General features: G+C 50.3%; 2 protein-coding genes across 2 annotated transcripts; both read left to right on the top strand.

Annotated features, from left to right (window-relative positions):
- The first annotated feature begins 1280 nt into the window (after window positions 1-1280).
- On the top strand, window positions 1281-4942 carry LOC144727768 (proteasome subunit beta type-5-like). Its single transcript, XM_078606842.1, has 6 exons — window positions 1281-1490; window positions 2198-2342; window positions 3016-3127; window positions 3551-3680; window positions 3941-4145; window positions 4514-4942. Exons 1-6 carry the CDS (start codon window positions 1341-1343, stop codon window positions 4597-4599), a joined length of 828 nt encoding a protein of 275 aa, XP_078462968.1. The 5' UTR covers window positions 1281-1340; the 3' UTR covers window positions 4600-4942.
- Window positions 4943-5827: 885 nt separating this feature from the next.
- On the top strand, window positions 5828-10431 carry PSMD7 (proteasome 26S subunit, non-ATPase 7). The gene is made up of 7 exons (XM_078606841.1): window positions 5828-6025; window positions 6378-6469; window positions 7576-7668; window positions 7953-8050; window positions 8178-8258; window positions 8438-8529; window positions 9237-10431. The coding sequence occupies exons 1-7, from the start codon at window positions 5952-5954 to the stop codon at window positions 9703-9705; spliced, it is 999 nt and encodes a 332-aa protein (XP_078462967.1). The 5' UTR covers window positions 5828-5951; the 3' UTR covers window positions 9706-10431.
- The last annotated feature ends 61166 nt before the right edge of the window (window positions 10432-71597 follow it).

A 71597-nucleotide genomic window follows, 5' to 3' on the forward strand; every position in this document is an offset into this window, starting at 1 on the left:
CCAGTCACCCACTCACACCCTCACTATATCCACTCTGTCACCCACTTACCCACTCACTAAAACTCACCCACAATCACCACACTGCTCTTATGATAACCATGCTCTCATTTTCTCTGGGTTCTCCGGGTTTTTCTTCCACATTTAGATACATGCATTGAGATTATTTCGATTTGTTTTGCAGTTATACATTTCCACATGATAAGCCATTTTGTTGAGCTATCATTTGTGACCAGGTCGCTTCTGAAAAAGAAGTTTATACCTCAGTGGACTTTGCCTGTTAGGATGGAGAAAGTTTAGTTTTATTCATATTAATTTGGGTGATTCGTTTACCTTTCTTGTACTTTTCACTTTAATCGTATTTTTGTTTGTTTGTTTGTTTCTGTAACGTTCTGTCCCGCTCCTACTGGACGTCTGTGCAAAAGAGCTTTATAGCTCATCGGATTCCTCCAGTATAAATATTCTGATTCAATTCAAATATTGTAATCGCGTTCAGTCACACATACATATCACAGTGTTAACAGTGCGGTGTTGACAGTGTTGGGTGTTTCTGTCCGCTTAACATTTCGGGCCTTTGGACACCTTACCTTGTAAAATAAATTAAAAGTTTAGATTAGTTAAGTGCTCTTCATTCCAAGGCTCGCGGGACCACTGGCGGCCCCGAGTGGCCTTCAGTGCGGCCCCTGGTGGCCTTCAATGCGGTCCCTGGTGGCCTTCATTGTAGCCCCTGGTGGCCTTCAGTGTGGTCCCTGGTGGCCTTTAGTGCGGCCCCTGGTAACATTCAGTGTAGCCCCTGGTGGCCTTCAGTACGGCCCCTGGTGGCCTTCAGTGTAGCCCCTGGTGGCCTTCAGTGTAGCCCCTGGTGGCCTTTAGTGCGGCCCTGGTGGCCTTCAGTGTGGCCCCTGGTGGCCTTTAGTGCGGCCCTGGTGGCCTTTAGTGTAGCCCCTGGTGGCCTTTAGTGCGGCCCTGGTGGCCTTCAGTGTGGCCCCTGGTAACCTTCAGTGCGGCCCCTGGTGGCCTTCGGAGTGGTCCCTGGTGGCCTTCAGTGTGGCCCCTGGTGGCCTTCAGTGTGGCCCCTGGTGGCCTTCAGTGTAGCCCCTGGTGGCCTTCGGACTGGTCCCTGGTGGCCTTCAGTGCGGCCCCTGGTGGCCTTCGGAGTGGTCCCTGGTAGCCTTCAGTGCGGCCCCTGGTGGCCTTCGGAGTGGTCCCTGGTGGCCGCTGTCCCTGCACCCCGCCCCCCCCCGTGGCCACGTCGGGCCCAGGCACGCGCCCCCTCGCGGTCACGCCGGGCAGTCGGCCTCGTCAGCCCCCCGCCCCCACCACCACCACTCACTGCTGTAGTCATGGCGCTGGCAGACGTGTGCGGCTACCGTGAGTGTGCAGAAAGCCTGCCGGGCCTCGGGGCCCGCGGCGGAGATCGTGGCACGCAGCTCCACGAGCTCGACATGGGCTGCTTCTCGGAGCCGCGCTTCGCCATGCCGCCCGGGGAGGACGTGAGTCCCCGCGACGCGACGCGGGCGGGCGAGGGGAACCTGGGGCCTGGCCGATGAGGCCCGGCCGGCGTGGCGTGACGAGCGGTGGGAATCTCTTGCCGCCCAGTGTCTTAGCTGCAGCAGCTCGAGTGTGGATATTTGTGCGGGGCGGGGGGGGGAGTAACATGTGGCAAATGTGTATTTGTTACGAGTTAACGACTTGTAGTTAACGTGCGGGAGATCGGTGGGGCCTCTGTTGGGATAGTCCTGCTCTGAGCAGGCCGCTGTGTCTGCTGCTGGGGCCCGTGCGGCTCGGCCGTGCTGCTGCTGCTGCCGGCTTCTCCACAACGTGGCCTCCTCCTCATGGCGTGTGGCTTGAACCCTCAGTGGCTGTCTCCGAGCTGTGGAGACTGTGTCCGGACTCGGTATCTTTGGGCCGCGCGTCTCTCTCTGGACTCTTTGTGTGCTGTGTGTCTGTCTCTGGGTTTTGAATTTTCTGTGGACCGTGTAAGTTGCCCGTGGACAATGGTTCTATCTGTTAATTATATTATGTCTTTCTGGGCTGCCTATTTCTCTGGACAGGGTGTTTGTTGGTTTGCATTTGTCCGTGGACTCTGCATGAGTCTTGACTGTCAATGATCTGAAAGTTTCTGTACTTTGTGGACAGTATGTATGTTTTTCCTCTGGACTGCGCATACATCGTTTTGACCCTGTCCCCGTGTTTACAGCCGGTGGAATTCTTGCGGCCCTTCGCGTCGTGCGAGAGCGACGTGAAGATTCAGTTCCAGCACGGCACCACCACCCTGGCCTTCAAGTTCCAGCACGGGGTCATCGTGGCCGTCGACTCGCGAGCCACCGCGGGCTCCTACATCGGTGAGGGCTCATTCACCGGGGCGCTCTGGGTTATATTTCTGACATGGTATAACCCCTATAAAGACGTGATCGTGTACTCGGGTTCCCTTTTTGGATATTCCGAAAAAAATGGAGTGTTAGTTAGCTTTCTTCACATTGCCACTGCTTTTGTATTGGTATAAAAATAAATACCAGCAACTTTCATATCTGAGAACTGTTGATGTATTTTGAACTTCTTTCACACCGTACGTAGCCGACCATGCTGATCAGAGGTGCGGGGGAAGGACAACAAACTTAACAACAAGCAGTTCAAAGAAATGAGTTTGTCAATCTAGATGATGATTTAAAAGTGCATAGCTCCGGTGGCTTCCTTATATCAGAAGGAAGACCTTTCCAGACTCCTGCAGAAGCGCATCTGAAAGCGCCCAATGCACACAAAACAGCAGATATATGGGAAGATATTACACGTATTTAATAAGCATACTACATTTTCAATTCACGGATGCTTGAATTGTTTGAAAATAAATAATAGATGTGTATCTTGGATGTGAGCAGAATATATTTTTTGGAGGCTGTATAATTTCTTATCCATATTGATTATCCAACTAATAACTAGCATATAATTTAAAATGAAAGTGAAATGCATTATATGTATGTATCTTTGTAAAACACTGACCGTGCCTCCTCGTCCCAGCTTCACAGACTGTGAAGAAGGTGATTGAGATTAATCCATACCTCTTGGGCACCATGGCTGGAGGAGCAGCTGACTGCATGTACTGGGAGCGAGTCCTTGCCAAGCAGTGCAGGTGGGTTTGTGTTCATCATAATTGACAGTCAAACTACCTTCATCGTTTCAAGTAGTAATTAGGTTTAATTGTGTGGAATATAATGATTATATCCTTTTGTCAATCGACTGCTGGATGAAGGCCTTCCCAAGCGATGTTGGTCGAACGGGTTGTTTGATCATACTTTAACACACTGGTCATTGCAGGTTGGTGAAAAATGGGATCCATAACCAATTCAGATATGTTAGCTGTGGTGATGACTCAAACCCAGGTGGCTTGATTTAAAGCAAAGTGTGCTTACTACAATCCTATTACTCCATCTGATGTGGGAGATGTATATAAAACATTTTCTTCATATATATAAACAGGTAAGAGGCCGCTGAGACCAGCTGTCTCTTTTTAAAGGGATAAAGTGTTTAATATGCTTTATTCGTCCCCTTTTAGGATCTACGAGTTAAGGAACAAGGAGCGCATCTCTGTGGCAGCTGCTTCCAAGCTGCTGGCAAACATGGTTTACCAGTACAAAGGCATGGGCCTCTCCATGGGCACCATGATCTGTGGCTGGGACAAGAAGGTGAGACACACATTGTGATTCCAGTGTTTTCAGCGGGCATAGATGCGATCACTTGAAAGCCAGCAATGAAGCTGGAATTTCTTGTTGATTTTTTTGCAGTCTGATTAAAAAAGGTGTCTCAAGAAATGAAAACAGTTAATAAGAACTGCTTTTTCTGTTTAGTTTGTTGTCCTTTCCCCGCACCTCCGATGAGCATGGTTGGCTACGTACAGAGCGAAAGAAGTTCAACATAAATTAATGTTGAATGTGTGTCAATGCAGGGTCCGGGTCTGTACTACGTGGACGATGAGGGTATGCGCCTGCCAGGCTCGATGTTTGCGGTGGGCTCTGGCTCGCCATACGCCTTTGGTGTTCTGGACAGCGGTTACCGCGAGGACCTGTCCAAGGAAGAGGCCTACGACCTGGGTCGGCGTGCCATCGCTAGCGCCACTCACCGTGATGCCTATTCTGGTGGCGTCGTAAACCGTAAGGGCCCCACTTTATTGCTTACACATAATCAAGAATTGTATTAAGCACAGTGCAAAGTAATGTAGATGAATAATGTAATAGAGATGTGTTCTTAATCACATATGGTGTTAAGGACTGCATTTGAAGCGATGCATGAACATAAATCAAGAAAACCCACCACTATTAATGATTGAACAGAAATATATATGTATATGACATATATGTAAATATATATAGTTTCAGACATGAATATCCGTTTTCTCATTTGGACTGTTAATGCGGGTTGGTGAGTTGTAGCTTCTATAGGTTTTGCATACGAGAGGACTGTGTTTACAATTGCACTGCTAATACATGCTGGTTGTGTGTGGTTGCTCTTTTCCTGGCAGTGTACCACATGTGTCAGACCGGCTGGATTAAGGTTTCTCAAGACGACGTCAGTGAACTGCAGTACAAGTTCCGTGAACAGAAGTGATGGAGACCAGCGCTTTGGGACCCCCGTTCCGAGCCCACCCTTGTGCATAACAACGCGCAGATTCACGGCTGGGATGTCCGTGTGTAAAGATTGGTTAACGCTCCGCGATTTGTGAGTTCTTGTAGCTGTTGGTTGCTCGTGTTGTATCGATGGAATGTCATTTTTTTAAGTTTAATCCTTACCATTTTTTGGAATAGCAACAATTCTGTCACGAGTTTGAGCAGCAATGGAATAGCTAAGCGTTGTCAAATAACATTGAATATTTAAGAATGGCATTTGATCACTTGTTTAGTTACCAGTTTTGTTGACAAGAAACTACTTCTAAATAAACAATTCAACACTTGTCATTCAGTATCGTTTCACTCAACCACCATTGCCGACTCATCATATTCTTTATTCATCGTCAGCCATGGTCGAGCCACTGCTGTAGGAATACCTCTGCCATCATGATCAATCTTTTATTAAAATCGCTTGAGGTATAACACGTTTACAAAAGTGTCCACTGTCTGAATTTACACAGTAATCACGTAATGACACATATAAACATGTAATCTATAACTGCGTACAAGGAACATCGCACTTTGCTGAACACGTGATGCACACTGCTGGGTCGTACAGTTTACCCCGCACCCCTACTATAACAGATGCAGATGTCTCGCAGTCTACACCCTTGCACTTATCTCTTTATATCCCAATACCTGTCAACCCATACGGTTTATCCGTAGTCTTGTACAGGAAAATTGAGTGTTCAGGTCCATTCGGTGTAGTTTCAATACGACAACAACAAAACATCTGTTGTGTCTGTTGCCCCCTTGTGATGGGACTTTGTAGGGTGACGTTGAGATCTATAAGGGCACGGGGTGACCAATGAAGTCTGAATTGGTCTGTAACAAGGTAGGGCACTGGTAAGCGGTTGACGGGTATGTATCCGGCCAAAATGTTGCTTTTGTTTTGAAGTTGAATGCAGTTGTCAAAACAATGCACCAGCCGACGAGTCATTGTCACCGGGCCCACGTGCTCACGCCCCCAGATTAAACAATCGACATTGGTCGCTGCGCGGCACCCGTAGGCGTGCGCCCGGCTCTTACATTCGCTACACGGCACAAGCACCGGGGCCGACTCTCGTCCGTGGGGGATGGCTAAAGGCTCCCACGTGGTGTCGCGGAGCTCGCGTCTGATTGGCTAGCGGATCCGGCCCGCGCTTATCCGCTCTAGGAAGTGTGATGCATTTTTCAGTCGCGCATGCGCAGTCACTGTGGGCAGACCCGTCTCCGTGGTGTCCTCACCCGTCATCCCCTCGCCGCCGTCTCCGCGCCGCCGCCGACTCCTCACCGCCTCGCCACCGCCTCGCCATGCCCGAACAGACGGTGGACAAGGTGGTGGTGCACCCGTTGGTGCTGCTGAGCGTGGTGGACCACTTCAACAGGTACCGCTGGCGCGTCGTCGCGATCTTCGCGCGTTGTGCGAGGAGGCCCTCGACGCAACCTGCGTCTTGCCTGGCCCTCGGTGCCCGGGGAGTAAGCTCGGGAGACGGGCGAAGCCCGGACCGCGCGGGTCACCGGATCCCGAGACCCCCCTCTCCCCCCCCCGAGTCCACAAGGATCCCTGAGATCCCGGGGCTTGCCTCTCGGTTGCTCACACGGGGTCGGCGGGTACCCGCCACGCGTGCGGGCGCAGTGAGGCACGATGTGTTGGGCGTGGGGGAAACCGATACCGTGAATGCCGAGTCATCGTGGGCCTCCTCATCTCCCGGGCCGCGTTTGTCTCCTGCCCCGCAGGATCGGGAAGGTGGGAAACCAGAAGCGAGTGGTGGGCGTCCTGCTCGGCTCCTGGTACAAGGGAGTGCTCGACGTATCCAACAGTTTTGCCGGTGAGTGCCTTTTCATTCAAAGCGGGCGCCACTTTGTCAGTGAATGGGATATTGCTTACGTCAGCACCATCCGAGGTAGCAAAACGTTGTTTTTGACCTGTACGGTCAAATGTCGTGAGTTGATGACTGCACAAAAACCCACAGTTAAATTATAGGGGTTTTTTTCACCAAGTTCTGATAAGCATACCTCCTTTAGATTGTAACTGTGGGTTTAAATTAGATGCCACTTAAAATAACGCGACAAAGTATGCCAGTAATTTAAATATAGGCCTCTTGAAGTAATTTAATAATTCCGTGGATAAATTTTATACGTAATATTTTCAATGGACGTTCTCAGACAGATAGTGTCACGTTGTCTCGTCACGTGAGGGAAAAGCATAACGTAAATTAAGTCGCACTTGAAGCTTAAATTTAATGGCGGGTCAGTTTTAGGGCACTTCTACAAACTCAACAACCTGAGTTTGATTCCCAGCCTTATGGCGGGACCCCGGGGTCCTATAAGCCCCCGGCTCTCGCATAAACTGCGTTGCGACGTCATTTGATGTCTGTTGAAAACGAACGATACGGCAATCTATTCCTCTCGACGAGCTCTACACGATGCGCTAATAAGTTTCAAAGTTGTGTTTCTTCTGCGCATTCGTCCTCGCTGCGCTTGGACGACATGATAACAGAATGATCCGCGCCAGGTGGGTCGCGGCGTCTATGTGCGCGGTGAGACGGAGTCGCCAAAAGTAAATTCATTACGATTTTTATTTCTGTTTATTCGGGACCCCGGGGTCCCGCCATAAGCTTCATATACCAAACGGTATCTTAACTTGTATTGTTTCCCATTGGTCGACTAGCTTTAAACTAGTACCTGGCCCGGTGTGCATTACAGTGGCGGCCTTGATAAGTGCTTGCTAAAAGCACTTTGCCCGAATAATTTGTCAGCTATGATCTTTGCATGGGTACAATGTTTGTATTCAACTACATGTAAAGGACTTCAAATTCCCCTTGCTGTTACGAGCTGGAGACAAATACCTAAACAATGTAAGCTGCAGCCCATGGACCAACTCGGCCCCTGGAGTCAAACCCGTATCTTACCCTGAGCCTATGTGCACCTGCAGTTCCATTCGACGAGGACGACAAAGATGACTCGGTTTGGTTCCTTGACCACGACTACCTGGAGAACATGTCCGGGATGTTCAAGAAAGTGAATGGTGAGGACAGTGCTGTGAACTCGCGTGTAAAATGCATTCACGAGTAACACCGCTGATCACCGTGAGTGAGATTTTTTTTTCATTATGGTTGTAAAATATTCCTCACTTGTATTATTTAATTGAAGACCATGTCGTATATAGTCAGCTACACGGCTGCTTGGCTGTGAAATCTATTGAGAAGTTAACGTTTATTTGTATAGGTCAAGCAATTTATCTTCTAATTGGAAACTCAGTTATACTTGTAAATCTTTATTCTAAGCCTTGATGCATTTGTATTTTTACAGCCAGGGAAAGAATTGTGGGGTGGTACCACACGGGACCAAAACTTCACAAGAATGACATCGCCATCAATGAGCTCATGAAACGATATTGCAGCAACTCGGTAATTAAATAATGCACAAAGTATCGTTTTTGTGTGTCGATTGTGTATATGCTAGACCTGTTCGTTATTACCGTATTTAGTGCTCTGTTGGTACACCGTAATTGTTGTCTGCCTCAAACAAACTCAGGTGCTGGTAATAATTGACGCGAAACCCAAGGACCTTGGTCTTCCAACGGAAGCGTACATTGCAGTTGAAGAAGTGCATGATGTAAGTCATTCTGTCTTAAATCCCAATGGCTTTTAACTATAAAGTCAGTTTTTTGTTGTACACGCACTGATTCTTTTTCGTGCATCTGCTGCATTTTTAAAGTTCATACATGAGTCAATGCACATTTTCCCCAATATTTTAGCTATAGAAGTTATATAAATGAGTGTTTTTTTGTTCAGGATGGAACTCCAACTTCCAAAACATTTGAACACGTGCCCAGTGAGATTGGTGCAGAAGAGGCAGAGGAGGTGGGCGTAGAACATCTGCTCAGGTAATTACCAAGGTTTTGTTTAAATATATTGTATGGATGGTGTGGGGGTGCTGCAGTGGCAGTGATCAGCACACTGCACTATGAACCCAGCATACCTAAGTCTGATTTCCATCCATGGCTAACATCAGTGGAGAGATGTTAACTCCCTCACCTGTATGCAGGAGGTCGTAGATTCAATCCCGACCCTAACGTCTGTATATTTGGAGTTTGCATGTTCTCCCCGTGGTCGCGTACATTTTTCTCTGGGTCCTCTGGTTTTTCAATCCAGATTTAGAAACGTGCTTTTAAGAGTATTTGGCTGCTATAAATGTCCACGTGATATGCCACTTTGCTGACAGATCATTTGTGGTCTGGTCGCTTTATAAAAAGAGCCATGGAACTCAGTGGGCCTTACCGGGTCAAAAAAAATAGTTTAGTTTTAGTCTGTAGAGATTGATTCCTAAACCGTTCCTGAGCCACCCAGCCTTTACTAACGTTCACGAACCAGTGTGGTGACATGTTCAAACAATCCCTGTGAACGACACGGTGTGGGGAAGCCTTCACTCAGCATTAGCTCGACCAAGGGCTTTACGTTATGATTTGTGTTCGTATATATTTTTATTACCATGTTTTAGCAGTGTTCATTAACATTTTTGTTTTCCAACTATGTGTCTACACATTGCCGAGGAACGTTTCTTGAGAAGGTTTTAATTGTGTTGTGTCTGCAGGGACATCAAGGACACAACGGTGGGCAGCCTGTCGCAGCGTATCACCAACCAGGTGCATGGCCTGCGGGGGCTGCAGTCACGCTTGGGTGACATCCGCACCTACCTGGACCGTGTGGCAGCCGGCTCCATGCCCATCAACCACCAGATTGTCTACCAGCTGCAGGACGTGTTCAACCTACTGCCTGACGTGGACCTGCGCGAGTTCATCAAGTCCTTCTACCTGAAGACCAACGACCAGATGCTGGTGGTGTACCTGGCGGCGCTCATCCGCTCCGTGGTGGCGCTGCACAACCTCATCAACAACAAGCTGGCGAACCGGGAGGCGGAGCGCAAGGAGGGCCAGGAGAAGGAGGACGCGCGCAAGGATAAGAAGGAGGAGGCGGAGAAGAAGGAAAAGGAGAAGAAAGAGGAGAAAGAGGAAAAGGAGAAGGCCGATGCCAAGAAGAGTGAGGCGAAGGAGAAGAAGTGAGATCTGAGCCCAGTGGGCTCCCGTTGGACTCCGCCATTCGACACTGTCTGACGCCTGTGCTGTCCATGGATGTGTTTTGTCTCGAGTGTTGCATTCGTTGTATAAAACGGTCGTATGCCTCCAGTGTGTGTGTGTGTAATGATTTTAGTTACATAACATCTAACCAGGCCCTAATCTCATCAGCTGGGTCTGTCCGGGTCTGTGACCCAGAAAATATTTCAACACACCCGGTGCACCACATCCAGTATACCTCTCATGGCTGTGCCTACTCGTCACGTATCACCTTTAGTCTACCAGCGACTAGGAATATATTCGGTGAGAAATTAAGCCCTGCATATAACATCTGGGACTAATTGAATGCAGTACAGTTGATGGCTATAATAATGTTTGCTGTATATTCACATGCTCAAGTATTCTTAACTGATGTGCATTTGATAATTTTTCATTGACTTGAGTTTCACAAATGAGTTTGATTAGCTAGTACATTGGGAATTCTTTTTATGCGTAAAAGAATAAGCTTAACTTATAAAAAGGCTCTTGGATTATTCCACTTGAACGTAATTTAGGCCATGCATTCATGTATAGATCCACACGCTTTGCACCTAAAGAACACGCATTTGGTGTGGTGGGTAGAAAGACTGTCGGGTTTTTCAAAATAAAACGTGTTTTAGATCATTGGCACTGTACGTGTGATTGTGGGATGTTTTATAAAGAGTACACAACTAATGGTTGTATGACTCGTGTCCGTTCTGCATAAACCACCACAGTCCTTGCCAAATACTTGTCAGATCAACATGGGGATAAGGTTTGATAACCATGCTGCTTTCCAGCAAAGGACACGCGACCTGATAACAGGAATCCATAATTCGCACTGCATCCAGTTCGATCGACCCTGTAATTAGCACGTGACCTGGTAATTAGCTAGAGGCGGTAATCAGCACGTGACCTGGTAATGAGTGCGTGAGCCGGATGGGAAGCAACGTGGTTGGTCCGTGGGGCCCCGCGCAGTCGCACCGCCTGCGCACTCGACAGCTGTTGCGACTGGATGGAACCGGCTCCCGGTCGCCCAGGGGCGTGGGCGCGCCGCGATGATTGGTTGCGGAGTCGGGGGAACTCGCACAACCATGGAACTTTTTCAGCTTTGCAACCCAGCCATATTCCAAGGTTAGGTCAAATATTTGGTGACGCCGCCGCCGCTGCTACTGCTGCGTGTGGCTGTGACTCACAAGCACGCAAACAAATAGCTGTGGTCTGAAAATGTAACAAGTGACGTTTCCGGGAAATGGCCCTTAATAGCATTTCGTCACGGACGTGCTCTAGAGAAGGCCCATTGCTCGAAACGTCAATACGTCAATGTTCTCATCCACTACCATTTCTCACCACTCGCCCGTCACATCAAACAGTTCCACACTGCCCACCAGGGATTATTTGTCTGTCTGTCGAGCATAGCCACGCCCTCGATTTGTATTTCGTAGAGCGCTTCGGGCAGGCTCAGCACCACGTGACGCGCCGCCCCACGCAGCTTGCGCCGCGTGACACGGATCGCACGAATACGCCGTCCAACCAAGTTGCTACCTGCCCACTCCGAAGGAACGTGTGAACAACAATGTCGACTTGTAACGCGCCGTGTTGGATTCGCTCACTCGCCAAGAGCGAGCGAAGACGACACCGGAGTAGCGAGGAGGAACCCACAGGCGAGCGGGGTGGTCAGCAACTTGAGTCGCTAAATTCTCACCACTGGGCGGAGCGGAAACTCGTGCAGAAGATTCGGCCAGACATGGGGGCAGGACGAGGGGGGAAGGGAAGGGATTGCCGGGACGGAAGACTCCCAAGGCGGACGAAGCCTCTTAGAGGGCCCGGTTCAAGGTGAACAGCGGGAAGAAAGGAGCGGCCGGGGAGGAAGGAGGAGAAGGGATATAACCTGGCCGAGATGTCGGTGGTGAGAGGTTGGTGGTGGTGGTGAGAGGGTGGTGGTGGTTGTGAGAGAGGGGGGAGCGGGAGAAAAATAGGTAAAAGAGAGTTCACTATAACTTCGATGTTTCATGTAAAGCGCTTTTGAGGCCTTGTAGGAATTGCGCTACTATATATAAAACAGTTTATTATTATAGAAACGAGCTGCACGAAAGCGCACGCAGCAGCGTCTGTTTTCACAGGGGGCGTGGCCACACACGAGTCACGTGGTTCACGGGAGGCTTTGAGCGAGTTGAGAACGCGCGGAAGCCCCCTCGCCCAACCACCACCACGGCGGATTCGAGGTTTCGAGAATCCACGCACCGTGATCTGCCACACACGCACCCTGTTGCCAACCACGGTTTCGTACAGTTTCGCGTGACCACGGTTTGGGGTTTTATGCCACCCGCGATTTCAAATCTCCGCCCCGCGTCCTTGAGTGATGTGCAGGCAGTCGTGAGTAGGAAAGCGCCGTGGCCGCCGATGGCTCCTCTCAAGGGCGACGTTACAGCACGCGGCCCACCATGGCGAGTCGCGCAGAGAGCGACTCAACGGCGCCGCAAGGGCGGCAGAGTTCTCGGTTCTTAGATGTCAGAGCCGCGTCGCGGACGTGAAGGAGTCCGCCGATGAGGTGAAGCGGTCAACAAAATCTCGGGTGCCTGCCGAGGGAAGATTTCGCAGGAGGTCGTCGTCTAAAAGGATCCCCCCCCCCACACCACAAGTCGCCCTCGGCGTCTCGCCGTGCCCGCGGCGAGACGTCTCCGCATCCTCCGACTTTTCGCCCCCCCCCCCCCCCACGTTAATAATCGAAACGCGTCGAAGAGTATTTGGCCGCGATGCGTTTCCACGTGATGATAAGCCGCCACTTGGTTGAGCTTATCACTTAAAGCGAGCTGTATAGCTCAGTGGGGCCTTGCCTGGTTAAACAAGAATGAGTTTTAGTTTAGCCAGTTATGAGGACAGCCTGCCCCCTAACATCGTCACTGTCATCTGGGACTTCACTATCAACATTAAAGGTAATTAAAAGTATTGTTGCTACGTTACTGTACATATTTCCTCATGTTTACAGAATGAATAGGATTGCGTAGTGAGGCTTCGATGAGAGCGTTAACCGCGGCCGTGGAACCTAACCCCCGATTTCCCAATCAATGGGGAGTTTCAGGAACCTCACCCCGCGATGTCGAGGAATTGCTGTGGAGATAAAAATGCCCTTTTATTATCCAGGAAAGTATTAGCAAGGCTTGGGACTTCGGGATGTTTGGCCATGAATGTGCGTAGGAGGAGAATTAAATGCCAGGAGTTAACGCACCGTATATACGAGGGGATAACACTCAAAGCTCCACACAGATGGATTCAATAATCCAGTGCTGTACTGTCATCTCCTTGCAGCCCAAGTCTGCAACGCCTGGATTTCTTAGGCAGTTTCCCATCCAAGCATTAACCAGGCCTAACCTCGCTTGGCTTTCGATATTCGACTGGATCGGGCATGTTTATTAGAATTTCGTCTTCACATTCATGGTCTAGGCTACACTGGGACCTTCCAATCGTGAGAACAGTTCCAAATTACCAGGCCTAAAAAAAAAAACAAATCTGACACTGACAATCCATCAGTGTGCCCTGCTGGTCACGTTATTGCATCTACTAATCACCGCGGACCTGCCCCGACCCCTAGCCCCATCACCGCACTTGACGCGCACAACTGAAGTGCCGTTGAGTCTTTGCGACGATGTTGGTGGTGCACGGAACGTGCAGAGCGGCGGTGTGGGGCCCGTGGCACGTCCTGGTAGGGCGCTGCTGCTGCTGTGGCAGTCATCATTAATGCATGGAGCAGATGGATTTATGGAACGCACACCAAAGCGTGCTGCGTGCAAGTGGGGACTCTGCGCTTGTAGCTCCTTAATGTTTCATGTAACTCGAGATTGCCGCTGGATCATTCTAAAGTGCCGTGTATTATTGCGCCATGTATCATGCAGTTAATTTTTCTTTTACATATAAATATACGGTTACACGGTCGAGATCCTGCATTCCTGCCCTGCGTAATGTCTGATTGGATGGTGCCACTAAAGCGCCCCCTTTGCCTCGGAGCCGTGACGTCTCCCGTGACCCTCGGTGAATTTTATCTCTAATCGTTCGCATCGCTTCCCAGGGGTTGCGACCCCATGAAGGTTCGGGGACGAGATTTGTTCCCACGGTGATGTAACTATACCCCCCCTCCCGCCCCAACGTCCCCCGCCCCCCTCGTATATCCGAGAAGTCAGGCCGCACAAGAAGGTGCCGCTCTCTGGCTGTCGTGGGAACGACAGCACCACAAGGTGGGGCGTTTGGTGATCCCAGTCTCTGCGGGTCCACGTGTTCCCATTTTCCCGCGCGGGGCACCCAGAGGGCATCATCAGCCAAGTCAGACATGCCCAGGCGCGTATCGTCCGGTCTCGCACTGCCTCTGCCCATGTGCGCTGCCAGGCAGCGTGTGCTCCGTGTGGGTTGGTGACAGCAGCAAGGGCGATGCTGCCATGAGAATTGTTGCTGCTGAGTCAACGGAAAACCCAAGTTGCTGCTTGAGGAATCTGTGCAGGGCTTCGTGGGGAGTGACATCTGGCCCGACAAAATTTTAGTCCACTGTAGATGAGATTTTTTGTCCAATAGGAGACCTTCCTTGGGTTGCTTTTACTCGTGAGGGTCCTTTCCAATTTCCCCCTTGTTGAGCTTTTGGTTGAGGAAATATGAAGGGACGCCACCACTTTAATTTCTATTGTCTCAGTTTAGGGGTTGCGGACAGAGGTTAGCTGTAAGGGTCGGCTTCAGAGTTGGGGGTTAGGACTTGATGTTTGGATCTCGTGTTAGGGGGATCCACATCGGGACAGGAGTGCTGGAGACCACTTTTCTTGCTCTGCATCACTGCAGGGAAGGTCATCTCGGTCTCTTTCAAATGCTGCCAAATGCTACTCTCCATATTATTTTTTGGGAGTTTGTGCCAATACATCACCAACAATGGGGGACAATAACCACGATGGGGGGGGGGTGTTTTACCATGATATTTAATGTTATTGGAAACGTAGTGACAAAGCAAACTGCTTCAGATATGTTTTGTAAAAGCTATTGCTTTATTTAATCTCCAAATATACAAACTGCTGATGGAATAATAATTTGGAAAAAAATGAGCACTGCTTGAAATCCATTTCATGGCGAGGCGGCTGAGTAGCTCAGGACAGACACCGAGCTGACAAGCCCTGAGATCCTGGGTTTGAAATCTGACTTTTAGCCACCAGTGATTTAAACGGGTTCTCAAGTTGAGCGAGTTCATGGCCTGAGCCCAGTTACTGATGAGTAAAATATGACATTGAATTTAGATATTCACCTCATTTGCCATCTTCCAGCTCCGATAATGAAACTTCGGAGCTGTTGACATGTGACAAAACAATTTTCAGGGGCATATAAAAGGTGTGCTCCTCGTGTGGGTTAAAGAGGGCTATCGAAGTGACGTTGTACGTCGTCCTGTCACCTCGTTTTGCAGGGCATTCTCTTACGCAAGGGGACATACTGCTCACTGTGAAAGTGACATGGGATGTTAGTTGGGGGAGGGGGGAAAAAACAAAGCAAAAAATCTATCCCAAGCACTTAAAGAGTGGCGGCAGAATCTTTTCAACGGAGCCGAGCGACTCAATGGCTCGCAACAAAATCGCCCAACGCTGTGTCGCCGTGGCTCGGGAATTGGGGCAACCTCTTTCACGTCGATGCTCAAAGAGCACGCGGTGCCCTCCCAGTGACCCGGGACCAGGGCCAGTCCCTCTTGCCACACGGGGGTTCTCGCGCTGCGCGGAGCCGTGAACTGGACTCTCACCCTGTGGTTGTGCCGGCGAGGGGTGGCAATCGTGCGCTTGCTATGAGGCGGCACGTGCTACGAATCTCGCTTCATTGCAACGAGAAATATTGCAAAAAACAGACTTCATGCAGCGCTAACTTTTTACACTATATTAATTTCTGTAATTTGTTGACCGATTCGGCGTAAAAAACTAAACAGTTAAAAAAAAAATAGCAGCTTGCCAAAGTAGTTTAGGGTTAATAACACACGGCTTCCAAACCCACCGTCTCCCTCCCGAATGAACGAATGAAGCCCTGTGGGAGATCTTAATGGTATCGGACTTCTACGCTCACTTTGCAATGGTCAGCGTCTGCCTGACTCTGGTTTTTTCGCCGAAGCCTTTCAATCGGGTTTTAGCCACTTGGCTTGCATTTGTGATGGAGGGCATTGAGTGGCTGTGAATCCAACAAGTGGGCATGCACTTACTGCAACTCCCATGTGGGCCTCGGTGAACAATCTTATATTCTCAGTGCCGAACAGCTCACCAATTGCAATCTGCTACATCAGTATGTTCTCTTTTCCCCCCAGAGGTACGGAGTACAAAAAAAAAGAGGGAGAAGAGTCGGCGGTTATTGTTGAGCGGTGAGCTGGCGCCGGACAGAGTCATTGTCGTCGTCGTCGTCGTCCGTTGGCTCGGCGAGAGTAGCGATGCTACGTGGAGCGAGATTCTGGCTCGGACGGGCAAAGCCGCGGACGGGTATGGCAGCTCTCGGCGCCGAGACGTTTCTCCGGCACCGTTGGATTGTCGGCGCGTTGCTCGCTGTGCCGCGTGAAGGTGAGAACGGTGAGTGACGCGGGGGGGGTGTGGTGCCCGCGAGGTGTCTGTGTTTGAAACCGTACGCCCCAAACAGTGGCCGCGGCGACGTCCTGTTCTTACCGGCAGAAGGTACGGTTGGCATTCCTTGTATATTTTGTGAAATGCGAAGTGCTCGGCAGAAATTACGGCAAACGTAAGAAATGTATGCGTACGTGTGAGTGCTTTTAAAAAAGCATAAACAGAGATTTATTTACTTATTATTCTAGTTGTAGCGAGGGGGCTGAAAGTGGACTCCCAGTGGGGAGGTGCAGAGTTTAATTCGAGGGCAAACGCCTGAAATCTTAGAAACACGAGACTTTGTCTCCATCAGCCGAGCAGCAAAAATGGTTATGCTACAGTTAATTGGCAAATCATGTGTGGTGGGGTAAAGTGTGAGTAACCACTACTTATAATTGGGCTAACCACCACTGAAGAATAATGGCAACTCCGCTTAAAAGGGAGGGAGTTTCTCTGTGCTGCTGGTGTCACGGTTCTGGGTTTCTCGTTAATAGTCACTTTGTGGAAAGTACCATGCTGTAATGTAGTTGCTACGTCGCAGGACTGTGAGAGATTGCGATGGCTTAGGGTAAGCCTTCATCCAACAGTGAATTGACCGTGGCTTATAATGCTGATATCGATAATGGGCAGTACCGTAGTGTGGACGTTCCTTGCTTGTTGTTCGTACTACGCACTTGCAGGACATTGCTTCGCTCCTTGGCTTTAGTGCTCGTTAACGATGCTGTCGACTCTTCCATCTTGTGGAGCGTTTGTGGCTCACAACCCAGCTCTCAGGTTGGCGTCGGAAATGTGCTCGCGGCAGCGCCTGACACCGCGTGTAATCGCGCTAGGACAAAAACTACGACTTCTGTGCTCATTAGAAATTCACACGGCTGTGTCCGAGCAGCTCGCCCTCGTGACCGCGTGTGCGGTTTTTCTGGGATGTGCTGCCGCCGCGTGGCCCTCTGATGCGTTTTGGGGTCGTGCCGCGTGGTGCTCGGCACAGCGTCTTGATGTTTCACCACACGCGCTGGGAGCCCCTTCGGGAACGAGCGCACGAGACAACGAAGCATGCCTTAACATTGTCTATATTTCCATCGCGAGAGAAGTGACATGTTGGCAGCTTGAAGAAACTATATATCTCCATCGATCGGGTGATTTGAAATCTTGCTCCGTCGTGCTACGCACTTTCTTGAAAAAGCAAAACGCACGCCCACGAATTGTTGGGTGGCCTCACGACAGCCTCGCCGAGCCCGTTAGCCCGTCGCGGTGAGCGCAGGCCACTGACAACCGCCCAGAGAGGACATCCGCCAACGCGATGGCTAGTGCCGCGTGTGCTCGATTACACGGGTGGAAACTTGAGGCCTGGCCCTGCAGTGCGGTGCCGGAGCAGCGATGCCTGCAGTTTGTATTCTCAGACACTGGGTGGTCCCAAAGTACCGCGCTTGGTTTCGTGAAACGCGGGAGTGGATTTTTAAGGCGAAACCTGATGCGGGCTTAAACTGGACGCGCTGTGCCTCTGATGCGATGTTCGCGCCCTCCGAGAGAATCCTTCGCGCGGTAGTAACGGGGTGAATGCGCAGCTGTGTTACTGCTCGAAAGGTGTGTGCGGAAAACAGGTATGTGGTGTCGTGCAGGTTTGCTGGTGATTGCAGTTATTTTGGTGCGCGTGCAGTGGATGTCACTTGTCTGTGCACAAAATTGTGGAGCGATTCGCCGAAACGCCGTCTCGTGTTTATAGTTTTTGTCACATGCGGCTGACCCACTGTGACGCGACTGCAGCACACACGTACGCACGTGCACGCACGCACGTGCACGCACGCGTGGAAGACAAATATCCCCCGTATGTACCCATATGGATGGTTGGGGCAAGAACTGTTTGCGAGCACATATTAATGTTGGCACATTGCACGGGGGGTGTTGTGGCCAGCACCATGCCCGGCCACCTTTATCTCCACAGTGCCGATGTTCGCACGCAGAACAGGTGGTAATTTAAGGCTGAGTGGACTTGGTGAGGCCCAAGAACTGTTCAGATATTCCCCACTGATGTTGACCGCGGTTGGGAATCGAACTCGGGCGACGGGGTTTGTAGCGTGGTGCACTACCCACTGTGCCTCGCCTCGTGCACGCACACACGCACGTATACGTGCGCACTCGAACCTGTGCACACGCACAACAAACGAAATGGCCAAAGTGCATTCATTAAATACAATTCCGTAAGCTGTACAGCCTTGTGTCATCGCATTAGCGCCAAGGATTCCCACAGACACTTTAACTGCACGCACTCTGTTTCGCCTGACGGCGTGATTACATATTGATGAGCGGGATACATTCCTCATGCTGGGGGTGGGTGAATGGAATTTTATGAAAAAATAAAAGGGGCCAGATTGCAATCGGTCAATATTATTTTGCCATTAAAGCTTTGTGTTATTGTGTAAAAGATGACTTTTGTCTAGACATTTTAATACACAAGCGTGCAGGCCCGGGTGCGGAGATGAGTCCCGCTTTTTCCGGTGACACGGTTTGTGTACTTAGCAGTTTTCCCGGGAATTTGATCCCCACAACTTGATCCGCTCGGGCGACTCCGAGTCTGTGCTTTTAAGATGATCTCTGCCTGCGACCACTCCTTTCGCCGCCTGAGTTATTTTGTAAAAGCCCCTTATCTATTTAAATGAGGCGCACAAATTCAATAGCTCGGCCAGCCCTCTGCTTGCTTGCAAACGCCTGTTTGAACTGCAGTGTCATTATTTGCTTTAGCCGCAGTGGCTAAATAAAATGCGTTTCCAAACGCCAGGTGCTTGACTGACATCTCTATTAAAAGGTTATTAGGAGGATGCGATACAGATAGATTCAAAGGCTGAAAAAAAATCTGGAGGCCATTTAAAATATTCCTTCCAGATGGAGGGACGCATACTTTCTCGGATGCAGCAGTGAGGGCCGAAGTATTCATGTTTTTTCTCGGCATGGGTGCTTATTGTGCGCAGGGCATTTGGAAGGAGGCATTCGTCTCTGGGTACCCCCGCTTACCCGCACGCAGAAATCCGTTTAATTAACTGTAATGAGATGAGACGGGTTCTGGGGCGGCACCATCTATTGCACGGAGTGGGGAAGTGAGGTGGCCCCTAAAGATGGCCTGGACCAATGCTGCTTCTGGGGCTGGTGAAGGATTTTTTTGATCCCTTTCCCCTCTTATGGGGTCACCGAGTGTCTCGGTCCCATGAAATAAATAATGCTGCAGATTCTTTGAGGCCGGCCACAGCGCTTGTTTGTGGCATTGCAGGGATGCGGAAAGCACATTGCAAGTTCGTTGTGGCGTTCAGCGTTTGTGAATCCATACATTGTTCAGATCTGGCACCGTGTTCTCTGTGGGTCCTCAGCATGAAAAATAAAATTATTTGAGCTGAAATTCGGAATTTATAACTGCATGGAATGTCTGTGCTTTTAGGCCTTAATTTATATTTTAAAATGAGCTACTTTCGGCAGGCGCTCAGCCATCGTAGATTTAATTTTTTTTGCCTCGACCTTGTTTGATCCTCTAAAAGTTATTCCGTGGACTGCTAGTCTACACTAGGAGGGGCTCTTTCATCTTCTGATTCCGTAAGTGAACGTGATATTTTGGTTTGTGTGATGGGCAGGGGGTTTTTTCAATTTATTTCTGATAGATTTTTTTAGGTCAAATTTTATCTGGAGGGAGCGAACCTTCGACATAACAAAGTCTGACCACGTTGCCTTTGAAGTATTTCTCTTTCCATAGCCGACCGAATTAAGTTTTAATTTTTCACACTCGTATCCCATTTAACCGCACGTCAGCGAGCGAGATTGAGGGCCCTTTGATGGCGGAAAACTGTATGATTTGCTTAGGGTGGCAGCCCTTTGAAGGGACGAACGGCAGGAGTGGCTCGAGCCCCGGGCTCGCCCCAGGCCTCCCAAAACACGGGCCCCGGTAATGAAGCTTTCCGCGGAGCCTCGTCGAGTCGGCAAGCCGCGCTGGTGCGGTTATCCGCCGCGGCCCCATTAGCATGCCGCCAGCATCCCTCTGCAGGCCTGGCCCTAATCGGCCGGCAGTCGCGGTCCCCTAAAAACAGGCGCCGCTTGTGTTCGGAATATCCTGCATGCGCAAATGTGTGCGTGTATGTGCGTGCATGTTGTACGATAAATGGCAGGACTAAAATTTGGAAAAGTTTTGCTTGTCATTACGCGTGCGTAATCCTTGTGCTCGTGGTCTGAAAGGCATGCATTTTAATATTCTTGAAATGTATACAATTGGTTTTGTAAGAAAAGGTCTGTGCGGAGGATTTAATATAAAATGTAAAAAAAGAGCCGACTCGTATGGAGCAATTATTGTAGAAAACATGAAGAAGAACCAATTTTTATTTTCCACAAGGAATGTGTGGAATGCCTTCCAGTGTGGTGTGTGTGTGTGCGTGTATGTCCAGGGTCCAGAGGGAACCACAGTGTGGGGTCAGTGCATGTTAGTAAATCAGCAGCAGTAAAAATTAAGACAAATGTGCCAGAACATTTTAAAAAATGCGCGCTTGCTTATAGTTATTAATGGGTTTAAAATTTTAATTACTGTAACAATGTACTTTCAATAGATGACCCACTCTGAATAATCAACCCTAGTGCAGCATTGTGTGTTATTTAATTTGTAAAACGATTTAATATCATGGTACACTTTTAGTCAGCAAATAAGCGCATGCATACATAAACAAAATACATGTATATAATTTCAGCCCTTGTCAATTCACTGCTGAGTGAATGTCTCTCCAGACCGTGTTAGCCATGCGAGTTGTTTCATCATACTTCACCACTCTGGCGAGTGGATTGCTAAAGTGGGGGGGGGAGGGTTAGAAACCAATATGGACATCACTCGCCACCGATCTTAGCCGTCACCTGGATACAACCCTTGTTTCTCGTTTCACATTGCAGTACTTTGCACTAACCGCTGCACCACTAGTACTTAATATAAATGTAAAATAAAAAATGTGTAAACCCAAAATTGAATTGTTCATATCAATGAATGCATGATAATCAGTCCCTCCAGAAAAACGCGGAGTTTTTTGGTGATTGTTGCGTGCAAAAATCGTTGATTATGCGGCACGTTTTCTTTAAAAATGCGATGGAATATGCGGGATGTTTATGCAATTTTATGCGATAAAATTGCGGGAACTTGCAAAAATTGCGGGAACTTGCAAAAACTGCGGTTTGATGAAAAAGAGAAAAAAAAGTGATTCCCCCAACACCCATTCACTAGGCTACTACTTTAATGTAAAGAGTCATTTCTTATTACTTCCTATGATAAGCAAGCATACTACATCACAGAAAGTGCTGGGAATATTTAAGTTCTCATCTTGTTTTATTTCAGACCTTAACAAACAGATGGCTCAAACTTACAAAACATTGAGTCGAACAAGTTCTGTAGCTTTACAAAATGAATATGCTACAACTTCTGTAAAAATGAATAAATAAAATATTAAAAAATAAAATGTGTGCTTCCTGTTTTACAGAGGTAGCTATACAAAACAGACATCTTCTGTTAAAATAAGTGTTTTCAGTGCACAGTAACGTAATCAATACAGTAACAGTACAGTCTTACAGTAATGTGAATTTACATACTACTAACAAAAAAGTGCAATCTTACAACTGCAAAGTTGCATAAACTCTTCATCATGGTTTCTTTGGCATCGCGGGGTTTGCAGCTTTTCAATGATGTCGCGTAATGAGTGACGTCACTTCATAACGTTCCCATGGCAACAGGGGAAATGGCTGCGCTTGTGTGAAGTAAACGCAACATTTTTCAACTTTCTGCTAAGATATATGTGACTTTTTGCAACGAAAATGCGGGGATTATGAAATCATGCAAGCCCGCATATTTTGCGCGTGGAAATCTGCAATTTATGCGGCGAAAGTGCGGCGTATTTGAAAAAACGCGCCCCCCGCATAAATATGCGGACTTTGGCTGATTTTGCGTGGAATCTTGCGATCGCATAATCGCGTTTTTCTGGTGGGACTGGATAATATGTAGATATATTTTGACTATTTTATTGAAGCGATAATCATATTGTTTTCGATGCTCTCGTTAATATTGTCACTACGAGTCTGGTCGCTCGAGTGTTGATCCTGGGCCTGCAGGGTCCGGCGGGGTTGTTTGCAGGTGACCGTCGTCGTTGATACTTCACAAGCGGCGGTGGTGTGGAGGGGGGGTGCAGGTGGAGACGGGCAGGTGGGTGCAAATGACTTATTCTTGATTAAACCAACATTCATATTTTTGACATTTTATATTTCTGAAAAATCTCAAAGTGTCTGACGTATAAAGGCCAAGTGTGCGTGTGGTGTTGTGGTGAAGTAATTGGGACCTTTTGCCCCCCCCCCCCCCCACCTCCGACTCTGGATGCTTCCCTGAAAACGGTCCCAGCACGGGAAGCGTTTCTGGCTCGGGATCTCGATGGACCTCGACCTGAGGGGGATTGACTGCCGTCCCTCAGTGCCGGATTATCCTCGGGGCAAAAGTAGCATATGCTATGGTCCCCACACTTTCAAGGGCCCATGCTAAATGCTTTCAAGCTATCAATTCCTGTTCAGTGATTCTGCACTTGCTCTATTCCTATAGTACTATACTGCCTTAAACTTTTATGATCGACTGGGTGTTTAAGGTTAGCGATTATCTGGCTGTATAGATAATGAAAAAATACAATAACTTTACTATGCATGTAAAAAATTTGTGTTTTAATATTTACGTGTGTTTTTTATTTAGGGCCCCTTTATAACATATGCTACAGGCCCCACACTAGCTTAATCCGTCACTGCCGTCCCTCCTCGGTGTCGTTTTCTGGGCCCTCAGTGTGAAAGCCGGAAGTTTCGTGCGATGCGATGGAGCTTGCTCTTCTGGACGGATGTTTTCTGGGTCACCGGTAAAGTGGCGTAGGTGGGTTGGCACCGTGACTGGTAGCCGTGCAGCCGTAGTCAGGAGAACCGATTGATGGGACGTGGTGTGCCGGGTTGCGGGAATATTTTTCATGTTGCCGGACGGAGTGTTCTGAAGTCGCGGGGATGTGTACGTCTGCTCTGCACCAGGCTGCCTGGCTTCTCTCACGCCCGCTCGCAGCAATTTTGCTTAAGGTACAACATTTTAGATCGGACAGCATCAAAGCAGTGGTCGTATAAGGATATATCAATTTAATGATGGAGGGGTGTCCGGAACCAATTTTGATATCACTCGCCACTTGCGTGTATCACGGCCACGTCTCAAACTTGGGTCCACGAGGTTCGTGGCACGATACGCTGACCACTGTCGCCCACCCCGTGTCGAATGGACCGCAACGCGTTGCTAATGGCCAGCGCCGAACCTGCGCGAACGGAGCAAGCGAAGGGAACCCGTGACGGGTGCCACTTTGCTCGTCGTCCGCAGCCCGAGAGTGAATGTAAACAACGAGCAATGCCACGTTTGGTAAGGGCCCTGCTTAATAGCTGGGGCATGTAAGACCTATATGGTGTGTAACTGAATAATGTATCCTATATATGGTATGTGTAATAACATATGCTACAGAGAGAGTGTGCGCGTGTATGCAGATTACCATTATCGCCTATGGATATATTATCAAAGTCACATTTTAGCCTATATTAACAAAAACTCAACTCGTTTGTCAATGAACCTGCGTTGAAAGGAAACGTATAATAGGTGATGTTTTGGGCAATGACCCTGCTTAAGGTGGTGTTATTGACAAACGTGTCGAGTCGTTTGTGCTCTTGTACCACTGTGGACTCAGTATCGCCAAATCATGCCCTACATAGTGTGTAGAATTACATGTATGTATGACAATGTTATATCCCGGTGTCCTGTGCGTACACGGAATAACATGTAATTCATAGATTGTTTGTAGAATAACGTTATACCTTATGTAGTTTAATCCATAATACAGGTTATTTTTTTGAGATAGATCACGTAAATATAAATGTATCGTTAAACCCGCCACCACCAGGCATAGCCAATTAGTAAGGTTTGTCGCGTAAACAAAACATGCCAATTAATTACTAGTACAGCACACCGGTTGTGTGTTGCAGAGTAAGCCCACAACGTTTACAATCTGAGAACGACGTTTCGCCAGTAATTACAACGAGCATCATCAGGCGGACAGCCAGATTTGTGGAGAAATACTCCTGTTTCGTTCCTTAGAGGGATAGATGTGATGACGTCACTTGTGAGCCCTTCAGGTACGAAGGGGGGGGGGGAATTAATGAATGCATATAAATTATAATGGGCATCCAGTACCGGTTGGGTTATTCATATGGTAATAAACCTGCACATTATGCGTGCACATTGTGCGTGCACGTTGTTCTTGTACCTCCTGTCGTTTGTGTGCAATAAAGCGACAGTGCCTGTTCTTGTCTGCCCACAGGTAATCACCATTGACGTATGGTGACCTGTATAGGCATGCATTTAAACAATGTATTACTGATGATTCGTTTCCAAGCAGCACTAAGCTTGTAGCTATCCGAATGGTTAAAATTATTACGTACGCTATCTAACCCAAAAAAAACCTGTATTATAGATGATATTGGTCGCGAAAGCCTACGTGTTAAACTTATGTAGTTTGTCTGTAGAGCAAAGTGAATGCAAAACGTCGCTGTGGTGGTGGTGATGGGTGTCACTTTGAGGCCGCCTCTGAGTGGATTGCGCACCAAATTGGCTGCCGGCGCACCTGGGTTCATTGGTGCAGCGCCGGGAGAGGGAGCGAGGAGAGAGCGAGAGATCTCTTCAGACCGCGCGGCGCTTGTCTTTGATGGAGCGAATCGGGGGGCCAAGCGCCGTTAGTGCCGGCGAAGGTTATTTACGCGAATGCAGATGGTGACGGACCTCGTTAAGCGCGGGAGAGAGGCCGATCACGAGCTGCCGCTGCTGCGGCCGCGTTGACTTCACACTTAAACTTGACGTGGGCGGCGGAGGCGTGGGTTCGCGTTACCGGCTCGAGCTGTTTGAATTTAAGTCCTATTGACCCCCGCGCTCTGACCGGGGTCTCACGCCCGCGACCCCTGAAATGCAATCGCTCTCGGGAGCGATGCACGTGGAGTTTGGTGCCAATAGAGCGGCGCTTTTTCGGTGGGGGTAAAATTAAACCGAAGTGGAAGAGGAGCGCAGGTGGGGGAACATCTTTTTGAGCGAGGCGGCGAGCGCTCTGATGTGCGGCCTCGCGAGCGACGGCCGCTTGGAGCGGGTGGCGGCGTAGTCGCAAGGGTTGAAGGCGGCACGACTGGGGCAGGGCGTCACGCAGTGGGGGGGCCCGAGATCGCCTCGGAATGTTGCACGTTTTAAAACGACCACCAATAACGCGGCGGTAACTTGATTTTGTAGATTTGGCGTTATTGTACGCGCCATATATCACATTTGTCTGAAAAATGTGCGTCGGTGTGATTAATGTGTGGTCGATATTGAAATCCCAACGTGTCCGCGCGCGCTAATCGCGCGGCGTTTCTTTTTGTGTTGTGCGTGCGCGTGGTCGATTGTTACCGTTTCGAAACGCATAACACAATGTGAGCTCGCAGTCATTACGTTTTTTTTTTAAAAAACGTTAAATATCTTTTTACGTAACGTACACAAACGCCACCTTTAAAGTGTAACGTTTCATGCATAGTCGGACCCTTTCCTGGTTTGTGTGCAAGGGAGATGAGTTGGGTGTGTTTTGCAGAGCCCTTGTTGAGAATCCAGTCTTAAATCTCACAACAATGGAATGCATCGTTCAAGCCTGCGCACGGGGCTGTGTACATATTTCTCTGTCACCGCGACGGTTGCCTCATTTGAACAAATGTTTTTTTTCTTTTCAAGGCGCAGAAATTACCGGTGATAATTTGTCTTGCCCTCCGACCCTGGCGTGTTTGTCGGAGGGGGTCTCTCTGGCCTGGCCCGCGGCAGCCCCCCCTCCTCCTCTCCGGCCTCACTAATTCACGGTGTAATTTCCTCGATTCAGAATGTAATTGCTGCAGGGTCCCATGGAAAATTACACCCAGAAGTTGAAAGAGTGGCGATTCCTAATGCAAAGAAATTACAACAATCAGTCATTGCATTCATGTATTCTTGTAATAAATAATTTATTTCCTCACATTTCAATAAGCTTTTATATTGGGGCATAAATGTTATTAATAACCGTGCCCCGAAATGTTTTTTTTACTGCTTTCCCTTTAAAATTGTCTTAAATAAAGTTCGAAAAAAATGCAAAGCCAGTCCTATTTAAGGCGTATCATTATTGGGTGCATTCTAGTGTAAAGTATGGCTCGGTGAAGTTTATGGATATTGTGTTATCTCTGCTTAGTGATTTCACACTGTATACCATTTATGCGTCCATGCAGTTAACATTTCATATCTATAAAATGGATTGAGGCCATTTGAGACAAACCCAAGAAGTTTTTTTTTCCTCCTTCGCTCTAACACAAGTGATTGACGACGCCCAAACATCCCTGCCCCCGCGCCCCCCCCACGTCGCCCCGCCATCCCCTGCCAAAAAATTGTGCGTAGCGGTAAGAGGGGGGAGGAGGGGAAAAAGGTGATGTGATCGGACAGTGCTGTCATACAGATCGCGAGCCGCCATTAACCCTCGGCGCGCCGATGCCGCGAATCTGGCGAGCGCAGGGAAGGGGCACGCGAGCGGGCGGCGGCGTGGCCTCGCGAGCCGGAACGCGCCCCACGTCTGCCACGTCGCGGCAACGGCCGCACCCTCGTCCCGCCGTCCGCCCGGGGGCCTCGTCGTCGTCGTCGTCTCGAGCGGAACTGGCTCGAACGGCTCCGCTCGCTCGCTCGCCGTGGCTCAGCCGGGAGGAGCGGCGGGCACGCGCCGGCGGAAAGGGTTAATTGCCGGGACAAATGGCGGCTCGCAAACAGGCGGCAGGGAAAGCTTGTGGCTGCCAGGGCACGGCTCTCGTGCTGGCCCCCGCGCGCATCTGGGATGACCTTGAGAGATAGGAGCAGCGTGGAGCCGCGGCTGAGCCCGCTCGGCAAGCGCCTCCCCCTTCTTTTTCATATATGTGCAGCCCACTGAATCCACGCAGGTTTTTATGATGGGCGCTCTCTCTTATAATAAATTTAGTGTCCTGGAGAAGGGATGAAGGATCGCCGCGGTCCGGGCCCAGCAAATTGGATTTTTAATATCGCTGTTCGGTAATGTTTCCCTGCAGCGAGATTCAATTTGCAGAAATGCAGGATGGGATGGGCTCTGAAAAACAGTGGTGTGGATGTCAGTGGGGATAAGAAACTGGCCTGAATATTTTTTCTCTTTTCCCTTTTTAAAATTAATTGCGCCCATTGCTCGGTGTTCTGCGTTTGGCAAGGTGGCCCGCTCGGCGGCTCTTCCCGAGGGAAAGCCATGCAGGTGCTGCAGTTGTGTCGCGTGCCTCCTCGTCGGGGTCGCTGCGGCCTCGTGGAATCGCAGTGGAGATAATTAGAAACCGTTTGTTAAAAATCTCAGCCCTGTTATTTTTGTGGCCGGACTTGAGACGTTGCGCTCGGTAACGGAGTTCTCTGCAATAAAACCGGAATAGAAGTAGCTTTGCTTTCTCTCTCCCTATCACCCCACCCCCGCCCCCATTCTCAATATTCACACAAAAGAATTCCAAAGCGAAATAAAAAAAAAAACTCAACCGAAATGAAATGAATGTGCTCGTGCTCTCATAAGTGCTGGGTTTTATGTTCCATAATTCACACTAAGCTGCGTAGTTGACGTTGGCTGCATGATTATGTAATAACAATGATGCACAGCCCTTTTGGTCAATCCACTGCTGGATGAAGGGCACTTATGCCGCGTCAATCGTGGGGGTCATTTTGTCATGCTTCGCTGCCAATCAGCAGTGCGAGTTGGCGAAGGGGGGGAGGGGGGAGGGCCCAGCAGCGGTTCGGACGTAGCTCGCCGCTCACGTTAGCCGTGGCCTGGGATTTAACTTGGGTACGAATACCCGGTCATGGTTCACGGCGTGTTGCGCTAACTGCTCCGCCGCCACTCCATGCTTGCCGTGTGATTGCACGGCTACAGCGTTAGTCACGGTCCCACTTTTTGCTCCGAAACCCAGAGCCACAATACTCTCTCTGCCTCGCCGCACCCAGGGCCACACCTCCGAGCCGGGCGCTCGCGAAACACCGGCGATCGGCACTCGCAAAATGTCGCCAGCGCGTCTTTGCGCGCACGCGAGGGAATGACGGGGCCGCTGAGCCCACCTCGGACATTTACATCCGTGGGGCGCGTGGGGCGACGCTCGTTTGAGGCCCAGGGGCGTCTGGAGCGGCGAGTGTTACCTGCGACAGCGCCGGGGAGTCGGCGTGACGGGACGGAGCGGCACGGTGCGGCCAAGAGCCCTGTCGCCGACGTTGGCCGGGCACGGTGCCCGTCGCGTCGCACCGTAATTGTGAAATGTAAACGCGTCAACGGTGGGACGCGCGATCATATCCCTGGGGTGAATTCTGAGCGGTGGATCATTCGTTCTCTCTTTATTTGGAGACACGGGAGAGCCGCGTAACTGCCGCGGTCTGTTTGGCGAGGAGGGCCGAGGAAACAATGGAGGCCATGGCGAGGGTAGAAATGCGTTTTAGCAGAATGCGGCTGTGGTGATATTCACACGCATGGCTGTCATGTTGGCTACGTACTGCGCGAAAGAAGTTCAACATACATGCCAGAACAACACGCTTATGGACCAAAACAATAATATTATCTAATAAAAACTATACTTATGTATGCAGGGGCGGAACTACCTGTTTCAACGGGGCTATGCAAGATACGACTGTGCCCCCCCCCCCCCTTCTTTCTCCCGACTCACTTTTCCTGAAATAGCTACATATGTTTTTAACCCGTATACAATAATATATCATTTGAGTTGCACCATGTATTGGGTGTAGAATAAGACGGTCTCACAGTGACAGTATTAATAATGACATTTATAGGTACAATACTTGCAATTAAGTTATCGTGCGTCTTGCTTTCATGCCAGCCCCATTGGTCTAGGATTTCCTCAGTGGGTGGATCGCGCTACTTTATGCTACTCTTTTGATACGACAGCCAGATGCGTTAGTCGGCCTCGGTCCATGTTAGACCGCAGGTACATTTTTAATTAATACTTTTGTATTTTTTTACATTTTTTTACTGGTTTATCTTTTGATTCAGGGCCCCCTCCTGGCCGACGGGGCCCCTATGCATCACATGATGCTGCCACATACCCCCCCCCCCATACTTGCGGCCCTAAATGTGTAGGGGAAAACCGGATGATCCGGAGAAAAATCCATGACCACGGGGAGAGGCATACAGACTCCAAATATACAGCAGACGTCAGGGTCAGGATTAAACCCATGACCTCCTGGATACCAGGCGAGGGAGTTAACATCTCCTAGCCACTGAGGCATACTTTGTCACGATTCCTGCCATGATTCATGCCGATTTCGAGTAAAATGTGAAGCAGTGTAAATGCTTGTCATTTTTCCTCAAAGACGCTTAAACTAAAATATACTTAGTCGATTCCACAAGTTGGTTGACATGTAGGACTATTAACATCCTTCAACATTTGTATGTATGTTGAATTTCCGTTGTACCGTACGTAACCAACCGTGCTAATCAGAGGTGTGGGGCAAGGACAACAAACTGAACGCAAAAAGCAGTTCTAAAAAAATTATGATACGTATTTCAAAAGTTATTAAATATCATTTATTGTATAAGCATGTAAACTTCTGCATGAATAAAACATTTGTGATACCATTTCTTGAGATTTGTTTCAAATGTTATTTCCATATACATAAAATACACAGCTCATAATAGTGTTCGGCGCGTTGCAAAATTGATCAGTATATCCGATATCATTTTTCATCGAAACTCTTCTCTCGGTCAAACTACTTTAGCAACATTTTACACAAAGGACGTGGCGCACGCACGCACTGTGCATGTACGATGCAAACGACTCGGACATTCACTCTCAGAAGAACATTTAATTATTATAGTTTTTTTTTATAATTCTGAGACGTCAATTTTTGTTGTGGCTTGGATAGAGAAGTTTCGTGGTGCGATTGAAATGGTTCCCAAGTATCCGGCACCGTCGCTCTTCATCGTTCTTTATCACTCATCGCTCCTCCTCATCACTCTTCTCCGCTCTTATTCATCGCTCTTTGACGCTCGCACGGTGCGAGCGGTCACCTCGCCGCAGTATGCGTGGTGTTCAGCACCTCTCTTCGTAGTGAACCTAGCGGTGTGACTGACGCTTCCCCGAGATTTTCCGTGTGGCTTAAAAATGAATGACAGCTGTATTCCGGCTGTGAGCTTTGCAGACTCTGCTGATGGTCGGTGGCGGAGAGTTAATGCACAGGACTTGTGTTGGGGGACAGGCGGCAGCGGCGGCAGCGGCGGCGGAGGCGGCAGCCCTGCCTCTGCCCCCCAGCGCCTCCGCGCCTGCCCTAAAGGAAGTTTCTCCACGCAGACACAACTCGCTCGGCTCGTGCTTCGGACATCATCATCATCCTTAAACGCAGGGGAAAAACAATCATAAACGATAAACAAATCCTCCGTTAGCCGCCTGCGCGCCCGTCCTCCGGCCGCCGCGTGCGTGACTCCTGTCTTTGGTTTGGCATCAAACGCCCGATCAAATATTAATGCGGCTTAGAAAAATCGCAGACCTTTTGAGCGTGACCCACCTGTAACTTAAAGCTGGAAGGCGGCAAAGGTCTTGGCGGCGCGCGGATGCACATTTCTTGTGCGATATTAGAGCTTGTCTTGGCGTGAGAAAATGGCGGAGTGGGTCAAGCACTGATCGTAAAATGGCAGCAGCCGAGGGCGAGTGAGTGAGTGATGAGCGGAGCGCGCTCATGCCGGTGGAGCGGCGGCGCTGACAAAAAAAAATCAAATCACAAACTTACCTGCGACGCGACGAGTCAATCGGGCGCCGTGATGCATGGCTCCCCCCTCTCACTCGCGCTCCTCGTCGCAATGGACTCCCGCGACTCGAGTCCCAACCGGGCGGGCGGCATGCGTGTTCGCGCGCGCACGATATCGAAACGTTCTGTCGAATTTAAACGCTAGCTTCTCCCGGGTTTAATGCTCCTACGTTTATATTTGTTTGTCCCCTAAGCACACCTGCGGTGCAGCATTTCATTTACTTTCTTGGCGCACCATGTAATACCAAACTCCATCTTCACAATTTGCCTCGAAGATTTCATGCCGATGCTTTGCAAGTCTTTATTTGGCATGTAGATTTGCATAGGTACGTAATGTATATCTTTCAAAAGCTCAAACTGAGCGCTGTGCTAGATTAGAGTGGAGAAAGAATAAAGGCGGAGAGGGGCCGCAATGTTTCTCCGTGTCGGGTCGCGACCCGAGCGAGGTTCTCTCTGCCGCGGCCCGCTGGGCTAATTCCTCGCCGCGCTCTCTCCACCGGTGTCTCCTCCACGCCGCGGTAACCCGAACCGCGCCGGCGAGTAGGCCGTCTGCTTCTGCTTAGTGCGCTGCCGCGACCCTCGGTGACGCACGACGACGAGGCGTGGGGTCTGCCTGGGACGGCGGCTGACGCCCCCCGCTCGCTCACCCGCTCGCTCGCCCGCTCGCTTGCTCTGGCATGCCGACGAGGTTCTGTCCTGCCCCTCGCGCCGCGCGACTCGCCCGGCAGACACCCGCACGGTCGGGGCAAGGCGGATGACCACGACGGCGGCGCGAGCGCTGCGAATGGGACTTCGCTCGCGACGCCGCCGACATGCCAGTGTCGGTCTCTCGCTGAGGTCGTGCCCGCTCGATGGTCGATGAAATAAAATTTGAGGAGCGACCGCTTTGGCGGTGGGGGTTGAAAGGATGCTGGCGGGGATGAAAATGTTCGGGTGATGCGTTTGGTAATGAAGGGAAACCCATGTCGCCGCGACTCGATAATTTGTTATACTCGATAGTTATTTTCTGAGAACAAAATAAATATGGCAAGGAACGCACAAAGTGAAATCTAAACGTCTCCACGTTGGTCACTGCTGCCATTCCGATGATGTTTGGCTTTTTGTCGGGCGAGCAGTCTCATCTCTTTTTTTCCCCCCCGCCCTTTACTTATTTTATTATTTTGTTGCGATAGTGGCCGCGTCAAACCTGGCGCATGGCTGGACCGGCCCCGATCAGTGCGGCGTGAGCGAGGATCGGGCAGGGCGACTGCCGCCGGTACGACCGCTGCCAGCACTCCGAGCGCGGGTGTGCGCGCTACGGCGGCGGTGGCGCCGGCTCGGCCGAGTTGCTCGGGCCGTGGGTTGGGTTTGGAGGGGAGTCGCATGGGGTGGGGGGGCGGTCGGGGAAAGGAATCGCTGGCGATGACTAACAAGGCGCCATTTCTGCAGAGACGCGCTGCCGCACCAAAATTTTTACTCCTCGGGGAGCTCCCTGTCCCCCGAGAGATCCAATTTTAACCCCTCCCGTGCGCGGGTCTTGGCCCGGCAGGCCATGCACCTCTCTCTCTGCCGTAAATAATTAATCTGGTCAGTATGTACGGGGTTTTTGTTGTTGTTGTTCCTGTGTGATGCATGTCATATCTTCGCGGTCGTTTTTTTTATACCTAAATCTCCGGAGGGGAAATAAATAAATAACCCTCTGAGTAAGGAGAGACATGTGAGCGATTGGTATCGGTGTGCCCATCAAAAAAAAACGTGACATTTCTGGCGCAATATTTTCATTCACAAATGTTTAATTTCACTTTGTCGTTGTGTTTTTTTACAGTGAGGCCTCGGCGGAATACTGTATTTCAAAGAGGAAACTTAGAAAATACTCGAAGCCGTGCGGGGGGGGGGGAGAGCTCCCTTCCGAGGAGGTAAGCGGGTCACATGTTCGGGCGGGCTTGCTCGCAGTGGCGGCCGCCACCCGCCTTGCCGGCGACAGCGCTCGCATTGTTACAAATGTGCGATTGCGTAATAAAGGCCGAGGCATTTTGATTTCCTGTTGGGTTTGGTCCAGCGATCGGGCTACGGGGGGGGGGGGGGGGGTCCGCCGAGCACCGGCCGTGTTTGTTCAAGTGTTGGGGTCGCGCGAGCGTGTGAGCGAGCGCTTCGCGTGCTTGCGATCGCGCCGAGTCATAACGCTCCTTGCGCCGCTGCTATAATTTGCGTTTCAAAGGGCACGTCGCAGAGTAAAACTCAACCGGAAAAAACAAAATACCCCCAAAAAATAAAACTTGTTCGGTCCCCCACGTATATGCTTCGAATTGAACTGGTGCACTGGTGACGTGCTCGCACCACAGCCGTGACGGCCTTCCGGCTGCTACTGCCGCCGCTGCACAAGCAACGGGCGCGTCGCTGTGCCGTGCCATGCCGCAATATTACAGAAACAAAAATCAGTAGCCACGAGAATTTTCACGGAGTGAGCACAGCAAATGTATTAGTTTGGTTGAAGAATTTCGACTTAGTCCGTCCAACTTGAAAGATTTATGTTTTAAATGTAGCTTTTAACGAATAATGTCCGAGAGCTGTCACACTGCGGTGCCAGTGCTGGTGATTATGTCTGTGCGCCAGGATCAGTGCCTTGAGTGTCTTGAGTGTCTGCATCCCACTTGAGTGCCAGTCTAGGTGTCCGAGTGCCAGTCTAGGTGTCCGAATGCCAGTCTCGGTGTTTGTGTGTCGGACTCATTATCTGAGTGCTAATTTCCGGCTCTGTTTGGTGCTAGTGTCCGAGTATCATTCTAAGTGTCCGAGCCCCAGATCATTGTCCGTGTGCCAGTCTTGATGCTCCAGTGTCTGAGTGCTGGTCTGTGTTTGAGTGCCTGCCTCATGGTGGCAAAATGTTAACTACCTCGCCTGGTACACAGGAAGTCATGGTTTCGATTCCGACCTTGACGCCTGCTATATATTTGGAGTTTGCATGTCTCTTCCCGTGGTCGCGTGTATTTTTCTCCGGGCCCTCTGGTTTTTCCCTCCACATTTAGAATCGACATATAAATTTCCACATAATGATAAGCCACGTCGTTGAGCTATCGTTTGTGATAGCCAGGTTGCTCCTGCAAAAGAGCGACAGCTCAGTGGGCCTGACCTGGTAAAATACACATAGTATAGTTTTAGTCTAGTTTCACGGACTGAGCGTCGAGGTCGGTGTCTGAGCGCCAAGCTGGGTCTCCGTATACCGAGTCGCTGTGGTGGCTACGCCGCCGCTGCCGCCGTTGATCGTGCTGCAGTGTGTGGCGCCGCCTTGGGATGTCACTGTTGCCCAGTTTTGTCGCCCTCGCCGCCAGTCCCCGCGCGTGACGCGCCCGAGTGGATCGCGTGAAATCGTTATTGTTTTCGCGCCTCTCTAATGAGCGGGGACGCGCTTCCCCCCCCCCGTCACGCCGCGCCCTGCCCCAACTGGTACGGACGCGATCCACCGAAGCTGGGCGAGTGGCGTTGGAGCCGAAATGAGCGCTGCGAATTTTAAGCGTCTCCTTGCTCGCCTCTCATCGGTTTCGCCCATGCTCCGTGTTGTTTTTTTTTATCGTCGCGATATTGCCGCTGTCTTGCGGAGCCGCGCGATGGCACGCTTTAGTAATCTGGCTCAAAGTGGCTTCTGTGAAATATTTTTAAATCCAAAGGGATCTGTCGTATTCTGAGTATAAAGGTCCTCCGGATTCCTTAAATCCCTTCTTAATTTGCACTTTGCAGTGATGCGCTTACTCTGAGATTGTATGAAATGGCTGGAAAATCAAAGCAAAGGTCGTACATGGGGAACTTTTATTAAAGAAGAATTTGAACTGATGTTTACTTTGATATGTTGCCTGAATGTAAGTTTTTTTTTTTTATCATTGCGGCTTTCTCCGGCTGTAATTGAACAATATCGTACTTTGCAAACTGTGCCAACGTGGTATTTATTTTCACATTTATCAGGTTATGTAAATATTTTTCGTATTTCGCTCGTTAATGAATGAGCTTTCATCCGCCCGGATGTGTCCGTTGGCATGCGTACAGGGCTTGCCTTTTTAAAAATGTATTCACGTTGATGTCGTGAAATCGGGATTGATTAATTCTCGCGTTTAACGAATGTTTCCGTACACGAGGGAAATATACTTGAGATGCCCCGACGGCCCGCTACAAAAGAGCCTTCGCGTGCTTCGAGAGCGTTACTTTAATTAACCCTCACAGCGGCTGCATTTTGTGCGTCCCTCCCGCCACTTCCCCGACATTCTCACCACCACCGCCTGGCAATCCGACCTTCACGGTGGTCGCCCATGCAAGCCGTATCCAGGCTCGACACCCCGCTTAGCTTCCGAGATCTGTCGCCACCGGGTGCGTTAATTTCGTCAGTGGTGAGAACTGAAAACTATTTTGTTTTAAAGGTAAGGCCCACTGAGCTATCAAGCTCATTTTCAGAAGCGACTTGGGCACAAATAATAGCTCAACTTGTTGGCGTATTGCATGGAAATTTATAGCAGCCAAATACATTCAATGTATGTAGGTTTAAATCCAAATATACAACAGGCGTCAGAGTCAGGATCGAACCCACAACCTTCTGCCTACCAGGCGAGGAAGTTAACATCTCACCATCGTGGTGCACAGATAAAGAATGTATCCAGGTTTCCTTTTTCTTTATTTTAAATACAGTTGCTGAGCACAGGCCCAATGGCCCAAAACGTCAAGTGGCCTGTTGCGCCACTGCCACTACGACCCCCTCTAGTTATCGAGGCCTAGCCTCCGTGGTGTGCGCGTGTAATACATGGTGTGCATGCGTGCGCGCATGGTGTGCGTGCGTGCGCGCTCCTGGACACTGTCGTCGACAAGCGCGCTCACCCACGCTCCTCTCTGCCATCGCCTCTGGCACGGGGGCAGCAGTGTATCGCTTGCAGGAGGGGCTCGGGCAGCAGTAGCAGCAGCAGTGGTGGTGGCTACGACACTCGCACCTCTGCTGGGGGGTGGGGGAGGGGTGGCGCTGCATGTGGAATGGGAACATTAATTTGACACCTTCAATCAGGGGAACAGTCGAGTGACTCGCTCCGCACGCGAGACGCGCTGTTGGGTGTGAAATGCAGGTAAAGTACTTTTTAAGCATCTTCGTTTTCAGTTGCCATGGTAACGACCTCACGGACTGGCTTGATTTTATATATAGAGCCGGTGGAGTAAATCTCATTTGGACGTTTTGGAGCAGCTGGGATTGTTTAAACAACGCAGGCAAAAATATATTTTCAAGCTATTGATATTTTTTTATTATCTTAAAATTGTATTATCATGAGTGCATAATATTTTACATTTTATTTATCTTTCCCAGTTTGTGCTTTGAACCAAATCACCTGACCAGTTGTGGAAGCCCGTTGTGGCAGTGCAGCTCATGGGCAACCCAGCCGTGCAACCCCAGCACGGACGTGTGGCCCATTTTGCGAGCCCGCTAAGCACCGAGGCCGGTGATTAGCCGCCCTCGAGAATCCACCGGGTGCTCTTTAAGGACCTAAAACCACAAGCCCGCCGTGGCTGCCGCGCAGGCGATGCATTACGGCTGATGGCTTCTCCATCACGGCTGCACGCCGGCTCCCGTGCCAGCAGGTGCCAGGCACAGCGCCCCGTGCGGATGGGTCCTCCCCGGCACCTTATCCACTCCGTCTCCCTGCGTCAGAATATTTGGGTGACAATTTCTCGGTGGTATGGGGTCCTCTCTGTTTTCTCCGCCGTGCTCAACCGTGCCCACCGTTCTTAGAAGCTGTATCCTAATGACTGGCTTCATGTAGAGTTACCACCTCTGACCATAGCCCAACGCTAACACCAATCACACACATTGGGTGGCCGCTTCTGAGGTACAAAAAAACTCGGATATACAAGATCTCGCAATACAGTACTATAAAAGGGGCGAACTCCGTGCGACTGCATCGTCCCGAGTGGTGCATCATTGCTATTGCACAACTGACAATTGTCAGGTTATTTCATGTTCCAGAAAGTCTCCCAGATTTTTCAGGAACACTGCCTCTCTCAATAAGAAGACCATCCTGGGGAAAATCAGGACAGGTGGCAACCCTGGCTCCTCATGGTGGTGGTGGCGGCACGTGGTAGAGGGAACCCCCACAAGTGAAGCGAGCGCTGGGCCCTGTGTGGGCCACGCCATCAGAACCGAGCCGCTTGCCGCGTCTCCCGGCCACGCGCCTCCACTGTTCAGCCATTTGCCGTTGGCACAATGCTAGTCCTGTTCAGCTTTTGGAGGAGGAATTGGCGTGACTGTGACCAATTAAAAGCTTGTTATGGGGTACAGCTTATGGAAGTTACACAAGCCACTATCAGTGTGATGGCGAATGCCTCAAGTCAGCGCATATGCGTGTGTGTTTTTAATATTAAATAAAATGTGATCATGATCTATTGTCATGGTTTATTAAAGCAGGAGTTACACAAGCCACCTACAATGTAAATAGTGTATGCATGAAGATACCATTAATTATTATTCGTATGGCTTATGGTAGTCTGTGTTATGGAAGGCCCTGACAGAACTGCATCTTGACTGATGCATGTGTGTGTGTATTCGTTGTCTTACTAATAATGATTTTAGGGAGCGGTAATGTTGCGATTTGCGCACTGCTACGAACCTAGCGACCCAAGTTCGATTTCCACACCCAACCAGTTGCATTGATGAATATTTGAACCGGTCCTGAGCCCTCCACTAGGTCGTGGCAGGCTTGAAATGAGTACCTCGTATAGTGCGTATAAATCACCACGGGGGGAGACAAAGGCGGCCATGAGTGGTGTTGACACCCACTCCCTCGTGTGCTGTGCCGTCTTTCATAGGTGCTCGTGTACGGCACTTGCCCTAACAGTCTGTTGAGGTTAAACGGGGGATCTTTGTCTAGGTTTTTTTACATGTAAGATTTCCGTAACATGTACAGCCGTTGTCAATCATCTACTGGATGAAGGCATGCCCATGAGACGCTGATCGTGATCATTGGGGTTGTTTGACTATCCTGGTCCTCCATTGCGGCATTGTTTATTTTAGCGGTGTGTATACAAATATATACTTCTATTAGAATTCTTCACTGGTCTCACTTTGGTTGTTGTTGCCACGTGGCAGCAGCCTTGTCTTGGGTCGATGGAGCGTGGCCCCGGCTCGGCGGGGGGGTGGCGGGGGGGAGCGCGGAGGGGGGGGGGACGAGAGCCGTTTGTGATCTCGAGATTGGGCCCCCGGAGCCCTTCGTGATTTGAATTTTTTTGTTTAAGGGTATCGTTTGTCCGTCGACAAAAGTGCCCCCGTGTGTGCACGGTGTAAAAAAGAGTCCGTTTTAATCGATGATCGCGCATTTCGAACATTCGCAACGTGGAGGGGGAGAAGCGGCGGGGAGGAGACAAACGAACGGTGCGCGGTCGTTGCTTCCTTCACCCCGGGAGCACCCCCCAGAGTCCTCGCGACGCTCTTTCAGGAGGGGGGGGGACCACGTCACTTGAGGGTTTGGGCTCGTGGTGCTGTCATAAAGACAAAGACACCCCGTATAGCCAAAACAGCTTGTTGGGGCAAGCGCTGTTTGCGAGCACCTATGAAAGCCGGCACGGCACATGAGGGGGTGGGTGGCCAGCAGCACACCCGGCCTCCTTTGTCTCCCCAGTGGCAATTTTTACACACAACACCAGCTACTCATTTGAGGCGGCCTAGGGGAGGCTCAGAACCAGTTCCAATAATCGTCACTGGTGTTGATCGTGAGCGGGAATCGAACTCGGGTTACCGGTTTCGTAGCACAATGCGCTAACCGTGACACTACGCGGCCCACTAGAAACACACGTACATACTGAGAGCGCCACACAGATAGGTTTAGGGTTCCATTGCTGTACCGCTGCCTTCTGGCCCCTTCCCAGCCCAAGCCTACGACACCTGGTGTTCAGAAGCCACCTTCCAACCAGGCCTAAATCCGGCTGAGCTTCTACAATTGGACGTGGTCGGACGCATTCAGCGATGGCTCTCACCGTGCCCGCTCATTTGCTTGGGATGTAACTGAAGTCCGAGTTACCCTCACTCGGAATCTGCCTGCAGCGGCATAGAAACGAAATCGTGATGGACTCTGGTTCTGGAAAACTTTGTTTCACGCTGACCTATAAATGGAGACGAAAAGTTGTAAGTGGTAGGTTCTGAATTGGCAAATGAGAGGAGGAGGAAAAAAAGAGTGCGTGCTTATGCATGTACGTTAAACTTCTTTCGCACCGCATGTAGCCAACTGTGCTAATCGTTCTCCATTATTACAACCAAATGCATTGCACAAAGGTGTATAAGCTCTTGACACGTTCCGCAGAAATCTAATCGAAAGTGCAATCCGTTTGCCAGTGACATTTGTTGGGCTACTTGCCAGTACCCCATTATTAATCATTTCATCCGGTTTGAGCAGTTAAGTAGAAGGTACGTTCCAATGACGTCATCGTTTATAAGTTACTGGCCGTTGGAAGTTCCGAGGTGCTTTTTTTGGAAAGTTTGGGGTCAAAGTGTTGGAAATGCTGAAAGCCGCCAATTTTCTGAGAATGTCCTCGGCAAGGGGAACATTTTTTATTTTCGTTTTTCCCTCCCACGATCCGATTGTGAGATGCAGTGCGTGACGGACGCATGGACACTTGGGATATTTTTACATATATGCCACGGTGGCGTGTACTTTACATATATATAGGGGTGCCACGGTGGCGAGATGTTAACTACCTCTCCTGGTATGTAGTAGGTCGGAGGTTCGATCCCAACCATCACGCCCGTATATTTGGAGTTTGTTTGTTCTCTCAGTGGTCACGTGGAATTTTCTACGGGTCCTCCGGTTTTTTCCCTCCACATTAAGAAACATGGAATTAGAGTATTTGGCTGCTATAAATGTCCACATGATAAGCTACTTCGTTGAGCTATAATTTGTGGCCAGGTCACTTCTGAAAAAGAGCTACATAGTTCAGTGGCAAAATGAAATAAAAAGTACGCCTTTTGGCGTCCTCTCGTCTCACATTGTTTTGAGACGAGGCTCGAAAGAAAGCTGTTGCTGGTGTGCACCAATCAGTTTTAAAGACAATGCATATATTATCGGAGTGTTTTTTGTTTGCATTCTGACCACAAGTGTATTGTGGTTAATGCAGACATGATTCCTTGTAAAAGGTTTCAGTTTGGTGTTTTAACATCTTAACACCTGGTTTGTTGTCAGAAAAAAGGGGAAAACCTATTCTCAAATTTATTTTTTTAATTTTTAGCTTACACATTTGATATAGGTTTGTTCATCAGCCGTGCAAGTGCACGGAGGCGACTAAAACGATCGGGGTGCACGATCCGCTGCTGGCGATGGCAAACGGGCAGAATAAGCTACCGTGCTGCCGGCCCCAGTCAAAGGGACGAGGAGGGGATGTCCGCCAAGCAGGAGCTCGACGATGAATGGAGGAGCGCGTTGGAGAGAGGGGGAGGTCAGCGGCGGATGTTGTGCAGATCGCAATAACCCACGGGAAGTGGAGAGAGTTTGAGTCTTTTTTAGTACGGCTGCTGATGTATATGCAGAGAAACAATTACGATTTCACATTCAGTTGGTCAAGCCAGATAACCGCATCAGAAGTAGCGGAGTGGATCGCTGCGATGTCTCCTTCGTATTTGTGGATCAGGCATTGCGTCATTGTACGTTGTCCGGTCCTGTTCTGGATGACTGCAGTCGCACACTGGAGAGTTTTTCCATTTGTGCATCAGGTATCCGCATCAGGTATCCGCATCAGGTATCCGCATCAGGTATCCGCATCAGGTATCCGCATCAGGTATCCGCATCAGGTATCCGCATCAGGTATCCGCATCAGGTATCCGCATCAGGTATCCGCATCAGGTATCCGCATCAGGTATCCGCATCTGCGATGGTTTGTGCAGTGGATGCGATTTAGGGTGGAAGATCAAAACCAGGGTCTTTAACAATGGAGAGGATGCTTTTGTTCACCTGAGCCCCGTGCTCATTTAAAAATAAAACTGCTTTCAACAACAACATAGACGCGGAAGAGCAGAACCAGGGTTCGTAATAATATCAAAGCAATTGGGGATAAGCATCGGAAACCAAGTGCTCCCCTGGCTGTGATCTGAGAGAAAAGGGGACAGAAGGGCAAGAGGCAGGAATGAGAGATCGGAAAGGGCATGGAGGGCGAGAGAGACCTCGCGGCCGTGATGGCACTCTAGTAACTTTTTAGGGCGGTCATTGTCCTTGACTTGAGTTGCAGCCTGGCATGGCAGTTTCATAGAACGACGGAGGCTCTCAACAATAGTCATCATTGGCGTCGTTGTTTATTGTCCTTGCCCTGCACCTCCAATTAGCACAGTTGGCTACGTACGGTGCGAAAGAAATTCAACATACACATACTTTGGGGGAAATATAAATAACATTAATAAGGTGGCGGTCTCCTGCACTTCCGTCTCTCCACGTAAACATAGTTTTTGCTCATCTTGAAACAATGCTGCTGAAATTACTTGCTCCCAGAAGGCCATGGGGCTGATGGCTCGTGGAAGAAGCTCCTTTATTGTTCATGTCCAGAGATGGATATGTGAAGTGGACATACTGTCTACTTATTTATTTTGTTATTTAATCAACAATAATCAGTCTACAGAGAATAAAACCTCGCGTGGCCATGTGACATCTGTCTTTGATCTGATTGGAAACTGCCATCCCACTTGCCCACTAGGGGGAGCGACGATCAGATTTGTTCATTCATGGGGGGGCAACTCCGGCGTTCTATTGTAGAAAATATAAGCAACTATTGCCAGTAATGATTGCCAGTAACAGTTTCCAGTAATCGGACTGCGCAGGCCGTTTGCCACGGGCACCCCCCCCCCTCCGTGTGGGCGTTGGCACGAACGCGGGGGTAAGCGTGCGGGATTTAAACCTTGTCAGCGATCGCTTTGCCTCCTAGAATCCGGCCCTCCTAAATTTGGCACTCAGGTTAAAAGCTTGCCCACGACGCGCACACGTCATCGTTTCGCAGCGGGCCGAGGCGTTGTGGCCCCGGGGCGCCGGCTCAGTGTGGGCACGATGCGCGAAGGGAGGAGGAAAGGGGAGGGCCCGGCGATACGGCACGCTGATTGATTAAAGCATACAGGAACGTGTACGACCGCGCTGATGCAAACCAGGCCTGGGCAGGTTTAGAACGCGGTGGGGGGGGGGGCGGTGGGTTATAACGTTAAAAGCGAGAAAACAAAACGGCATCTCGGGTTTTCTGGTGAGGAAAATGACATCTGTGTGCTGTAACAGAGCCCTGATGAAATAAGAGGCAGAAGTGTTTGAGACCCACTCCTGCAAAGCATTCGCCTTTTGAAGCATTTCAACGTAATGCCTGGGGGATTATCTAAAAGTCTGAATTTTGTTTTCGCCACTCTGTGAATCTTGCGAGCCGTCGCCGTTGTGCGAGATGCTCGGTGGGGTGACAACAGAAGGCATGGCTCGCCCACGGTGACGGTGAGATGGCGAGACGCGGGCCCGGCCCAGGCTTCGGTGGTGGGAACCGCACGGTTCCCCCACCCACCCAGGCGGAGACGGTGTCACCCGCTGGCCTTCTGCTTGTTTTGGCAATCGTCGTGCGGTATCCAGTAAAAATACAATAACAAGAAGCAAGACGTCAACGCATCAAGCAATATACAACTCCCTTGCGCTTCCTTCTCGTGCCCTTGTCTGTGTGCCTCTCTCTCCCTCTGTGGGTCTGGCTGCCTGGCTGTCTGCCTCGCTGGCAATGATTATGCCAAAACTCAAGTCCAGGCTCAAGACCCCCTTCCTCTTCTCCTCTGACTCCGACTGACTGTCTCCCGTCCATAACGTGTCTCGAAAACAACGAGAAAATACAAATTGGCCGACGACCAAATCCTCCTGCGTGCACCCAATCTCACCAGGTGTTGGTATCCATGCTGGGTGGAGCTTGGACGGGCGCCCACCACGCACGCCAGCTATTGCCGCAAGCTGCTTGCGGGTGCTGTGCTGTGTTAGTGATCGGCAATAGGCAGTGCAGCAAACGTTATTGTTGTCATCTACTTCCGTTGCTCCTGCGTCTGTGCTCCCCTTTCCGTCTAGAACACCGCACCGTCGTGGTGCGGTGAGGCACGATCGGTTATCCCCAGGGGAAGCGTTTTCATTCAGCAGTGGATTGTGATAAAAAGGGGGGCTGCACATTTGCAAATACAAATTGTGTTGCGTTTTGCTCATTTTCGCTCCGCGTGGAGGCGTGTGGGGCGCCTTGCTGGTCACACAAATTGAAGGCACAGTCTCCGTGGCGAGACGCGCGCCACCGCGTTCCTGGCCACTGTTTGGAGCGGCGTTTGGTTGTAATCTCGGGTGATGGTCCCGGTCGATAGCTGGGGTCCATCGGACTCGAACAGAGTGGCAGCGATGGTCAATAGCCGATGCCCAAAAGGCAGCGGCATCCTATACTTTCATAAATGTTACCGCTGCATTAGCCTTTATTAAATATTAAATGATATACTATAGCGTGATTGAGCTTGTCTTGGCTCGCCGCTACAGCCTCGCCGCGCGGGTCTAGGGGGCATCTGTCAGATGTAACGGGCAACGAGGAATGTCAGCGGTGTGCTCGAGAGGCTGCCGTTGTGTGGAGCGAGGCTCGGACCATGGTGCTGATCCTCCGTAGGCTAACTATGTCGCAGCAGTTGTTGCTTTTACATCTCGAATGACTCGCCCGCCGTGACTGCGCGTACCTCATCGCTGCGATTGTAACCATCGCCAGAGCTCCGTCAGATCCCCCCCCCACTCACGATCGATATCTGGCAAAGGGATGGTGGGGAAACGCCGTTTGCAAAAATTTCATTTCGTCCTCAATTATTATACGCGATTCGCGAAAATATTTTTTCTATTCAGCGGCACACGGCAGAATTTGAAATCAATTAAAACAATGAATGTGAATGATCGCTAATTTGGCAGTGCGCTCGATGGTCATTACGTACTAATCGATGGAATAAAAGTACAGTACGCTGGGAGAAGACGAGCGGCCGCTCGAATGACGCCCGCACGGAGCCGCGCACTCCGGCATTAATTAGTAACAAGTGGAAAACATCGTCGTGACCTGTCGGCGAGGCGCTCGGCGCTCGCTCTCGAAAGCGTGCCCCGACACTCGAGTCTCATCGCTCTCTCGCCTCTTGCCACGGGGGCCGCTGTCCAACCCCGGGTTACCATGCCATCATCGTACGTCACCTCGGCAAGGGCCGCGCGCCGCTTGCTTTGAACGCCGACCGTAATGAAAAAGGGACGGCTGCGGCGGATCTCCGAGATTACTAACCGCGAGGACATTTGAGAGATTTAAAAACGAGCGCGATGCTCCCCCACTACATCATTAGCGGCAGAGCCGATGTGTTATTGGAACTAAAATGACAGCTTTTTCCCTGGAAGTGGCAGGCACTTCGTCTGCTGATGCTTCCCCCCACCACGCTGGCCGAGGAGGCAAGTTTGTGCCCGCGCCGGCGGAAATCGATAATATTCCTGTTAAGTTACGCACCTTCAAGGAGAAAGAACACGCTCCGAGAGAACGGGTCATCCTTCTGCGCGCGAGCGCGTGACGGCTTCAAGCTGTGCGCTTGATAATGCGTGTGTTGACAAACTGGGAGCTCGCTCTTATCATAGGAACACGAGAACGTCCTCGGAAACAATTTCACCTTCCTGCTCAACAAAACGGCACGTCATTTTCTGCTTCCCCCCCACTCGACCGAAAAGTGAATGTGCAAATAAATAAATATACTGATCGGTTTGGGGAGCCGGATAAATGTGTTTGGTGCTTTTCTTTTTTTCTGCGCTAACCGACCACACTCGCGGTATAATTTCCGCAAATGTATGCAAAATTCGGGCCCCATTCCGGCGCTCGTATTGAGATAGGAGCCGTGGAGGCACCCAGGGGCTTCACTGTCGAGATGGGGGGGGGGCAGTTGAAATGAAAATGCATGGCATCCACTCTCAAACATGATATCATTGTGTAATTTGTCAGTTTGTTAATAATATTTCAATTTGAAAAGCACTTACTCTTCGCTTGCGTGGGGAGGGGAAAAATTTGACAATTAAGGCGGTAATGACCAGATGCGCGGCAATATGCAGCCACGTGTGTGTCCCTGTGAAGGGAACGTGACGATTGTTATTGGGCTGGAACAGGGGGCGCGAGCAAGGAGGTGGGGGGCGGGGGAGTGTGGGGGTGGAGCAGCACCATAAAACACATCCTCGCGATGTCGTGTGATCTGCATTTAGAATCTTTGGCACATTATTGCCTGCTTTGTAGCACCTGACACACGACGAATGATCAGCCCCGTGCATTAGGAATATTTTTTTTTACCAGCAATAACAATCCATAGATTGCCGCCATCAGTCATAGCAGCGACGTGATTAACTCTGAGCCCATCAAAGTAAATATTGTCAAGCTGCTTCCTGCTGCTGGTGGTTAGACTGCCTGAAGAGAGCCCTCAATAAGGCCGAGAATTGGTTTTCATGCTTCCATTGACAAATTGGGAAAGCAGTTAGTTCTACCAGATTTAACAATGATATATCATTATCACAACTTTGGGGGAAAATCCATGAAATCAATACGTTTGTAACCTAACTAGGATTTGTATTGCTTACACGCTGAGCCGCTGTCAAAGTAAGAGGCCGTAGATTAAGCTACATTTGCCTGGCCAAACAGTGAGTCTTTCAGCCCACTGGCTGAACATGCATTATGTAAGCGTCTCAACCGCCACGTTATTTTTCTTATTTCTGCCCCCCCACCCCCTCCTCCTTGTTGAGGACGTTTTGTTTTCTTACGGAATTCCATCGCACCCTTGAAAATTGGATTTACGAAAAAAAATTACATTCCAATCACGGACACCGTGGAAATCAAACTCCCATCACAAACAAATTATTTTGCATTTTTTCCACAGTGCTATCTTATCAACGCCGCGCGAGTGGGAGGGCGGGCGGGCGGGCAAACACAGCCTCCGACCGGCTGCTGCCGCCACCACCGCCGCTACTGCCGCTCGTGACTCTTTTAAACATTCCGGCGCTTGCCGAATCCTTCAGCAGGACGGTGCCCATGTCCCGATGGACACATCGACGCGCTAGTGCCGCGCGCCGGTGACCGCCGACGACAAGGGCGGCAGTGCCAGGCAGCGCGCGCGCACTGCCTGATTCGAGCCGCGGGGGCGGCCGTGTGGCCCCCATCCCTCGGATGGCCGCCTTTATCAGGCGGCTCATCTGGGCTCAACAAGTCAGCTTCTCGCTCCTTCTGACAGCAGGAAACCCAAATCGGCCAATAATGAGGTGCTGGAGCCCTAAGGAGTGGCCTCCTGGGAAGGCGGGGGAGGCGGAGTGGGGGCAGCGAGCCTTGGGAGGTGCACGATGCGGCAGTTTTTGATGGAGACCGAGTTGGAGGCGTGCGATAGCCATCTGCCTGATGCTCGCTTCAATTATTCCTACCGGATTAGCTGCCGGCTGGCCGGAGAGCAGGCCGCACGCTGGGCTAACCATGCGCGCGCCCTCCCGCGCGCACGCGAGGGCCCCACTGTGCCGCTGCCGCCGACTCCCGCGTGGGGATTCTCGTTGTCCTTATGGGAAAGCGATGAAAATAAAAGTTTGTCTCTCGAATTGTAAACCGGGCGACCGCGGGCAGCGGTTGTGGCTGGGGGGGGGGGTGGCTGGGGTGGGGGGTGACCGAGCGCCCTTGGCAAGCGCGTGTGCCGGCTCGCGGTCGTGGTCGCGAGCGCTCGGACAAAATAATAGGAGGCAGTGGAGAAGGGCACTCGGCATTCCCGACGCTTTGCTGATGCAATATTTAATTTGCTCGAGGAGTTTTCTGCGCAGGTTATATTAGAAGGATAAATTAAACCGTATTAAAATGTTATTCTCTATCTTCAAACTATTACAAATAGGCACCGATGGAATTACCGTTGGCAATTCTAGCAATACTACACACACTGTAACGATACACAGACATACGTACATATACACTTCATATTTGTGTTTTTAATATTTGAATTATGCTTTAATAATTGCATATTAATTTAGAGTTACCTTATTTAGTTATAATGATTATGCTATTGCTATAGCTGTGAACATTTGTTCATGGTTTTAAGTGTTTATTTTACATTTACGTTTACATTTTTAAATCGCACATATATATAGGCATTGTAAGTTCTGCAGAGACACTGGGCCCCTTGCAGTGTGAGTCTCTCTCTCTCTGACAGTCGCCCTCGCAAATAATGATTTTAAAACATGGGCCTGTGACGAGGATGCTCGCACATCGCCTCGATGATGCGCGCGTTGAAGGGCATCGTGCTCGGGTGGAGTTACATGCGAGCAGTAAAGAACGAGGTTATACTTTTTTCGCTGGGAGAGAACGAACGGTGAATGTTTTTGCCGCCCGCCCGCCGCATTTTCACTTCACTCTCGGCAAGAGGCGCTCTCTTCTCCGCCAAGTCGGCCCGGTGGGTGCGGACGCCGCCAGCCAATGATTGTTGCGTGTTGCGCATTGTTTAGTTTTGCCGTCGAACTAGGACTGATTATCTAACGGAGAGGATGCCTGGCCTGTAACCGTTCAGTTCACCGTCATTGGTTCAAGTGAAGCCTATCTAAACCGGTCCAGACGTTTGGCTGTGTTGAACCAATGTTGCTGAAATTGCGCACTCGCAGAAAGCCGTGCCATCGATCGAATGTGTGTAACAAAATGTTTAGTTTTTTTACGTGGAGGGACAGATGTAAATCGGGAATATTGTCCGCTTGGTTACGTTGTAAACGGTAGACAGTGGAGAAAAATGAAGGAAACTCCAGCAAAGATAAAATCCCTTTGCGATCACCGCAGAACGTCAGCTACCTCGCACAGGAGGCGTCTCTTTGCGAAGGCGCTGGGGGGGAAGTAAGACGACGGACTGCATAGCGATACATCCCCCGCACGGCCAGGGACCGTGGCGCGCCTGTGCCGCCGTCGCTCTGCCGCATTCGAGCGCCGCGGAGCGCGGACGGCGGAATGACCAACGCCGCCGACGGTCCCCCTCCCAGATGTGTGGTGGGCGACCCCCCCCCAATATCCCCCCACCCCCCCCACCCCCCGGGCTGAGAGTTCTTGTCGCGCCCACGAGCCGATCGCCGACAAAGGAAGCCGTCGCTTTGTGAGAAAAGAAAAAAAACTTTATACAGCCGCAGTAAGAATCGCACACGCGCAATTTACTGATGGCTTTATGGAGAAACACAAGCAGGTATTTTTCCAAGTAGGCGCGGGAGCTTTTAAAGCAAATACTTTATTGCAACATTGACCCTTGTCCTTGGCGTGCTCCATTGAAGAGAAATGTAATTGCTCCCGCTCTGTACTTGTGTGTGGCGGTGAAACACAATCCACTCTGTTTGGCTGCACTGATACAGACAACTGCGGTAATTAATGAGATACAGCCGTTCAATAAACCAATAAGCAAGCGTGGCCTCTAATTGCACCACTTCTGGGGGGGAGACGATGTTTACCGGCAACCAAATACGGAGCAAACAGGGAAACGTGATGCGGCGCGTTCGTCTGTCGCAGTGACGGGCAAAACCCACGGGGACGGCGAGCGGCGTTAGCCCCTCGTGGGCAATTTACGCTAGGCGAAACGCGCGGGTGCAGGCGGGCAAGGCCGTGTCGGTGTCACCGCTGTGCCCTTGCTAGGACAACGGCTCGTGTGTTCGATGCTACCTCGGTGAGGTTCCCTCTGACCATCCAGACCCGTTGCATTTGAGGGGGGGGGGGAAGCTCCCCGCTATATTTCTTTTGTCGGTCAAAGTGATTTCTGCTGATATGGAAATTCAGGTGGTGCTCATCTTCCGCTTTGGAACCCTGGTAAAAATTAAACATTGCTATGGTGGGGGGCGAGTCTAACCATAGGACAGCCACTGTTCACTGCTCCATGAAGTGGTACAAATTTTATTGACCCTGGAGAGATGATGGACTGAGTCAACTTTTCAATTGTGGCCGCTCGCCCAACCGCTGAACCACGTGATTGGCATACAGATGTTTTTAGAGTCAAATCAAAATATAGTAATGACTGCTCACACACACACGCGTGTTCACGCAAGGACTGTCTTGCTGGGCCATCCCAAGTTTGCAAGCTTCATTTGATGTTACACTCACACCGTCTGTAGTAGTTGCAAGGTGCTGGATAAATGCACAAATTGGTAACAATTTAGCGGTGGCTGTCGCAGATATTCCACGTCCTCCTGGGCTGACAGCCAGCACGCACGGCGGGCACCAGCAAGATCGCTTCTTTGCTCATCCTGTTTACCAGTGAACACTTGTTTAAAGTTTAACGTTGACTGCGTCGGCCCCCCTTGACTTTCACGTGACCCCCCCCCTTTCAAACAAGGTGACGCGACCCGGCTGCAGCCACCCGTTCATAGACGGCCGGCGCTTCTTGCTCGCGCAATTTTTCTTGGCGGACCTTGTGCCGAGTGACGGAGGTGAGAGAGGGAAAGAGAGCAGTTGCTGCCGGTGCCAGCGCGGCGAGGGTGGGGGTGGTTGGCAGATGGCCCCTTGGGCCGAATAGCGGCACTGCGCGGCTGCAGCGGTGGCGGCACCCGGAGTTCAGTGGTGGGAGCGAGCTATGAGCTTCGCGGCTCGCGGTAAACAGACCCCGACGGCGCCGTGGAGATGCGAGGTTCACGGGAGAGCAGCAATTACGGGCGGGCAGCGAGAGGCTCGAGAGGCAATCGCGGACGGAATTAGTGGATTGGGATGGAGACGAGAGAGCTGGAATAAAAATTTAACTTTGGCGGTTTTCGTGCGCGAAGCCCCTTGACCCTTGTTTCAAGCTAATGCAAGATGTCGCATCAAAGGGACGTGGAAATACAAATACAGTGATGGGAACAGAGCGTATTGGAATATTTGAAAAGCAACCGACTGAGTGGCATATACAGTATACGCAGGCATGGCCACTTAAAAATCTCTTGTACAGAATCCCCCCCCCCCATCCTTGCTGTTCTTTATTTACGCTCGGCAAACATCTCTCTGTGTACATTTTAAAATTTAGTTTTTATACACCTATAGTTCCTGCAGCATAGCTGTGAGCATTTTCAATTGTGTCCTTTCGGCATACGGCCGTTGATGTCATAAGTAATGGAAATTGTTACTGCTTTACTTTCACTTGCGTCACTAAGCAATGCAAGCACGTACAATCATTGATACTGGGCTGTTGTTTTTCTTTACGCTGTAATTCTTTGCCGACCGGGAGGCAGATGAGGAAACCCTCGTCGCCCCGCAGAGGCGCGGGGAAAAGCCGTTCCGAGCGCGCTCGCAGCAAAGACGGTTTTACGGTGGTGTCGAGGCTCGCACGGGAGGGAGGGATTATTTTCGACCGTGCTAAACTTGTGTTCGGACAATTTTTGCGCGGTCTGCCAATGCCTGGGCCCTCTTCCGTTGACAGCGGTGACTGAGCCACGCGCAAGTCGCCGGGCGGTCGTGCGCCAAAGGGGAGTCCAACTCGGTCCTTGCCCGGCGGCTGCAAGTTGCGATGTTAACTATCTCGCCTGGTATACAGGAAGTCATGGGTTCGAATATCACGGGGGGGGGGGGGGGGAAACGGCTGTTGTGACACGGCCAAGGATTCGTGTGGATTTTTCTTTTTTCTCTCCTTTTTTCTATTCTTTTTCTTTCTACCTTTCCCTGCACATTGCAGAAGTTTGCAGTTCAAGTCCCAAGACCACGCGCGTTGGAACACGTGCATCCACCGTGCATCCATGGTGGCGAGATATTAACTTCCTCGCCTCGTATACAGGGGGACGTAGGTTCGATCCCGACTCTGATGCCTGCTGTATATTTGGAGTTTGCATGCTCTCCATGTGGTTATGTGGATTTTTCTCTGGGTCCTCCGGTTTTTCCCTCAACATTTAGAATCAACATGCGTTTAGAGTATTTGGCTGCTGTACATTTTGACATGATAAGCCACTTCATTGAGCTGTCGTTTGTGGCCAGTTCGCTTCTGAATAAGGGCTACATAGCTCAGTGGGCCTGACCTGGCAAACTAAAAAATAGGTGAGTTTTAGTGCTTTACTCTGAGCTGAGGTATGGCCAGCCAGCCCTTCCGTGCTCTCCCTCCGACAGATCTCCTCGTCCGCTCCATTTCACCTTCCCAGCTCCTTTCTCTCCCTTTCCTCCTTTTCCTTTCCCCCCTGCCCCTGCCCCCGCCCCTGCCCCACGCTATCCGCCCTCGTCCCGTGTGCTGTGCCATTTCTGAGCCTGGCTGCGCCAAATTACCAGCCAAGTGTAGCTGGGCAAAGTCCCGGCATGTTTAACTCATTACGCTTCAAAGCCCCGTGCTTGTGTAACGACGATACCACACATTTTACCCTCTTCAGGTTTATGTAGCATGACAGCATTGGCACACGTCTGGGGAACTTATTGGTATTTTTATTTAGTTTGTGAGTGTGTGTGTGCCCACATGTGTGGCATGTGTACGTGTGTGCATATTGTGTGTGTGTGTGTGTATCGTGCAGTGGTCCGCGCACTGCGCTACGAACTCAGCGACTAGCATTTGATTCTCGCTCGCGACTAATATCCATGACGAATATCTGAACCGGTGCTAAGCCTCCCCAAGGTCGACTCGGCCTTAAATGAGTACCTGGTGCAGTGTGTAAACATCAGCTCTGGGGAGACTGCTGGGTGTGGTGCTGGTCACCCACAATCGTGTGGGCCGTGCCGGCCTTCATAGGTGCTCGCTAACAGCACTTGCCCCAATCCGTGTAGGCTACATGGGAAATCTTTGTCTTTTTATGCGTATATGTGTTTGTGTCCACGCACATGTGCTTTGCGTGTGCACGTGCGTGCCTGCACATGTGTGTGTGCCTGCACATGTGGTGTGTGTATGTGTGTGGAAACTGCTGGCGTAGCGGTTAACACACTGCACTACAAAATTCAGTGGCCAGAGTTTGATTCCCATTCTATGGCTTATAACATCAGTGGCAAGTGATGCCAGAAATGGTCTTGGGACCTCATCTTGGTCGACTCAACCTTAAATAATGCCTTGAGTTTAACGACGAAAGACTGCAGCAGCCGGGTGCCGAGCTGGTCACTCGACCGCCACGTGCCCCTTATCGGCCTGAATAAGTGCTTGTGAACAACTCTTGCCCCAACCGCGATAGTCCGTTAAAGGCGACGCATGGGTTCTTTGCCTTTGTGCGCACACGTGTGTGTGTGTGCGCGTGTGTCAAATAAAACTATAAAATCAATTGAATTACTTTTTTTTAGTTTTTTGGAATTCCATGTGTTTTCTATTTATAGGGGTTTTTTTGTTGTACATATTCCACCTCCCCGACATTGGAAGCATGCGCAAATTCCATAACGGTATAATCAACGGTATAATCGATGATCGCTGTCCAATTACCCTACTCTCATTTCCACTGTGCAGCATACGTTCCTTAAATTTTGACTAAAAGCACTGCCCACCCCCAAACCCCCCCAAACACCCCCCCCCCCCTTTTATTTTGCATCTCGAGCAAGGTATGCATTACCGATCACAGCGATATCTCTTTTATTATTAAAAGTAAAATGATAAGGAGGCACCTCTCTAAGATGGGGCGGTATCGATCGGGAGCAACATAAATGAGGCCCTTGGCTGTCAGCAATCATTCTAATTGATTATCATGTCAGCCCTGATGCGATAACGCGGCAAGAGTGGGAGGGGGGGCCGTGCGTTGCACCCTCGGCGTGTTTCCCGAGCGGCCGCCGGCGACGACGCGTTGCCGAGACCGGCGGCGCTCAACAATGATTCACTCGCCCCTTGCTCCCGCGATTTAAATTTAAAATGTTATTAGTCTAATTTTTATTTTTTTTCCATCCCCCTTGCATTAAACGAACGGAAATTTTCGAGGACGGACGGTGACACCATCGAAGAACGTCTTGAATATGAACGGAAGTTTTATTTTTATTTTGTTCACCCAGTTGTGCTGGCTCGACAAATCGAGCGGAGGCGCAAATTTGGCGATTTCTGTCGCCCGTAGTACGAGCTTACAGACTCTTATTAGTTTGTCTCGCACGGACGGAATGAAGCCAGAAGTGATGAATTCAAATAAGGCCCCGATACATGTTGACTGTACAAGCTGGAGTAAGTCTGAAAAGAATACATTTTTGTCTTCGATTCGTGTCGTCGTCAAATGATTACGACATCTCACGACTATGGGAGATGGCGGCCGCTCGGGTAAGGCTTCCATCCCGCAGTGGATAGATGATGGTTGACGACGATTCTATACTTTTATATTCATCCACACCCGCGAAGACATTAGTGGCGCTCATGTTTAAATACGCATTTGGATGGCTTTCGCTAACAACACTAATAATATTGCAGACTTTAATTTCCTTCTTGACAATGTGCGTGGCAAAACATCCAACCATTGGGTGCATCTGTGAAGAAGCAAACCCCTAATTGGCGGCGCAAATTGGCGCTTTGTGCGGCGGGATAGACAAATAGAGGGGCGGCTCTTGCGTCAGCGGCGAAATTAATGAAGTCGGGAGAAGAATGGAGTGGCCGGAGAAGAGATGAAATTTCCGAGATTAAAGGCCTCCTGGCCGTGTGTAATAACATTTACGAGTTTGACACAGGACTCGAGGGCATAAATAATGTACGAGCAGACACTTGAGAGCGGTCACCAGCGCGCAAGGCAGGCCCTCGTCACTGCCGAGAGAACGCGACGTTCGCGCGAGATGCGTGGCGAGAGTGACGAGCCTCTGCCCTGCTGATGATTTGTGGGGTTTTTTTCCTCTTTACAAGTTGCACGCACACGCAAAAATACAAAGACACCCCGTGCAGCCTTAACGGACTGATGGTGCAAGTGCTGTTAGCGAGCACCTACGAAGGCCGGTACGGCATACGAGGGGGTGGGTGGCCAACACCACGCCCGGCAGCCTTTGTCTCGTGGCGATGTTCACACACCGCATGAGGTACCCATTTGAGGCCTTGGGGAGGGCTGGGATTGGTTCAGATAATCGTCACTTGTGTTGGCTGTGAGCGGGAATCAAACTCGGGTCACCGGGTTTGTAGCGCACACACGCACACACGTGCACACGGGCGCAGAAAACCACAACGGACAACAACACACAAGTCGTGTGCTCATTTGCAGAGCTATTGATTGAACACACGTTGTTTTAATTTTGTGTACGTCTTAAAACATTTGTGGTGCCAATGATGAAGTGCTTTCTGTGGTGTTTAGGGGTTCATGAAATGCAAACTGTGGTTGGTTGTCATGGCCAGACATTTAATTTATTGCTTATTATGTTATTTATATATGAATCAAATTGTGTTCATTCGTTAATGTGTGACATTAGATAGGCTCTTGTGCTTGGTATCATCAGCCTGGACGAGCTGGTATTGCTAAGTAAGTACCTTTATACTTAACGCAGTTGTACTGGAATTAAAACGATAATTCGTTGTAACATTCAGGACTTAATTTTCTTACTGTATATTTTCCGGGTCGCCAGTCGACTGGAGAGAGTGGGCCTCACGTGACTTTAGGCCACAGCTATCGCGAGAGGTCTACTGGACGTGGTGTGCCCAGTGCTGCAGACATACTATTCGGGTCGCCGACCCGGACCACAGACTCAAGTGATGGTGAAGCCCTGGTTGTGTTGTTGTCGTCGTCGTCGTTGTCGTCGCGGTGCGCGGCGTACGGGCTTCGTCCAACACCGTGGCTCTTTGCTCGCTGGCGTGGGTGGCCGTCCCACTCGCGGACGGGAGGAGCAGGGGGACGGGTGGCGTGTGGGGTTGCCCATTGCGTGCCAGCGGACGGGGGTGGCTCGGAGCGGGCATCTCGCCGCACTCGACCGGTTTAACACAATGCGCGGTTTAACACAATGCGCGGTTTAACACAATGCGCGGTTTAACACAATGCGCGGTTTAACACAATGCGCGGTTTAACACAATGCGCGGTTTAACACAATGCGAGGTTTAACACAATGCGCGGTTTAACACAATGCGCGGTTTAACACAATGCGAGGTTTAACACAATGCGCGGTTTAACACATTGCGCGGTTTAACACAATGCGCGGTTTAACACAATGCGCGGTTTAACACAATGCGAGGTTTAACACATTGCGCGGTTTAACACAATGTGAGGTTTAACACAATGCGAGGTTTAACACAATGCGAGGTTTAACACAATGCGCGGTTTAACACAATGTGAGGTTTAACACAATGCGAGGTTTAACACAATGCGCGGTTTAACACAATGCGAGGTTTAACACAATGCGAGGTTTAACACAATGCGCGGTTTAACACAATGCGCGGTTTAACACAATGCGAGGTTTAACACAATGCGCGGTTTAACACAATGCGAGGTTTAACACAATGCGCGGTTTAACACAATGCGCGGTTTAACACAATGTGAGGTTTAACACAATGCGAGGTTTAACACAATGCGAGGTTTAACACAATGCGCGGTTTAACACAATGTGAGGTTTAACACAATGCGCGGTTTAACACAATGCGCGGTTTAACACAATGCGAGGTTTAACACAATGCGCGGTTTAACACAATGTGAGGTTTAACACAATGTGAGGTTTAACACAATGCGCGGTTTAACACAATGTGAGGTTTAACACAATGCGAGGTTTAACACAATGCGCGGTTTAACACAATGCGCGGTTTAACACAATGCGCGGTTTAACACAATGCGCGGTTTAACACAATGCGCGGTTTAACACAATGCGCGGTTTAACACAATGCGAGGTTTAACACAATGCGCGGTTTAACACAATGCGCGGTTTAACACAATGCGAGGTTTAACACAATGCGCGGTTTAACACATTGCGCGGTTTAACACAATGCGCGGTTTAACACAATGCGCGGTTTAACACAATGCGAGGTTTAACACATTGCGCGGTTTAACACAATGTGAGGTTTAACACAATGCGAGGTTTAACACAATGCGAGGTTTAACACAATGCGCGGTTTAACACAATGTGAGGTTTAACACAATGCGAGGTTTAACACAATGCGCGGTTTAACACAATGCGAGGTTTAACACAATGCGAGGTTTAACACAATGCGCGGTTTAACACAATGCGCGGTTTAACACAATGCGAGGTTTAACACAATGCGCGGTTTAACACAATGCGAGGTTTAACACAATGCGCGGTTTAACACAATGCGCGGTTTAACACAATGTGAGGTTTAACACAATGCGAGGTTTAACACAATGCGAGGTTTAACACAATGCGCGGTTTAACACAATGTGAGGTTTAACACAATGCGCGGTTTAACACAATGCGCGGTTTAACACAATGCGAGGTTTAACACAATGCGCGGTTTAACACAATGTGAGGTTTAACACAATGTGAGGTTTAACACAATGCGCGGTTTAACACAATGTGAGGTTTAACACAATGCGAGGTTTAACACAATGCGCGGTTTAACACAATGCGAGGTTTAACACAATGCGCGGTTTAACACAATGTGAGGTTTAACACAATGCGAGGTTTAACACAATGCGCGGTTTAACACAATGCGCGGTTTAACACAATGCGAGGTTTAACACAATGCGCGGTTTAACACAATGTGAGGTTTAACACAATGTGAGGTTTAACACAATGCGCGGTTTAACACAATGTGAGGTTTAACACAATGTGAGGTTTAACACAATGCGCGGTTTAACACAATGTGAGGTTTAACACAATGCGCGGTTTAACACAATGTGAGGTTTAACACAATGCGCGGTTTAACACAATGCGCGGTTTAACACAATGTGAGGTTTAACACAATGTGAGGTTTAACACAATGTGAGGTTTAACACAATGCGCGGTTTAACACAATGCGAGGTTTAACACAATGCGCGGTTTAACACAATGTGAGGTTTAACACAATGCGAGGTTTAACACAATGCGCGGTTTAACACAATGCGCGGTTTAACACAATGCGAGGTTTAACACAATGCGCGGTTTAACACAATGCGAGGTTTAACACAATGTGAGGTTTAACACAATGCGCGGTTTAACACAATGTGAGGTTTAACACAATGTGAGGTTTAACACAATGCGCGGTTTAACACAATGTGAGGTTTAACACAATGCGCGGTTTAACACAATGTGAGGTTTAACACAATGCGCGGTTTAACACAATGCGCGGTTTAACACAATGTGAGGTTTAACACAATGTGAGGTTTAACACAATGCGAGGTTTAACACAATGTGAGGTTTAACACAATGTGAGGTTTAACACAATGCGAGGTTTAACACAATGTGAGGTTTAACACAATGCGCGGTTTAACACAATGCGCGGTTTAACACAATGTGAGGTTTAACACAATGTGAGGTTTAACACAATGCGCGGTTTAACACAATGTGAGGTTTAACACAATGTGAGGTTTAACACAATGCGCGGTTTAACACAATGTGAGGTTTAACACAATGCGCGGTTTAACACAATGTGAGGTTTAACACAATGCGCGGTTTAACACAATGCGCGGTTTAACACAATGTGAGGTTTAACACAATGTGAGGTTTAACACAATGTGAGGTTTAACACAATGCGAGGTTTAACACAATGTGAGGTTTAACACAATGTGAGGTTTAACACAATGCGAGGTTTAACACAATGTGAGGTTTAACACAATGCGCGGTTTAACACAATGCGAGGTTTAACACAATGTGAGGTTTAACACAATGCGCGGTTTAACACAATGCGCGGTTTAACACAATGTGAGGTTTAACACAATGTGAGGTTTAACACAATGCGCGGTTTAACACAATGCGCGGTTTAACACAATGTGAGGTTTAACACAATGCGAGGTTTAACACAATGTGAGGTTTAACACAATGCGCGGTTTAACACAATGTGAGGTTTAACACAATGCGAGGTTTAACACAATGCGAGGTTTAACACAATGCGCGGTTTAACACAATGCGAGGTTTAACACAATGCGCGGTTTAACACAATGTGAGGTTTAACACAATGTGAGGTTTAACACAATGCGAGGTTTAACACAATGCGCGGTTTAACACAATGTGAGGTTTAACACAATGCGAGGTTTAACACAATGTGAGGTTTAACACAATGCGCGGTTTAACACAATGCGAGGTTTAACACAATGTGAGGTTTAACACAATGCGCGGTTTAACACAATGCGCGGTTTAACACAATGTGAGGTTTAACACAATGTGAGGTTTAACACAATGCGCGGTTTAACACAATGTGAGGTTTAACACAATGAGCGGGGCGCAGTTTACGCGCAGCGGGCACCGCCTCACACTTGACATTTAAATGTCAGTAATGAGCGCGTGCGATGTCTGCCACAATAACTCTCCGGGTGATCCCGCGTGGCGCGCTAATCCGCGGCCTGCCAGGAATTAGTTACACTTGTTTTTAGACGCGTTACGCCTCCCGCCTTCATTAGCGGCGCCGGAGCGCCGATCGCGTGGATAATGCACGCGGTGCTGGTGGCTAATTTTGGCATTTGCATACGCGGAGCGGCAGGGTTCCGTTTGGGAGCCGTCGGCCCCTGCAGGAAACGTGGAGGAAATGGCAACCCAGGAGGGGTAGTGGCAGCAGTAGTATGTATGTATGTTGAACTTCTTTCACACCGTACGTAGCCCACCGTGCTAATCGGAGATGCGGGGGAAGGAATCGAAGGTGCGGGGGGGGGGAAGGAATCGGAGGGAAGGGTGAAGGCAGTTTGTGCTTCGTGCGACGTGGTGTTGAACCGTTTCAGGCTTTTGTGGTCGACCGCGTGAACACGCGCCAGGAACGCGCACGCAATACTCCTGGACTTTGCTTCTCTGGAATAAGTAACAGGGAGAGGGAACCTTAGTTTCAGTTATGAACGTGGATTTTAAAAAGGTGCTGTAGAATAAATATATTTCTATCTTTATTTATTTCGCGTAAGGGTTGTATTTAAATTAATCTAACCTATAAATTAATATGTTGCTTATTTTCTGCAAACAATTGATAATCTCATGATGTGTCATCTTAAGAATTCAACTCGCAGTTATATTTTCAATCATTGCAAAAGGACAAAGTCACAAATTAAAAGAACAAACATATGTACGGCTCATGAAGCATACCTCAGTATTCGTGGTAGAGGATACATTGTTTACATCTCAGTATCTCTGCAACGCGGCTCAAGATTTTTGTTTTTATTAGTCTTACGAAAATGAAATCGTCGGCAATTTTATTTGGGATTGTGCGTTGGCAGCGGCGTGCCGGCGTTAACAACAAAAACGGAAACTGCCCTTACTGTATCAAAATAACACTGTCCTGTATAAAAACTATAGATCTATAGTAGAGGTTTTTGAGTTAGATCGTGTAAATATAAATGTGTTGTTCAACCTGCCACCATCCGACACTGCCAATTAGTAAGGTTTGTCACGTAAACAAAACATGTCAATTAGTTACTAGCACAGCACACCGGTTGTGTGTTGAGTAAACCCACTACAACATTTACAATTATAGTGTAGTGTATAGTGTAGTGTGTGTTGGAGAGTAAACCCACTACAACATTTACAATTATAGTGTATATAGTGTAGTGTGTGTGTGTTGGAGAGTAAACACACTACAACATTTACAATTATAGTGTATATAGTGTAGTGTGTGTGTGTTGGAGAGTAAACACACTACAACATTTACAATTATAGTGTATATAGTGTAGTGTGTGTGTGTTGGAGAGTAAACACACTACAACATTTACAATGAGAGTACCATGATGTTTTGCCAGGAATTACAACAACCAGCATCATCAGGCGACAGCCAAAGATGTTTTTTTACGGCATCTAACCCAAAAACCTCTTATTGTGGATAATATTGGTCGCGAAAGCCCACTTCGCATTAAACTATAGATCTATAATAGATTAAGTTTTGAACAATGATCCTCTTTAATAGCTGGACACTGGCTTTCTGCCATCCTCTAACTATAGAGATGGGCCTTGCCTGAGACGTCGCCCCCATTAATATATTTATTCTCGCCTTAAGGGCGGCGGCGGCAGCAGCGTTGTTGACGAATGCGATTTGAGTTTTATTTAAAAAAAAATCAGCAGTACATGCGGACGGCTCGCGGTGTTGGTACCGAGGGTTTTAATGAGCGGCGCCCCTTGCTGCTCGCCCGCGTCATCTGCCCCCCTCCCCCCGCCCCCCACCGGTGATCACGCCGCCAGGCATGCCGCACCAACAACGCTGCACCAACAACGCCGCACCACCCAGGGCAGCGCTGTAATTACCAGCAGCCCAGTGAACGTGCACACATCTTATTTTGTCAAAACAGAGAAATATTTTATTGAGCGTACGTGCGGGCATGTGTGTTCTATTTGCATGCCTACTTGCGCCTTTATTTTTTTATTCCCTGCGCACGTTGCCTTTTGCTTGTATTGGATTTCACGTACAGCGCACCGCGTGTGCGTGTGTGCATCTGTGTACCGCAAAACACATCCTGCGCATTAAATATTAAAGCGCAGAGAGGCGGCGCACTCGGCGGATGTGGCGGGGGGCATGGCCGCGATGCCCCCCCCCCACACCCTGACCCCGGGGTCGCCACGGATGGGGGGCGGGGGGAAGCAACCCCCCCCCACCTTCAGCAACACAAACCTCGTCGGTGACCCCCACAATGGCCACATCTCAACATCGTCTTCCGTGGCTTGGCGCTCCTCCTCGTCCACCTGCCTGGCTACGCGGCGCTCTGTGTTCCGTTGATCATCTCCATGGCATCGCACACCTCGTCCCTCACCCCACGGCCACACGCACCTCTTCGCCCGCCCACCACTTGTACACACACACACATGTACACACACACATATACACACACACATGTACACACACACACATGTACACACACACATGCCATTGGCCATTTTCCGTGGCTATGCACACCTCATCAGTCCCCCCCCGTACCCCCCGGCTACACATACCTTGTCAGTCGTCTCACAAGGCTTCATATACCTCTTTGACCATCCCCTCACCCGCCCCCCTCCCAACTGTGAACCTAGGGGGTGGCCCCCAACCTCGTTCCCGTACCCCCTCGGTCCGGACTCACATCGCTGCGCGGCCGGTCCATGTTGCTTTGTTGGACCGAGAAGTGCGCGATCATCATCCAGCGGCGAATTTTCCATCGTTCGGTGGCGGAAGAGCTACGGCGTAAATATCCCCACCTTTCGGTTATGCGTTATACGATTTCCAAAAACCTAAATATACACAGGGACGGCAGAGAAGGTAGAAGAAAGGGGTTAGAGGGGGGGGTTTGGGGGGGGGGGGGATTGGAGGGGGGGGGAATAAAAATTCCTTGCCAGTGGTTTTTCATTTTTTGCGCGACGACTCTGCTCTTTTTTTTTGTCGCGAGAGAGAGGGGGCGGGCAGTTGGGGGGCGCCGAACAGATATCAAAGAAGCAATCTCAGGGCAGCGCAGACAGCGGTGAATAACGCGCATCCAGCTGTGATCTGGTGAAAAGCCCGGCCGCGTCTGGCCAATCTCACCCGTGGCAAATGTTCATCTCTGTCAATCACTTTCAGTTAATTAGAGAATCAAGGCAAAACGTGCTTCTCGTCGGGGTGGAGAGGGAGCTGCAATGGGAATCTTTGCAGCCGTAAGATTTTATTTCGCCTCGGGCGTTTTGCAAAATAATGCACAGAAGGTGCCGGGCTTTGTGAGAGTGCTCGGGGCTAAGTGAGAAGGAGGTTGGCGGGGGGGGGGGTACACACAACAAGCCGCCTCGCTCTGCACCGCTCTGTTGTGTTCGTGCCGTAATTTCTGATAGGTCGGGCTCCCATCGACGCAAATAATACAACAACAACAACAAATCTGACTTCCTGTATTTGCATTCTGACTTCCTGGATCTCGTCCTGCCGACGATGTTTGGCATAGTTTCAAACGAAACGTCGCGTATCCGATCGCTGAATTTTGTTGTAAGAATTATTGTGAACTTGCCCAGTGAGCTGAAATCGTCGTAGTCGATGTGTCACCGAAAATGGCTGGAACACCGCGTGACGGTTTTGTTTGTTTCTGCTGCGTTGGGCAGTGAAGGGTTTATAACGACTCAAAATTTTGATGTGATCATCACGTGGCCTCGCTAAAAAGTCCAATTGTGAATCAGAAAAAAAATTGGCGGTGTGCAGAGTACGACGATGGGAGCTTCGCGGTGAAATTTGGCGCAACGTGAAACGTGGCGTTAACCGGTAACCACGGTGCAGTACCCCTCAGGGAGAGATACATGACCGTACTTCACCACGCCGGTCAGTGTGGGTTACATTATAGGACCCTTGGGAGATGGCGGCTGATTGGTGAGGCCGTTATCCAGCAGTGGATTGATCTGGATCACGATCTTCATCATGACGATGACGACGACGACGACGATGAACACGTAAGCGAAGAAACTTGTGCCGAGGACGCACGATGATCTCGGCCCGGTAGCGGAGTTCCTGCATAAGGTTAGTGATCGGAGGGGCGGGGGAAGGCAGCTCGTGCTTCATGAGAGGGCCGCGTGCGACGCGGTGTTGAACCGTTCGGGCATTCGTGGTGGAGCGCGTGAACACGCCGGGAACGCGCACTGCTCACTGGGCGACGCTCCTGGGACGTGCCGCCCCGGCCACCGATGGTATCTCCGGAGGGCGACATCTGAGTCGGTCGGGTCCCTGCCCCACCCCCCGTCACCCACCCGCATTGACCAATGTGGGGAAGTATGGTCAAACAACCTCCAGAAATGACACTGCACGGGGATGCTCTCATCCAGCAGTGGATTGACAAAGGATGAAGAGTAATTATCTTGTTACAACTCGCATCTTGGAGGTGCTTTCACCAAAACATATAGGGGGGCGACCTGCATATGTTAAACATTTAGGCTTTTATTTTTTTAATACATGCGTGTGAATTTATATATTTTATATCTATCTTACAAACAAAGGGTGATTTGTTTCTGGATGTAAACATTAATATTTTTATTTCAAGATTTGGCTCGCGGTCAAACGACCCCCACCACCCGAGCGCATGGCCACGGGAAAGGGCCGCGTCAATCCAGCAGCGGAGAGAGCAAGCCGTCCGCGCGCGCGTGCGTGCGTGCGTGGCGCGGCAGTGTGACGAGCGCACGTGGAAAAGTTTCAGGGCACTGGAAGAAAAAGAAAAACGCACCAAAAAAAATCTATGAGGAAATGCGGGGGAGCGCGCTCTGTGGACACAGTGGCATGGAAGGAATGACAGTAATGGGTTGCACGGGGAGGTTTATGTTGAGTTCTGATTAGCCTTTAAATGTCAGCATTAATAAACATCACCAGCGTCCTCCGTTGCTCGTTGTTCCGTGCTGTAGGCATGGTATTCATGCGTCGCTGTTGTTTGGGGTTGTGCGTCTACTCGCGCGGAAGTTGTTTACAGTTTTTTTTTTATTTATCCGACCCAACGCAGCGGTTCACGCGTTGGGCAAACTTTGCTGCCCCGCGCCAACCGTTGGAAGAGGAGGCGGTCGCTCGATCGCCGGTCCGGCTCCAGGTTTCATTTCCGGCTGTTGCCCGGGAACGAGCGGTCTGCCTGCTTGACCGTCCGGCCGCTCCGATCGATGCCTCATCAGAAGCAGATTGTCCCCCAGCCCGTGCCGCCCTCTAATTACCACACTCTGCTTGGATGCGGTGCCTCGTCATACGTGATGATGATGGGGGGGAACTTCCGGTTTCTGATAAAGCTTACCTCGGTCCGTGCGCTTTTCTCGCGCTCCTCGTTTCGTTTCCTGCCCAAATGATCCGCCGTCGAAACCGGGCGGCGGTGGCTGCCACGGTTGGCAGCGGCGGTGGCTCTTCCCATCGCCGTGCGCGGTGAACACCCTGGCGCTTGCTCAGGTTGCGGCGTACCGTGTGGCAACCCTCGGCACGCATTCTTCTTACGGATGGTTTGCACAGAGCGGCGATTAACGATTTGATTGTAAGCGATTTAGGCGTTCGGTATTCTGTAGCGTCACCTTGCTTAAAGGTGGGCGGGGGGGGGGGGTGCACGGCCCAGCGAGTGTTGAACAAACTTTAGACGAATGTTGAATGCCAAACAGTAAAGGTGCCATCTGCTCTTGCCTGCCACGCACCCTGCTCCAGCTCCTGCCGCCCCCCGTGTATGGAAATGCTGGGGCACCCATCGCGTATCTTTACGAATTTTTTTTATCCAAACATTCTCTGACTTCAATGTGAGAATACAATTGGGGGGGGGGGGGGGGGTGCTGAGATTTCGGCAGAGGAGGCGTTTATGTTGTATGACTATGAAGAAAGGTTGTGGGGCCCATCAGGTGTGCATTTTGTCCAGCCCCCAACTCTTGCGGATGGTCTGTGCATCACGCGACCTGACGAGCAGTTTAGGGGGGGTCAGGCCGCTGAGCCTCCAGAAGGGGGCTTCGTCCCCTCCACCCCCCCCCCCCCTCCTGCCGACGCTACGGGGCCGATGTTGTTCCTGCGCCGACTTGCCCTGCGAGGCTCTTCGGCGGGCACCGGTGTTCCGGGAGAGACAAACGGCCACCTGTCTGGCAAGCGGTGGCCCCTGGTGTTGAGCTTGATTTTTGAAAAGGCAGCTCCTGACACCAGCTCAATCCGACGATGGTGAATGCAACCTCTGCCCCCCCCCACACCTCCTAAAAATTTGAGGTAGAGAGGGCACCCGCGGAGGTGGGGGGAGGGTTTTACAGCAGCTGACGGATGCCCTCTTTTCGTCTTGATGCCCGTTGCCTCCAGAGTTATGAACTGGCTGCTGCCTCTGAGATTTTCGTGGCCACTGCATCGACCAGTGGTTATTAATTTGCGTTGCACGCACCCCCTGGGGGTGCGAGATGCTCTTTCTGGGAGTGCGAGACATGCCACTTTTTTTTAGAAGGTAAATTTTCGAAACACAAATCTAGCACGGACACAAGTACAATTGCTTTGTTTCATCAAACCCTTAGTATTTATTAACATTATACATTTTCTTTACGATTGAGAACCAAAGGGATGCAAGGCTGCAGTAAAGGTTAAGAACCACTGGGGTAGACGGACGTTTTATACGACCCAGGAACCAGGCGCGAGCCTTCTGAGACCTAAAGTCCCTTTGTCAGGGGAGACCGTCGTCACAAGAGCAATGGGACAACGGTGAAGTCCACATTAATAACGTGGAGAAAGGCATTCGTGGTATTGTCAAATAATCAGTGACAGTGGAAGAAGTTAAAATCTAATTTAACATTTCCAGTGAGACGCTTTTGAGAATGAGGTGTGACCTGTGGTTTAGCAGTAAATGCATTCATGGCCAATTCTATAAAGATTTTTAGGTAATTTTACCGTCATATTTTCAAAACCTTCCCAATAATGCACCTGTGGCCTAATTTTAAAAGTAATTAACTATAGTTATATAACATGGCTTAATTATGGAACTAGGAAATTCACCTTTCACCACCTTCCCAGCGCGGCTGAAACAGTAGATCCGAGTAGATCCAACACACGGTACTTTGAGCATTTGTTGTCGAGGAAGTTGGACACATTCTATCTCAATCACAGTCCTAGTTGACGTTATCTTCATCCGCCATGATCTATCCACTGCGGTCGTATAATATCAAAAGGACAAAAAAACGCTTTTAACGAGCACCAATGACTACAAGCATCTTTCTCGCATTAGAAATCTGGGACCGAATCCACACGTTTCCCAACCAACAAATCCCAGTTTCCCATTCGCACGCCGCATCAAACCGTCCCCGTAGCTCTGCAGCAGAGGGAGCGTCTCGCAGCCGGAAGGTCGCGAGTTCACATCCAGGTTGAGTAGTTGACTCAGTCCATCAGCCCTCCGTGGTCGACCACATGAGCACCACTCCTTGGGTAAGCGAACAGCGGTCGTCTTATGGAGAGACCGGCGCCACCATATGACTGTGGAGTTTCCACCACGGGAGACTTTTACGCGACGTCGCGTAACACCGCGCGGCGTGCGTAAGCCAAGTCGATTGTAGACGGTAATGAAGTTGATAATTTTGCGGCCACTTAGAATTATTGATAAGTGGCGTGTGTGTGCGGTGAGCGAGACGTCCGTCTGGGGCTTGTGTGACAGGAGAGATAAATGTGCGCAGAGGGGGCGGGGAGACTCCGCGTGGGAGCCCCGGGACTTTGCTTGGCTCAGGTTCTCCGGCCCTCGGTGAGATTACGTCGGGCGCGGTGACGTCACCGCCGGATCGAAATCGCCGCGTGCGCCCGATGTTGTGGTCGGCCTCGTTTTTCAAAACCCGCGATCGAGTCAAGCGATTTCCTGCTCAAATGAGCATTGAGCCAGTCGTATAAAATCCACACTTCTATGGCGGGGGTGAGTCTGTGGCACTCATTCTGTGTTGACCCTGGTGGGATGATGGACTGAGCCAAAAAATAAATGTAAAATAGGTAAAGGTGCAGCCCTGCAGTTGCTTTACTCACGCTGCTGCTGCTGGTGGAAGGGCCTGGACTTGATGGGGCTCTAGGGAGCCCAGCTTAATTGTATTTGGCCAACTTTTACACAATCACCATCCCTCTCTTGAAGAGGTGGGAGCACCCACACTTTACACCACCACCGCGCGCGGTGCGTTCCTTTCTGTCTTGTGTTTGCTGAAAGCGTACCAGCGTCTCTATCACCGCCGATCGTGGAACTTCGCCAAAGTGAAGCCGGCCGTGCCACGATTGAGGATCTGGGCCCAAGTGGTGAAAAGTGTGCACAATGAAGCAGTGCACACTGGGAGGTAATCCTGTGCATAGCAAGAATTCACGCGAAGCTCGCAGCAGCACCCAGACCTGACGTAAAATAAAACCGCGAGGCGCCAGCCAGCGGCACGGCGATGCTGCTGCGTCTGCTGTATGCTCGATTATTTTGCCGTTGCCTTGGTTATCGAAGGGTTATCATTGGGCTCGGCTGCTCTCGATGTCCCTTACACGGGGGTGACCTGATGGCTTGGGGGAGGTTGGAGGGGGGGGATTGAATTTTTTGTCGCTTCGCATCGCCTTTTGTCATGGCGGATCTGACTCGCTCTCCCTTGGGCGCACAGCTCACAAGGCCCGCAGACTCCTCCCCGATGACTGCCATTAAAGCCATAAAGATTTCTACGAGATCGTGGCTTAAGTTCAGTCGGTGACCTGGATAATATATTTGTACCCGGCTCACCACATGTAGTATCCCTCTCGATACGGCTGTGGTTACTAGTCCCGTGCTGCCTACTCCAGTTTACCAGTGACCCATAAAATATTCAGTGAGGAACTAAGCATGATATGAATGCTGAATGCCCGTTCACTCGCAATTATTGTCGATGCACTAACGTGGCAGGTGAGCATTTGAGGAGGCCTTCCAGGCGGGACTCAGCGCACACACGGGAAGACGAGGAACGACTGTGGTACAAGATGGGGTTAAGGGACGTGGTGCGGACAGGTAAAGATGCCAGCCCGCCGATTCGCCTGGGACAGCAAAGCGGTGCTTGCACAACGATCAAAAGCAACTCGCGAGAGTGGTGCCTGCGCTGCCTTCGCCCGTGGGCACCGGCGAAGGCTGGCGTCGTACGCCAGCGCGGCGCCGCTAATTCTGCCGTCCGCTCATGTGCGTGCTTGCGTGCATGCGTGTGAGGCCGCCGACCCCAGGGTCACCGTGCGTGTGACCTCTACATTCAGGGAACTGGTTTAACAGAGTGCCGTGCTCACGGTGCCGTGTCACTTACATGTCAGGGCTGGGTCCGGGGCGAGCGGAGACGGTCGCTGACTTGGCTCTTCTATTTACGGCTCGTGCAGCGGACGGCTTCGGCGCGATAGCTCGCCAGGATCCCGCGCCTGCCAGACAATCACTGCTGCCGCCGGCAATTAAACCAGCGGGGCTCGGTTCTCCACTCGGAGATTTGTTTATTTATGTACATTTTTTTTTTAGAACAGGAAGCAGCTTTTCGAAAATGCAATGAGATTTTTTTTCCCACTTCTCTTAATTGAATGAGACGCCGAGCATTTGAGTTGCTCGTTAGAGCCGCCAGATTTGCGAATGCTGATGAGTATCGACGTTAGCGAAGCTCTTGAGCTCCCTACAGACCGGGCGAGGGCACGGCCGGCACTGCTGCCCCACACCCCTCCCCCGCCCCCTTGTGAACGACATGGGGACCCCTTCCCCGCATTGAGTCATGGCTCACAACGTCGGCGGTCGTGCCACGCTGACAGAATTACGTGGCATGTCTGTAGTTCATACATTTGTCAGTGAGAGAGAGTCGTCTAATTTACTTTCAAAGTAGTTTGCTCTTCGGGTGTGCAGTACGACATTCCTATGACCGAATCATCATCCTCATCATCCATGCGCCCGATACCTCACGAGTTGTGTGTTCAGGAGAAAGTCAGGTGAAATATTTGCATCATTAACGTATAGGTGTGCAGCAGTTGTAACCCGACATACGGGGATTTGGGCAAGGAGTGTGCTGTGCACGGACGGACATTGCCGGTGAAGTCACCTGGCCAAATCCCCTGCGGTGCGCCCGATCCTGCTGTAAGTAGCTGCCTGCGGTAACCTGGCGGCACTGTGGAAGCAGCAGCAAGGGTTGGTGGATCACATACAGATGGTGCGAAACTGCCTTTCCGTGGGCGTCGAGGAGCTGCCCGTACCCTGGCTCGCCAGGAGTGGGTACAGCGAGTGAACTTCTCACCATCCGTTTCTATCTGTACGGGGATAGAGCGTTGCCCCCTCACGCGCATGGGTTTTATCCGGGTGCTCCACTTTCCTCCCACTTGTATAATGAACACAACTCATCATTAATTGGTTGCAAACTTCTGAAAATAAAAACCCAATGGTGGAAGGGCCGTCCTGAAAAAGGTCCTATGGCTCAGTGTGGCTCTCCTGGATAAATCAGACCCTGCTTGCTTGCCCATCGCCACATATATAACCTTGTTGTAGCAGCTTTCTCGCTGGTTCAGCAGTCCCACTGCTGGATTATTTTTTCCGCCTGAGGACGACCGCTTGTGTTGCGATCGAAACGTGATATATTATTTTTATTTTGTTTTATTTTTCTACCTACGTGATTTTACCGAAAGAACCAAAGAGTATGGATTCCTGCAGTCACGAAAGCTTCAAATCAAGATCAGTAAATTAATTACATAGTCTTATTATGAATTATAAAAATATTTACATAGTGAAAAATCCGTTGTTGTGCAGTACTCTAGTTATTTGTTCCCATGTCTGTGCACCCCTGTGTTCACCAACCCACACTGCACCAGCGTGCTGAAGTGTGCGCAACCCCCATGACCCGCAACATGCTACGCGAATACTCAATATCGACTCGGCCGTATTTGTTGAACTATTATTATGAGCCCATTCATTATGTCCAATAAAACCGCGAGTTTCTACAGCCGGCCCATGACGTCCCCTCGGCATTGTTTTGCTGGCGCACTCGGAGGACATCTTAATCATCTTGGCCTCGACTCCCCGTAATGTTAAAGAAGGAGCATTCTGCAGACACCTTTTCCCTGCTCTCTCTCTCTCTCTACTCCCATCGCCTGGGATCGTCCCAGCAGCTGAAGACCAGGGGGGGTGGTGGGGTGTTCTAAATGGGTCCCAAAGAGATGCGTCTCATCAGAAATTAATTGTTGGTCCAGCATAACGAGCGGCGAGCGGCAGACTGGGGCTTTATTAGCGCGGCGGGGTGCCGCCGGGCCCGGACAGCACAACAAACGATTCTTCCTACAGCGGGGGCCCGTGGGACCGGCCTAAAAAACCTTGGACGTGCGACGCGGGGGGCCACAAGGTAGGTGGCGGTGACAGCGGCGTGGGGAAAGGCGGTGCGGGCTGCTAAGGGGCGGCAGGGTTGGCTGGTTAGGAGGGGAAAGGTGGAGGGGAGGGAGGGGAGCGCCGTGCGTTGGAACGCCGAGGCCGTCTGTGAGAAGCGATGGAACAGTTGCGCCCCCCTAACTGTGTGGGCCAGCACAGGCCGTGGTGCGGGGGTGCCGGCCACACCGCGACGCGTCCGCGTGTGGGGTAGGACGTCGTGCCTCAGGGTCTCCGCGATGTGCCGTGACAGTGGCTCACATCTCGGGTGCCTTGTGCAGGTAGAGTTATTGATGAACGGAACACGAAGGCAGCGAATGATGATGGTGATTGATGACGATAATGATGATGAGCCACGGCTGAGCTGCAATCAGGCCAGTTCATATGGGAAGCTCAATGAACTCTGCACTCTCATCTGGTGGAGGAATTTTCTCAGTGATATGTGAGTCTGTGCGTCTCAATGTGGGGAATCACTGATGATGAAACCACTACCAGTGCATTCCAATTTCTCACTGAACCCACCTGCATGTTGAGACTGCAAAACCCGGACTGGAGTTTGCAGCCTCGTGAACTTGGAGCCCCAAAAGACCCTGGCCGTGATCCCCGTTCCGGCAGCGCCGCTCACGATCAAATTAAAACGTCTCACCTCCTCGTCTGGTGGCAAGAGCACTTTGAATAGTTTGCTGGTCAATTCAAAATGGGGCCGAACTTAATCCTGTACGACGTTATAATCGCGAATAAATCACTTAGTAAGGCCTTGCCAAGAAAGCGTGCGTTAATCGTTTATCTAATTTGGCCACACGGCTGAGTAAATATCTCATTAACCTGCGGTGAGGACGCGCACTCCGCATGGAGCGGAGCCGAGAGCGGCGCACACAAACGGACGCAAAGTTTGTTGTCCGGCGCTGATTTACCGCGGTTAGAATTAGTTTTAGAATGATGTCACCGACGGCGCGCGGCAGTAAATCCCGCGCTGCGGGGACGGCCGCCACCGCCACGGTTCCGCCGAGCGGTGCAGCTGCAGCAGGAGACGGCGGCAGCGGTGGTGGTGGCGGCATCTTCCAAATTGTGGCGTCTCACTTGTATGTGGCGCGAGTCGGCCGCGTCAGATTTAATATCCACCTCGAGCGAGAGGGGAGCTTTAAGCGCGCCGCAATTTCCTTTTCGTAATATTGAAAACTCCCCCCCCCCCCCCCCCCCCCGTAATCCAGCATCCTCTCATTAATGAGACAAGGACGACAATTACGCTCTCAGAATTGTATTAGCTCAAAAAAGTCTCATCTATCACCAAGGGGTGGGGGGGGGTATGATAATGGCCACCGCGCAATGGGCAATGACTTATTGGGGCAACCTTTTGTGTCAATTCGCGCCGCTCGGGTAATTAAACATTTATGGCTTCAGAAAATGTACCGGCGCTCTTTGGGCTTGCCGGGCTGCCCTCGCTACCAAACCGCGCCGCAGCCTCTGGCCGCGCCGTCTCCGTCGCCGTGTCGATGGCCGTTCCCACCACCCCGCCTCGCACCGTGGCAATTTGGTTTCTGCTCCAGGTCACTCTTCTTGCTTGTGGTGGCGTGCGGTGTGAGAGGGGATAGGGTGGGGGGGTGGCGGGGAGTGGGGACGGGATGCCGGCGGGGCTGGGGGGGTGAACGAGAGATACGAGGCCGTTTGGTGGGGGCCGCGGAGATTGGGGGGGGGGTAGGTGGCAGGGGGTGCAAGGCGGACTGAAAGGTAATCGCACAGTTTAATAATTCTTTCTTGTTGTGGAGA

The sequence above is a fragment of the Lampetra planeri genome, chromosome 26, assembly GCF_965212315.1.
Source record: "Lampetra planeri chromosome 26, kcLamPlan1.2.h2, whole genome shotgun sequence".
In the NCBI taxonomy this organism is placed as follows: Eukaryota; Metazoa; Chordata; class Hyperoartia; order Petromyzontiformes; family Petromyzontidae; genus Lampetra; species Lampetra planeri.

Excerpts from the sequence above, each read along its gene's own strand:
- LOC144727768 (XM_078606842.1), top strand. The coding sequence starts at position 1,341 with ATGGCGCTGGCAGACGTGTGCGGCTACCGTGAGTGTGCAGAAAGCCTG. Across the intron at positions 2,343-3,015 it reads CACCGCGGGCTCCTACATCG|CTTCACAGACTGTGAAGAAG; the intron begins GTGAGGGCTCAT and ends TCCTCGTCCCAG. Across the intron at positions 3,681-3,940 it reads TCTGTGGCTGGGACAAGAAG|GGTCCGGGTCTGTACTACGT; the intron begins GTGAGACACACA and ends GTGTCAATGCAG.
- PSMD7 (XM_078606841.1), top strand. The coding sequence starts at position 5,952 with ATGCCCGAACAGACGGTGGACAAGGTGGTGGTGCACCCGTTGGTGCTG. Across the intron at positions 6,470-7,575 it reads CGTATCCAACAGTTTTGCCG|TTCCATTCGACGAGGACGAC; the intron begins GTGAGTGCCTTT and ends GTGCACCTGCAG. Across the intron at positions 8,530-9,236 it reads GGCGTAGAACATCTGCTCAG|GGACATCAAGGACACAACGG; the intron begins GTAATTACCAAG and ends TTGTGTCTGCAG.